The sequence below is a fragment of the Spea bombifrons genome, chromosome 9, assembly GCF_027358695.1.
Source record: "Spea bombifrons isolate aSpeBom1 chromosome 9, aSpeBom1.2.pri, whole genome shotgun sequence".
Classification (NCBI taxonomy): Eukaryota; Metazoa; Chordata; class Amphibia; order Anura; family Pelobatidae; genus Spea; species Spea bombifrons.
This window is the reverse complement of record NC_071095.1, coordinates 16,639,638-16,704,492: the sequence shown is the minus strand read 5'-3', so window position 1 is coordinate 16,704,492 and position 64,855 is coordinate 16,639,638. Positions and strand designations below refer to the sequence as shown.

At 48.6% G+C, this 64,855-nt stretch overlaps 5 protein-coding genes across 5 annotated transcripts in view; 3 read left to right on the top strand and 2 right to left on the bottom strand.

Annotated features, from left to right (window-relative positions):
• The first annotated feature begins 11,081 nt into the window (after window positions 1–11,081).
• Window positions 11,082–25,262, top strand: EFNA1 (ephrin A1). Its single transcript, XM_053475513.1, has 5 exons — window positions 11,082–11,198; window positions 23,006–23,301; window positions 23,853–23,918; window positions 24,124–24,174; window positions 24,499–25,262. The coding sequence occupies exons 1-5, from the start codon at window positions 11,107–11,109 to the stop codon at window positions 24,618–24,620; spliced, it is 627 nt and encodes a 208-aa protein (XP_053331488.1). The 5' UTR covers window positions 11,082–11,106; the 3' UTR covers window positions 24,621–25,262.
• Window positions 25,263–28,533: 3,271 nt separating this feature from the next.
• Window positions 28,534–33,887, top strand: SLC50A1 (solute carrier family 50 member 1). Its single transcript, XM_053475512.1, has 6 exons — window positions 28,534–28,838; window positions 29,897–29,974; window positions 30,562–30,685; window positions 33,111–33,272; window positions 33,352–33,471; window positions 33,698–33,887. The coding sequence occupies exons 1-6, from the start codon at window positions 28,771–28,773 to the stop codon at window positions 33,794–33,796; spliced, it is 651 nt and encodes a 216-aa protein (XP_053331487.1). The 5' UTR covers window positions 28,534–28,770; the 3' UTR covers window positions 33,797–33,887.
• A 1,303-nt stretch (window positions 33,888–35,190) lies between these two features.
• Window positions 35,191–36,039, bottom strand: DPM3 (dolichyl-phosphate mannosyltransferase subunit 3, regulatory). Its single transcript, XM_053475515.1, has one exon. It carries the CDS (start codon window positions 35,988–35,990, stop codon window positions 35,712–35,714), a length of 279 nt encoding a protein of 92 aa, XP_053331490.1. The 5' UTR covers window positions 35,991–36,039; the 3' UTR covers window positions 35,191–35,711.
• A 23,282-nt stretch (window positions 36,040–59,321) lies between these two features.
• Window positions 59,322–61,487, bottom strand: KRTCAP2 (keratinocyte associated protein 2). Its single transcript, XM_053475514.1, has 5 exons — window positions 61,359–61,487; window positions 60,528–60,682; window positions 60,043–60,106; window positions 59,869–59,935; window positions 59,322–59,545 (listed from the first exon to the last, which is right to left on the bottom strand). Exons 1-5 carry the CDS (start codon window positions 61,360–61,362, stop codon window positions 59,425–59,427), a joined length of 411 nt encoding a protein of 136 aa, XP_053331489.1. The 5' UTR covers window positions 61,363–61,487; the 3' UTR covers window positions 59,322–59,424.
• Window positions 61,488–63,890: 2,403 nt separating this feature from the next.
• The window catches only part of TRIM46 (tripartite motif containing 46), a 10,009-nt gene continuing 9,044 nt past the window's right edge, over window positions 63,891–64,855 (top strand). Inside the window, exon 1 of the mRNA XM_053475510.1 lies at window positions 63,891–63,990. Within this exon, the coding sequence (XP_053331485.1) occupies window positions 63,928–63,990 (63 nt within the window). The 5' untranslated portion in view covers window positions 63,891–63,927. The remainder of the gene's footprint in view (window positions 63,991–64,855) is intronic.

The following is a 64,855-nucleotide window of genomic DNA, read 5'->3' as shown; positions in this document are numbered from 1 at the left end:
CTTTCACTTACATTATCTGCAGCGCTAGCGCACGCTATTGCTGGTGATCATGTGACATTAGGATGCCCCCCCCGTTATGCTCAATGCTTGGTGGATGAGCTCAGTAAATCGCCCCAACACATGCATTTGTAGCTGACCACCGTGCAGTAAGATAAGTACTTTCATCCAAAGTAACCCCCATTACCCCTTCACAGCAAGTGAAGACGATACATTTCCCCGGCAGCACATCTCCTGTCTGCTGTCCTTTGTGCTTAATATAATTGGATATATAATAATATATAATATCATATAATATCTGTTTAATATGAGGGAAGCACATACTTCACCCGCGGCTACAGCGGAATCTTTGTGTTTAATATAATTGGATATATAATAATATATAATATCATATAATAACTGTTTAATATGAGGGAAGCACATGCTTCATCCGCGGCTATAGCGGAATCTTAGTGTTTAATATAATTAGATATATAATAATATATAATATCATATTATTACTGTTTAATATGAGGGAAGCACATACTTCACCCGCGGCTACAGCGGAATCTTTGTGTTTAATATAATTGGATATATAATAATATAAAATATCATATAATAACTGTTTAATATGAGGGAAGCACATTCTTCACCCGCGGCTACAGCGGAATCTTTGTGTTTAATATAATTGGATATATAATAATATATAATATCATATAATAACTGTTTAATATGAGGGAAGCACATGCTTCATCCGCGGCTATAGCGGAATCTTAGTGTTTAATATAATTAGATATATAATAATATATAATATCATATTATTACTGTTTAATATGAGGGAAGCACATACTTCACCCGCGGCTACAGCGGAATCTTTGTGTTTAATATAATTGGATATATAATAATATAAAATATCATATAATAACTGTTTAATATGAGGGAAGCACATTCTTCACCCGCGGCTACAGCGGAATCTTAGTGTTTAATATAATTAGATATATAATAATATATAATATCATATTATTACTGTTTAATATGAGGGAAGCACATACTTCACCCGCGGCTACAGTGGAATCTTTGTGTTTAATATAATTGGATATATAATAATATATAATATCATATAATACCGGTTTAATATCAGGGAAGCACATACTTCACCCGCGGCTACAGCGGAATCTTTGTGTTTAATATAATTGGATATATAATAATATATAATATCATATTATTACTGTTTAATATCAGGGAGGCACATACTTCACCCGCGGCTACAGCGGAATCTTTGTGTTTAATATGACTGGATATATAATAATATATAATATCATATAATACCGGTTTAATATGAGGGAAGCACATACTTCACCCGCGGCTACAGCGGAATCTTTGTGTTTAATATAATTGGATATATAATAATATATAATATCATATTATTACTGTTTAATATCAGGGAGGCACATACTTCACCCGCGGCTACAGCGGAATCTTTGTGTTTAATATGACTGGATATATAATAATATATAATATCATATAATACCGGTTTAATATGAGGGAAGCACATACTTCACACATATATTGTGTTTAATATAATTGGATATATAATAATAACAATCTCCGAGCCACTAATGATACCTCCAGACTGAGAGGGTGGATGATTGCTCTGCTATACAAATGCGCAGATTGCAGAGTGTATCGTTCTGTATATACAATACAATTTGTAACAATGCATCCCGGGAACATGAATACAGAAGAAGGGGAAGGTGATTGGAGATTATACAGCGGGCCATTTTAGGAATATCAGTTTTAAAGTGTTTTATTTTCGAATGTATCTGTTTCTCTTGGTCTGTCAATTCTACATTTGTCGCAGCCTTTGAATGTATGAAGCGCTGCAGAAATAATAATAATAATAATAATAATAATAATGAAGCAGTTCTATGTCCAAAAGCAGGCAGTGCTAGGTCGCCCTCTGCTGGAGAAGAAGCGCAACTACATAGAAATCAAGGTTCTTGCTCAGGATAGTTCTGTTCTTCCACCAGGGCTAAGAATATTTTTTTTCTTGCATGTTGAATGTAGAATGTTGAAAAATGCCAGTTGCTAACTACTGGGCAGATATTTGGGGCGCTATATCTTTACATCTCCGCTGTACAAACACATCATATTGTAAGATATAATAGAGGGGGGGTGTGAGATATGTGCAGCGTAACTGTATTGGTATAATGGCGAAATGTTTCGCGCTGCAGCACATCTGCCTTCAGGCACCCGGCAGTCTGACACAGGAATCCCTCAGCTCCTCGTAGCAGAGAATTGGGGGCTCCTCAGCAGCACCAAGGCACAGAAATCTCTTGGAGTCCCTGCTGCAGAGACATTTGCTGTAGTGATGTCCGGATCACGGACGAATCGTTCATTTGATCCGAAACTTTATTTTAGTGATCCGGATGAACCGGTTCAGTAGACTGAACCGCTACAAGTGAATCATTCAGTCTACTGAACCGGTTCATCCAGATCACTAAAAAGATTCGGATCGAATGAAGATCAGGCTACAGCTCATTCATTCACAGAGATACGATGACTCATAGAGTCAGAAAGTCGTTCAAAGATTCGAATGATCCGAATGATTCAAATGATTCAATGATTCGAATCTTACAGGGATCCGGATCTTACAGGGATTCGAATCATTCAGAGAATATCACCATACTGTTATAAATAATACATTAATAATCATAATTAATAATAATAATAATTAACCCTCAGCATTAAATTAACCCTTAACACCCCATCAACCATGACTGCCCCTAAATTAACCCTTAACACCCCATTAATCATAACTGCCCCTAAATTAACCCTAAACTCCCCTGCAGAAATGCCTTATACCCACCTATTTTCCTCTCTGCTCCTCCAAGACTTACCAATGCATCCGTAGACTTGTCCCCCGTGCTCCAGACTCCCTGGTGTCCAGTGGGGGCAGCCTGGGGTCGTCTGGGTGAAGGTCCTGTCACGCCAGCGCTCCATCATAGAAGCCCCAGCGCAAGTGCTGGACAGAAGCGGAGAGGTTCACCATTTGCCAGAGAGGAGGATCCTGGTCCCCTGCAGCGCTGCGGGGGATCTGGATCTTAGTGGGTTTGTATTATGAGGGCTCTGCAAGGTATAATGATATAATTACATATATGTTTATGCGTGTGTGTGTGCATATATACGTGTGTGTACCCATAACCCTCTGCAAATACTTTTAATATGTATTCTTCCAAAATGGGGCAAAAAGGCATTGTTTACATCAGACCAAAAGACATCTTAGAGGGGATATGATGTCATTATACAAATCCATACAGGGCCAATAGTGGCTGCTGACAAAGGGACCACACTGCTATTATATGCATTAAAGTGCATATTATGGCTCAAAGAAAAACATCAAAAACACATTTTCTTGGAACGTACTCAACATGCATCAAGGTCCTAACCGCTCAACGTACACAAAACACACTCCTTCCAGCAGGAGGAGCTCCCGGGTCAGCCGTCTCATACATCCGGATGTGCGTGAGATGAAATGGCCAACTCTCCGCTTAGTGAATAAATCCCAGAGTCTATAGTGAAACAGGCGAGAGGCCCAGGAGACCCGCGTGCGACACGTATGATTACACGTACAAGCAAATGCTCATGATGCGCGGCTACATGTGAATTACCGAAGCCCTGGAAGAGCTGGGCTGGGACAGTACAATTTACAACATGCGAGTTATAATGAATTCCACCAAAATGATTATCCCTGTATACTTTGCCCCAAAGCAGTGCAGCACGGGAATTGTAGTTACCTAACCAAAGGAGAACTACGCAAAGAACACCCTCCCCCACTAACCAAAGCAGCCTTCCCACTGACGCTGTCAGACGATTCCCCCCCCCTGCAAGTTGTAAAGCAATGCATTTTGGGAATTGTAGTTCTTTACTGCTAATGTCTGCAGAAATTCCTTCGCTGCACAGCTGGTCAAACTTTGCGGGGACGCTAAACCCCCCAGAAACATGGTCCTCGAACCCTAGAGACGCAGGAGAGAAACCCAACGCTGACTCAAAAGAATGCCGGATGGGGAAATGGCCAATAATGGTTACTTCTAGAATTTCCCCAAAACCTACAGGCTAAGGACAGTGCCTGGAAGCTCGTACCCATGAGAGCGAGGACCTCCTAACCTGCGATACGTACAATAAAAAGCCTTTGGTGGGACAGCTATTAACACCTCACCGTGTTTCCTGGCCCCAAACGTGCCCCATGCACGCACCCAGAAATCCATGCCCTTCTAGCGTGACCACATCAGCCGTGTCTTCCAGGGCACATATCATTTTTATATATTGCTGGCCAGCCCAGATATACCAGGGTACGGACATTGCCTGTTATCACCCGGGTTCATCCGGCTCATACATCAGGTGGCGACACCGTGGGTTGTGTGGAACGTGCCGCAGAGAGTAACGTGAGAACTCGCACACGCCATTCATACACTTTGGACTTTGGATCCTGACCATACAACTCGTGATACGGTGGACTCTCATACAAACACGTACGCAAACACAGGAACACGTGTACACAACATGCCTCTCTGCAACTACTACTACTACTGAGGGTGAGGGTCAGACCGAGTGTCTACACGCACGCCAGGCTCCATGTAAGCATTTCATGAGGTCCCTAATTGGCTCAGAACGGTGATGTTTGTTGTGCGTGTAAATCTAGAGGTGAAAGGATCCTCACACACCCTGCAGGGGGTCGCCCATTCTAACTGCCCTGGATAGCTGCCCCCCACCAGACAGCCCACCCCTCATTTAATTGCTCTCTAATTAGATTTAAGACTCTCACCTTAGATGACATCAAAGAGACATCACAGGATGTAGACAGCAGGTAAGGTGACAGCAGGAATTAGGAGCACAAATAATAGCTGTTAGTAGGGTCTCCAATTATACCACTAGACTGTAAGCTCCTGGGACAGGGTCTCCAATTATACCACTAGACTGTAAGCTCCTTGGGACAGGGTCTCCCATTATACCACTAGACTGTAAGCTCCTGGGACAGGGTCTCCAATTATACCACTAGACTGTAAGCTCCTTGGGACAGGGTCTCCCATTATACCACTAGACTGTAAGCTCCTTGGGACAGGGTCTGCCATTATACCACTAGACTGTAAGCTCCTTGGGACAGGGTCTCCAATTATACCACTAGACTGTAAGCTCCTTGGGACAGGGTCTCCCATTATACCACTAGACTGTAAGCTCCTTGGGACAGGGTCTGCCATTATACCACTAGACTGTAAGCTCCTTGGGACAGGGTCTCCCATTATACCACTAGACTGTAAGCTCCTTGGGACAGGGTCTGCCATTTACACCGCTAGACTGTAAGCTCCTTGGGACAGGGTCTGCCATTACACCGCTAGACTGTAAGCTCCTTGGGACAGGGCCTGCCATTACACCGCTAGACTGTAAGCTCCTTGGGACAGGGTCTGCCATTATACCGCTAGACTGTAAGCTCCTTGGGACAGGGCCTGCCACTATACCACTAGACCACGGGTAGGCAACCTTTGGCACCCCTGATGTTGTGGACTACATCTCCCATAATGCTCTTACAGTCATAATGCTGGCAAAGCATCAAGGGAAATGTAGTTCACAACATCTGGAGTGCTGAAGTTGCCTACCCCTGCACTAGAGTGTAAGCTCCTTGGGACACTTGTGGTGCATGCGGCTCTATGATGTATTTGTTGCTATGGTAGGAAGTGCTGGAGGAAATGCAGAGACTGATCCGATCACTGGGGTAAAAGCTCAGCCCGTGGACTAGGGGTAGGTACAGGTGACAGGCACTTCCTCTGATAACGAAGCGACCGGGCCCCTGCAGCCGCTCCGTGAGCTTTGTTTGGGGCCGGTTAATAAGCAGGCGAGGGCTGCTGTGATATTACACGCCTGTGTGCAGCTGCTTTGCGTGTGACGTCACACCCTTCATACAGTAAACAGCTGCCTCCCGGCACCTTTTAGGCCAGACACCCGTACACAGATCCCACAATTCCCAGGGGCCACTGGGAGGGGCCGCACGGGATGCACTGACATCATTCAGATGTTTTCTGTTTGCTCCCACAGCAGAAACTGGTCTTATCTCACAACCATGTAATGCTGAGATCAAACACAACATCCCTCCAATACTGTGCAGAGAGTAAGCTCTTGGGGACAGGGTCTGCCATTAGTCAGCTCATAGGGAGAGTGGCAGCTCCGAGTGTTGGGGTTTGTTGTAACACATAATGCCCGTCTGGTAGAAAGGGTTAATTAAACATTAGCCCAAGGCCATGAAATCCAGGAAATGATAAGCAAGAGGGGTGATACAGACATGAGTCACCCGACAGGTAGCTTTCCAGCTGTTACAAGTAGACGGGCAATCATGGGAGTCCATTCCGTGCCCCGGACGGTCCTGCGGCCATACCCCTCCCACCGTACCCCTGCCGTGCCCTGGACGGTCCTGCCACCCTACCCCTGCCGTGCCCTGGACGGTCCTGCCTCCGTACCCCTCCCACCGTACCCCTGCCGTGCCCTGGACGGTCCTGCGGCCATACCCCTCCCACCGTACCCCTGCCGTGCCCTGGACGGTCCTGCCTCCGTACCCCTCCCATCGTACTCCTGTCGTGCTCTGGATGGTTCTGCTGCCATGGACAGCCTTGCCCTGGACAGTCCTGCCGCGGTACCCCTCCCCTCCGTACCCCTGCTGTGGCCTGGACAGTCCTGCCGCGGTACCCCTGCTGTGCCCTGGACAGTCCTGCCGCCGTACCCTTTCCATGCTGCCACAATCAAGCTTTAGGAAAGTCACCCGAGAACCTTTTACAACAGAAACACTTGGCTTTACAAGCACCAGAGCAGCTTTTGGTTGTGAGGCCCGGGTCCCCGGCTCCATGCTGGGATTTTACAGGCCGCCTGGAACCATTCTGGGCTCTCAGGCCCTTATTATTAACTTTTCCAGAGAGGAACTTTAAGGGAACCCTGGGATTAGGCGGGCTCTTTGTGACCGGGGTATCTAGTTGCAGAGCTCTGAATAAGAGGGAGAAGCTGTGAGACGTTCATGGTTTTGGGTTTCAGGAGAAAGGCTATTTAACTGAAACCGGAGCTGGTCCCAGTGGCCCTCAGCAGCCCAGCCGCCCCGAATCAATAGATTAGCTCATGAAATAAAAGTGAGATTTCAGCGTTTAGCACAGACCTGCTGAGTGAGGGGTGACGAGAAGCACAAGGCGGGGACTGGGGCTGAAGCCGCAACAAAGTGCCCTGGGGGTAACATGAGAAAAGCCCCTGCTTGTCATGAGTATCACACGCACATTATATGTTACATACACAGCCGAATAATGCACTGAGATAGGACACACATGAAGGGGACACACAGAGGGGCCAAGAAGTTAATACTGTGACCTCACTTCATCATTAGCAGCCCCATCTAAAGGGGTACAGAGCAGGAGCAACACAAAGATGGCGCACAACACAAACTGAAAATTCACACACGGGGGGAATATCTCATTGCAGGGATGGAGCACAACCATCGCGGGTACCCCAGAGTGAGCCGGCGGGGCGGGGGGGGTGAGAGAGACGGCGAGCGTCTACGAGTCTGGAAGGAGACGCCTTGCACCACGATGCGCACTCCATACAATCAAAGGGGTTCCGGGTTTTAGACCCCAAATGACTGGGGAAAACATTAACCCCTTGCTGTCATCACACCTGCCTCCCAGGTCAGGGGGGCCATGAATAACAGCATCACGGCAGACTTGGTATGTCACGCGACAGGTTGCCTACACGTCACGCAAGTTCTGGTTATTCTGCCTCTGTGTTGTTTTTGCGCCTGGGTTCACAAATAACTGTAGAAATACCCTGAGCCTCCCAAAACCCCTGGAGGTAAAGGTCAGCCAAACATATTCACCTAACCCAAAGCCTCTTTAGCACAGGATGAAGAAACGAAATCAGAGCGCTGTATTATGGGTAAATGGGCTAGAGTGCAAGCTCTGCAGATTAGGCACGTGAGAGCGCAGATTCTGTGAGACAGACAGGTGATTAGAGAGACAGCTCTTCTTACATGCAGATACTGCACCGGACAGACTTTCCTATCTCCCAATCTTTACAGCCTCCTGAGACAGACAGCAGCAGCAGACCCAGCCCTGGCTTATCTGAGGATCCCATCAGCTCTTGGGACAGCATCACGACAGACACGGGGAGACACACAATGCTTTCATCCACCCCGTCTCTGGCCGGGTATCTCCTGCCACCCCGTCTCTGGCCGGGTATCTCCTGCCACCCCATCTCCACCCCTGGCATGGAAAGCTGTCTCCACTATGACCGCGCTTTGGGTTTCTACCTTTACATGGAGGTTCTGCCATTTGCAAACACGTCTGACCATCCTAGAGCATGGTTACCGCGGCTGGCGGGACAGAGTGTATGTAAATGAACCAAATCCACCAAAACTAGCCATGGAGGAGGCGATGCGGGTTCCCAATGTGCTAAACTTTGCTTTTTGCTTACTGTTCCCTGTCCCTTGGCAATTCCCGGTCCCTGAGTGGGAGACACAAGACAGAAATAATCAATATGATGTCATTCAGACAATAGGATGATTACGTGTCATTATCTAGTGTACCTTTGCCTAGATCTTATCATCAACAGGGCTACCCTCTGGCTCCATAGGGAGGCCGAGCGTCTGATGTGACACACGACTCCTGGATCTCTAAACAGGGTCCCATCTCTCCATTACTGTACACTGTATGGGGTATCTCTATTACACACGGACTGTGTGCTGTACCCCGTCCCGTTACTGTACACTGTATGGGGTATCTCTATTACACACGGACTGTGTGCTGTACCCCGTCCCATTACTGTACACTGTATGGGGTATCTCTATTACACACGGACTGTGTGCTGTACCCCGTCCCGTTACTGTACACTGTATGGGGTATCTCTATTACACACGGACTGTCTGCTGTACCCCGTCCCATTACTGTACACTGGATGGGGTATCTCTATTACACACGGACTGTGTGCTGTACCCCGTCCCATTACTGTACACTGTATGGGGTATCTCTATTACACACGGACTGTGTGCTGTACCCCGTCCCATTACTGTACACTGCATGGGGTATCTCTATTACACACGGACTGTGTGCTGTACCCCGTCCCGTTACTGTACACTGTATGGGGTATCTCTATTACACACGGACTGTGTGCTGTACCCCGTCCCGTTACTGTACACTGTATGGGGTATCTCTATTACACACGGACTGTGTGCTGTACCCCGTCCCATTACTGTACACTGTATGGGGTATCTCTATTACACACGGACTGTGTGCTGTACCCCGTCCCGTTACTGTACACTGTATGGGGTATCTCTATTACACACGGACTGTCTGCTGTACCCCGTCCCATTACTGTACACTGGATGGGGTATCTCTATTACACACGGACTGTGTGCTGTACCCCGTCCCATTACTGTACACTGTATGGGGTATCTCTATTACACACGGACTGTGTGCTGTACCCCGTCCCATTACTGTACACTGCATGGGGTATCTCTATTACACACGGACTGTGTGCTGTACCCCGTCCCGTTACTGTACACTGTATGGGGTATCTCTATTACACACGGACTGTGTGCTGTACCCCGTCCCGTTACTGTACACTGTATGGGGTATCTCTATTACACACGGACTGTCTGCTGTACCCCGTCCCGTTACTGTACACTGTATGGGGTATCTCTATTACACACGGACTGTCTGCTGTACCCCGTCCCGTTACTGTACACTGTATGGGGTATCTCTATTACACACGGACTGTCTGCTGTACCCCGTCCCATTACTGTACACTGTATGGGGTATCTCTATTACACACGGACTGTGTGCTGTACCCCGTCCCGTTACTGTACACTGTATGGGGTATCTCTATTACACACGGACTGTGTGCTGTACCCCGTCCCGTTACTGTACACTGTATGGGGTATCTCTATTACACACGGACTGTCTGCTGTACCCCGTCCCATTACTGTACACTGTATGGGGTATCTCTATTACACACGGACTGTCTGCTGTACCCCGTCCCATTACTGTACACTGTATGGGGTATCTCTATTACACACGGACTGTGTGCTGTACCCCGTCCCATTACTGTACACTGTATGGGGTATCTCTATTACACACGGACTGTGTGCTGTACCCCGTCCCGTTACTGTACACTGTATGGGGTATCTCTATTACACACGGACTGTGTGCTGTACCCCGTCCCGTTATTGTACACTGTATGGGGTATCTCTATTACACACGGACTGTGTGCTGTACCCCGTCCCGTTACTGTACACTGTATGGGGTATCTCTATTACACACGGACTGTGTGCTGTACCCCGTCCCATTACTGTACACTGTATGGGGTATCTCTATTACACACGGACTGTGTGCTGTACCCCGTCCCATTACTGTACACTGTATGGGGTATCTCTATTACACACGGACTGTGTGCTGTACCCCGTCCCATTACTGTACACTGTATGGGGTATCTCTATTACACACGGACTGTCTGCTGTACCCCGTCCCATTACTGTACACTGTATGGGGTATCTCTATTACACACGGACTGTCTGCTGTACCCCGTCCCGTTACTGTACACTGTATGGGGTATCTCTATTACACACGGACTGTGTGCTGTACCCCGTCCCGTTACTGTACACTGTATGGGGTATCTCTATTACACACGGACTGTGTGCTGTACCCCGTCCCGTTACTGTACACTGTATGGGGTATCTCTATTACACACGGACTGTGTGCTGTACCCCGTCCCGTTACTGTACACTGTATGGGGTATCTCTATTACACACGGACTGTGTGCTGTACCCCGTCCCGTTACTGTACACTGGATGGAATTTGCACTAATTAATCCTGAACGGCCTTGTCTCCAGATGTGACACCGAGGAACACATGTTTTTCTTAGGAATCTGCATCAAACTGTCTCTTGCAGCAATAACACCCCAATCAGACACACTCCATAAAAACAAGGTGACACAATGGAGCACGGGGCCGGAGCCAGCACACACCCCCTAGTTAATATTCAGGAGGTAGGAGAGGCCGTACAAAAAGGCTCATTCCTCCTCTTTCTGCAAACAGAGTGAGTGCCCGAGACATGGAGCTCTATGGACTGTGCGTGTTATACCTCTGGCTCTGGGTGGTGACTGCCGACAGACATACCGTCTTCTGGAACAGCACCAACAGCAGGTAAGTCCAAGAGTCTCGGGTCGGGGGCAACGTGGCGCGTGCGCAGGCAGGACCCCTGGCAGTCTGCACGGAATAATGGGGCAAAGAGAGGTACTTGGGGTGTCACAGAGACTGCAGAACCAGAGACTGCTGTTACAGTAACCCCGATATGTTTCATTCTCTCTCTTTAGGGCTAGATGTACTCTTTACAGTTTACAGTATGATAGATGTAGAGTAAGTGCCGTCATTTACGAGGGACATAGATTTACAGACACTATAACCCGGGTACAGTAGGTATGTCTGCATTAGGAAAGGCGGTCCCTGCCCTGAAGAGCTTACAGTCTAAGTAACCCATCCTGGTGAAGCGGGATATGGACAGGGGGCGCCCCGGGGTAGTGTATGCAGTTGGCAGAGCTCTGTCCGTGTGCTGGGGGGGTGAACGGCTAACAAACAGTTAAAGTGGTGGAAAGGTCGGCTGGGGGTGGGGGGCTATTGTCCAGGGGGTTTGTTTTGGGAAAGCATTGCAGGGCAGCCAGCTGTGGCAACTATCAGAGACACAGAGCCAGAGGGGGGTCACTGGCTGGGGGAGGGGAAGGCAACTTCTATAATGCGCAATGTGTACACTGTATGTGAATAGAGTGGAACATATACACTGTATATCTGTATAGTGCACAATATATATATACCATATAACTGTATATACACTGTATATGTATAAAGTGCATAATATATTTACTATATGTTTATATTGTATAATATCTACACCATACACCTGTATATTACATAGTATCTACACCATATACCTGTATATTACATAATATCTACACCATATACCTGTATATTACATAATATCTACACCATATACCTGTATATTACATAATATCTACACCATATACCTGTATATTACATAATATCTACACCATATACCTGTATATTACATAATATCTACACCATATACCTGTATATTACATAATATCTACACCATATACCTGTATATTGCATAGTAATACAACGCATATCTGTATATTAATAGTAATACAACGCATATCTGTGGATACTATATATACACACTGTATCTGTATAGTGGATACTATATATACACACTGTATCTGTATAGCGGATACTATATATATACACTGTATCTGTATAATGGATACTACATATACACACTGTATCTGTATAATACTATATATACACACTGTATCTGTATAGCGGATACTATATATACACACTGTATCTGTATAGTGGATACTATATATACACACTGCATCTGTATAATGGATACTACATATACACACTGTATCTGTATAATACTATATATACACACTGTATCTGTATAGCGGATACTATATATACACACTGTATCTGTATAGCGGATACTATATATACACACTGCATCTGTATAATACTATATATACACACTGTATCTGTATAGCGGATACTATATATACACACTGTATCTGTATAGCGGATACTATATATACACACTGTATCTGTATAGCGGATACTATATATACACACTGTATCTGTATAGCGGATACTATATATACACACTGTATCTGTATAGCGGATACTATATATACACACTGTATCTGTATAGCGGATACTATATATACACACTGCATCTGTATAGCGGATACTATATATACACACTGTATCTGTATAATACTATATATACACACTGTATCTGTATAGCGGATACTATATATACACACTGTATCTGTATAGTGGATACTATATATACACACCGTATCTGTATAGTGGATACTATATATACACACTGTATCTGTATAGCGGATACTATATATACACACTGTATCTGTATAGCGGATACTATATATACACACTGTATCTGTATAATACTATATATACACACTGTATCTGTATAATACTATATATACACACTGTATCTGTATAGCGGATACTATATATACACACTGTATCTGTATAGCGGATACTATATATACACACTGTATCTGTATAATACTATATATACACACTGTATCTGTATAATACTATATATACACACTGTATCTGTATAGCGGATACTATATATACACACCGTATCTGTATAGCGGATACTATATATACACACTGTATCTGTATAATACTATATATACACACTGTATCTGTATAGCGGATACTATATATACACACTGTATCTGTATAGTGGATACTATATATACACACTGTATCTGTACAGCGGATACTATATATACACACTGTATCTGTATAATACTATATATACACACTGTATCTGTATAGCGGATACTATATATACACACTGTATCTGTATAGTTGATACTATATATACACACTGTATCTGTATAGCGGATACTATATATACACACTGTATCTGTATAGCGGATACTATATATACACACTGTATCTGTATAGCGGATACTATATATACACACTGTATCTGTATAGCGGATACTAAATATACACACTGTATCTGTATAATACTATATATACACACTGTATCTGTATAGCGGATACTATATATACACACTGTATCTGTATAGTGGATTCTATATATACACACTGTATCTGTATAATACTATATATACACACTGTATCTGTATAGTGGATACTATATATACACACTGTATCTGTATAGCGGATACTATATATACACACTGTATCTGTATAGTGGATACTATATATACACACTGTATCTGTATAGCGGATACTATATATACACACTGTATCTGTATAGCGGATACTATATATACACACTGTATCTGTATAGCGGATACTATATATACACACTGTATCTGTATAGTGGATACTATATATACACACTGCATCTGTATAGCAGATACTATATATACACACTGTATCTGTATAGTGGATACTATATATACACACTGTATCTGTATAGCGGATACTATATATACACACTGTATCTGTATAGCGGATACTATATATACACACTGTATCTGTATAATACTATATATACACACTGCATCTGTATAGCAGATACTATATATACACACTGTATCTGTATAGTGGATACTATATATACACACTGTATCTGTATAGCGGATACTATATATACACACTGTATCTGTATAGTGGATACTATATATACACACTGTATCTGTATAATACTATATATACACACTGCATCTGTATAGCAGATACTATATATACACACTGTATCTGTATAATACTATATATACACACTGCATCTGTATAGCAGATACTATATATACACACTGTATCTGTATAGCGGATACTATATATACACACTGTATCTGTATAGCGGATACTATATATACACACTGTATCTGTATAATACTATATATACACACTGTATCTGTATAATACTATATATACACACTGTATCTGTATAATACTATATATACACACTGTATCTGTATAATACTATATATACACACTGTATCTGTATAGTGAATATGTTGTATACATTGTATCTGTATTGCCTGTTACATGGATGCATTTGTGTAAGTTTATCATACGTGTCCAGCCTATTAGATACACTGCATATGTCGAGTGTGTTACATGTGTTGTGTGCTGTATGTTGCATGTGTATTGTATGTTGCATGCGCTGTGTGTAACACGGCTCTCAGAATTTCATGGTTTGTAATAAAACAGTTTCACGCAGCAGGGACTCTCTCACACCCTTCATGAAATGCTCCACAACATACACCCTAACCCTCTCCCAACATGCCTGGCTGGGGTACGATGGGTGCGGGGACTGTGTATTAATGGGGCAGGCCTGGCTGGGGTACCATGGGTCCGGGGACTGTGTATTAATGGGGCAGGCCTGGCTGGGGTACGATGGGTCCGGGGACTGTGTATTAATGGAGCAGGCCTGGCTGGGGTACGATGGGTCCGGGGACTGTGTATTAATGGAGCAGGCCTGGCTGGGGTACGATGGGTCCGGGGACTGTGTATTAATGGGGCAGGCCTGGCTGGGGTACCATGGGTCCGGGGACTGTGTATTAATGGGGCAGGCCTGGCTGGGGTACCATGGGTCCGGGGACTGTGTATTAATGGAGCAGGCCTGGCTGGGGTACGATGGGTCCGGGGACTGTGTATTAATGGGGCAGGCCTGGCTGGGGTACGATGGGTCCGGGGACTGTGTATTAATGGGGCAGGCCTGGCTGGGGTACGATGGGTGCGGGGACTGTGTATTAATGGGGCAGGACTGGCTGGGGTACCATGGGTCCGGGGACTGTGTATTAATGGGGCAGGCCTGGCTGGGGTACGATGGGTCCGGGGACTGTGTATTAATGGGGCAGGCCTGGCTGGGGTACGATGGGTGCGGGGACTGTGTATTAATGGGGCAGGCCTGGCTGGGGTACGATGGGTCCGGGGACTGTGTATTAATGGGGCAGGCCTGGCTGGGGTATGATGGGTCCGGGGACTGTGTATTAATGGGGCAGGCCTGGCTGGGGTACGATGGGTCCGGGGACTGTGTATTAATGGGGCAGGCCTGGCTGGGGTACCATGGGTCCGGGGACTGTGTATTAATGGGGCAGGCCTGGCTGGGGTACCATGGGTCCGGGGACTGTGTATTAATGGAGCAGGCCTGGGGTACGATGGGTCCGGGGACTGTGTATTAATGGGGCAGGCCTGGCTGAGGTACCATGGGTCCGGGGACTGTGTATTAATGGAGCAGGCCTGGCTGGGGTACGATGGGTCCGGGGACTGTGTATTAATGGAGCAGGCCTGGCTGGGGTACGATGGGTCCGGGGACTGTGTATTAATGGAGCAGGCCTGGCTGGGGTACGATGGGTGCGGGGACTGTGTATTAATGGGGCAGGACTGGCTGGGGTACCATGGGTCCGGGGACTGTGTATTAATGGAGCAGGCCTGGCTGGGGTACCATGGGTCCGGGGACTGTGTATTAATGGAGCAGGCCTGGCTGGGGTACGATGGGTCCGGGGACTGTGTATTAATGGAGCAGGCCTGGCTGGGGTACGATGGGTCCGGGGACTGTGTATTAATGGGGCAGGCCTGGCTGGGGTACGATGGGTCCGGGGACTGTGTATTAATGGAGCAGGCCTGGCTGGGGTACGATGGGTCCGGGGACTGTGTATTAATGGGGCAGGCCTGGCTGGGGTACGATGGGTCCGGGGACTGTGTATTAATGGGGCAGGCCTGGCTGGGGTACGATGGGTCCGGGGACTGTGTATTAATGGGGCAGGCCTGGCTGGGGTACGATGGGTCCGGGGACTGTGTATTAATGGGGCAGGACTGGGGTACGATGGGTCCGGGGACTGTGTATTAATGGGGCAGGCCTGGGGTACGATGGGTCCGGGGACTGTGTATTAATGGGGCAGGCCTGGCTGGGGTACCATGGGTCCGGGGACTGTGTATTAATGGAGCAGGCCTGGGGTACGATGGGTCCGGGGACTGTGTATTAATGGGGCAGGCCTGGCTGAGGTACCATGGGTCCGGGGACTGTGTATTAATGGGGCAGGCCTGGCTGGGGTACGATGGGTGCGGGGACTGTGTATTAATGGGGCAGGACTGGCTGGGGTACCATGGGTCCGGGGACTGTGTATTAATGGGGCAGGCCTGGGGTACGATGGGTCCGGGGACTGTGTATTAATGGGGCAGGCCTGGCTGGGGTACGATGGGTCCGGGGACTGTGTATTAATGGGGCAGGCCTGGCTGGGGTACCATGGGTCCGGGGACTGTGTATTAATGGGGCAGGCCTGGCTGGGGTACCATGGGTCCGGGGACTGTGTATTAATGGAGCAGGCCTGGGGTACGATGGGTCCGGGGACTGTGTATTAATGGGGCAGGCCTGGCTGAGGTACCATGGGTCCGGGGACTGTGTATTAATGGAGCAGGCCTGGCTGGGGTACGATGGGTCCGGGGACTGTGTATTAATGGAGCAGGCCTGGCTGGGGTACCATGGGTCCGGGGACTGTGTATTAATGGAGCAGGCCTGGCTGGGGTACCATGGGTCCGGGGACTGTGTATTAATGGGGCAGGCCTGGCTGGGGTACGATGGGTCCAGGGACTGTGTATTAATGGGGCAGGACTGGGGTACCATGGGTCCGGGGACTGTGTATTAATGGAGCAGGCCTGGCTGGGGTACGATGGGTCCGGGGACTGTGTATTAATGGGGCAGGCCTGGCTGGGGTACGATGGGTCCGGGGACTGTGTATTAATGGAGCAGGCCTGGCTGGGGTACGATGGGTCCGGGGACTGTGTATTAATGGGGCAGGCCTGGCTGGGGTACGATGGGTCCGGGGACTGTGTATTAATGGGGCAGGCCTGGCTGGGGTACGATGGGTCCGGGGACTGTGTATTAATGGGGCAGGCCTGGCTGGGGTACGATGGGTCCGGGGACTGTGTATTAATGGGGCAGGACTGGGGTACGATGGGTCCGGGGACTGTGTATTAATGGGGCAGGCCTGGGGTACGATGGGTCCGGGGACTGTGTATTAATGGGGCAGGCCTGGCTGGGGTACGATGGGTCCGGGGACTGTGTATTAATGGGGCAGGCCTGGCTGGGGTACGATGGGTGCGGGGACTGTGTATTAATGGAGCAGGCCTGGCTGGGGTATGATGGGTGCGGGGACTGTGTATTAATGGGGCAGGCCTGGCTGGGGTACGATGGGTCCGGGGACTGTGTATTAATGGGGCAGGCCTGGCTGGGGTACGATGGGTCCGGGGACTGTGTATTAATGGGGCAGGCCTGGCTGGGGTACGATGGGTGCGGGGACTGTGTATTAATGGAGCAGGCCTGGCTGGGGTACGATGGGTCCGGGGACTGTGTATTAATGGGGCAGGCCTGGCTGGGGTACGATGGGTCCGGGGACTGTGTATTAATGGGGCAGGCCTGGCTGGGGTACGATGGGTCCGGGGACTGTGTATTAATGGGGCAGGCCTGGCTGGGGTACGATGGGTGCGGGGACTGTGTATTAATGGGGCAGGCCTGGCTGGGGTACGATGGGTCCGGGGACTGTGTATTAATGGGGCAGGCCTGGGGTACGATGGGTCCGGGGACTGTGTATTAATGGAGCAGGCCTGGCTGGGGTACCATGGGTCCGGGGACTGTGTATTAATGGGGCAGGCCTGGCTGGGGCCTGTAAGGGTAGCAGATGGGTGTTTTTTCCGGAGCAGGCAGCAGGGGCAGGAAGGCTGCAGAGGAAGCCCCCTTAATCCCTTTTCCTTTCCCAGATCTGAGAGGCTTCCTCTCCTGCTGACCCTTCTTCCCGTGTCCGGCCTGGGCATCACGCCAAGGACCAGACTGGAAGGCACAACAATTGGGGAATCCTCACCCCAAGAGCTAACCATCTGATGCCTCCTGAGTGCCCAGTGGGTGGGGGAGGGGTGTCAGTCTGGCTCAGCCGCCCAGGTAAAGCGCCGACTCTCCCTTATCTGGAGGCCCCGGAGCAAAATAACAAGTTTCGCTGCCAAAAACCTCTCAGCCACTCCCCCCGTTAACCCCTGTGCATACGCAGCCGCGCACGGTATCTGCACACATGTATCCGCGCTCAGTAACTGCACACGGTATCTGCACACATGTATCCGCGCTCAGTATCTGCACACGGTATCCGCACACATGTATCCGCGCTCAGTATCTGCACACGGTATCTAAACACATGTATCCGCGCTCAGTATCTGCACACGGTATCCGCACACATGTATCCGCGCTCAGTATCTGCACACGGTATCTAAACACATGTATCCGCGCTCAGTATCTGCACACGGTATCCGCACACATGTATCCGCGCTCAGTATCTGCACACGGTATCTGCACACATGTATCCGCGCTCAGTATCTGCACACGGTATCTGCACACATGTATCCGCGCTCAGTATCTGCACACGGTATCTGCACACATGTATCCGCGCTCAGTATCTGCACACGGTATCCGCACACATGTTTCCGCTCACGGTGTAAAGAGCTGTGCCGTTTGTGGGGCGTTCACGTTCCCGGCTGGCGCTCCTCGGAATGTTGGAAAGGAATGTGACCTGGAAAACAGGCCCATGTGACAGCCTGGCAAACAGTGGCCACCGTGCCCAGGAGCTTGCAATCTGTAACCCGCTCTGTGCAGTAACACCCTGCCGGCCCGGCGGCTCAGACGTGGTGGGGGCTTTAGAGGGTTTGTGGCGAGGGTGATGCCCGGCGTGGAACGTGTTTGCGAGTGTGCTGTTGTTTGTATGCGCTCCGGGAGGTGAGATGTCTCTGACCCGTGGGGGGGGGGGGTTATCTAGCGAATCTGCCGCTGGGGAGGTTGGGTTACCAGGAAGCTGATGGAATTTACCAATATAGCCCAAAAGTGGAAATACTGGTTTCGTGCTCTGTTTGTTTTTTCATGTATACGCCATGGATCAGACGGTCCCAACATTATACCGCAGCAGCTTCATGCACTGTGAGGGGGGCTGCAGACAGTATACCGGCTGGGGGGCTGCGGACAGTATACCGGCTGGGGGGCTGCGGACAGTATATGGGCTGGGGGGCTGCGGACAGTATACGGGCTGGGGGGCTGCGGACAGTATACGGGCTGGGGGGCTGTGGACAGTATACCGGCTGGGGGGCTGTGGACAGTATACCGGCTGGGGGGCTGTGGACAGTATACCGGCTGGGCGGGGGGCTGCGGACAGTATACCGGCTGGGGGGTTGTGGACAGTATACCGGCTGGGGGGCTGTGGACAGTATACCGGCTGGGGGGCTGTGGACAGTATACCGGCTGGGGGGCTGTGGACAGTATACGGGCTGGGCGGGGGGCTGCGGACAGGGGCAGTATAGCGGCTGCCGTCAGTATAACGGCGGCAGAAAGTATACCGACTGGGAGGTGCTGGCGCGGCCCTCTGGACACATACTGCTGGGTGTTGTGGGAGTGGAATATCTGGATGTTCCTGGCCTCACTTCCCTTGAGGTTTTTAGGACCAGACTTCTAAACCCCTTGAATGAAGCGAGGCGAGGGTGGCGGCGCTCCCCACTCACTAAGGATGCCGGTCAGGCACGTACAGGTTGTGTTTATTGCCGACAGATTGTGAAAGTCTGAGTTGCCGTAACACCTGCGCAAGCTCTTCTGTCTCAGGCCAAAGATAACAGGGGGGGGGGTGTTTGCTTAATACCAAGAGGCACTTGTGAGGTTTAATGGAGAGTCCTCGGAATACAGTCAGGGAAGCGGCTTCTATCACAGATAATGCCCCAGACCGGGGAACGTAAAGCCGAGCCGGCTAATCCTGCAAATAAACGGCAAGCCCTGTGCTGATCCCCTCGCCTCTCCCCCCACGCTGATCCCCTAACCTCTCCCCCCCAACGCTGATCCCCTAACCTCTCCCCCCACGCTGATCCCCTCGCCTCTCCCGCCACACTGATCCCCTAACCTCTCCCCCCACGCTGATCCCCTAACCTCCCCCCAACGCTGATCCCCTCGCCTCTCCCCCCCACGCTGATCCCCTCGCCTCTCCCCCAACGCTGATCCCCCTAACCTCTCCCCCAAGACTAATCCCCTCGCCTCTCCCCCCACGCTGATCCCCTCGCCTCTCCCCCCACGCTGATCCCCTAACCTCTCCCCCCACGCTGATCCCCTAACCTCTCCCCCCACGCTGATCCCCTAACCTTTCCCCTCACGCTGATCCCCTAACCTCTCCCCTCACGCTGATCCCCTAACCCCTCTCCCCACGCTGATCCCCTCGCCTCTCCCCCCACGCTGATCCCCTAACCCCTCCCCCCACGCTGATCCCCTCGCCTCTCCCCCCACGCTGATCCCCTAACCTCTCCCCTCACGCGGATCCCCTAACCTCTCCCCCCACGCTGATCCCCTCGCCTCTCCCCCCACGCTGATCCCCTCGCCTCTCCCCCCACGCTGATCCCCTCGCCTCTCCCCCCACGCTGATCCCCTTGCCGATCCTCACGCTGATCCCCTCATCTCACACTATACAGGGGCACACACTAACCCCCAGCCACACACTATACAGGGGCACACACTAACCCCCGCCATACACTATACAGGGGCACACACTAACCCCCAGCCACACACTATACAGGGGCACACACTAACCCCAGCCATACACTATACAGGGGCACACACTAACCCCCGCCATACACTATACAGGGGCACACACTAACCCCCAGACACACACTATACAGGGGCACGCACTAACCCCCAGACACACACTATACAGGGGCACACACTAACCCCCGCCATACACTATACAGGGGCACACACTAACCCCCAGACACACACTATACAGGGGCACACACTAACCCCCAGACACACACAGTCCACTGAAGGGTATGCCTCCATGTCTAACACTCCACTTAGCAATGCGTTCAGCACCAGTCACTCCAATTAGGGAGAATTCACATGGAAATGTTGCGCATGGATGCCCACTGCCAGGTTATTTGCATTTCAAGCACATTAATTGGTTTCTCAAACAGACAATTAATGACATTGAGCAAACAATGGCTTCTGTTTGTGCGGCAGAGCATATACCCAAACAGCAGGGCTGTGGTCTGGCACTGGGGGGGTTCCCGGGCCCTGGTTCAGCCGAGTGCTTTCTATTTCATGCGTGGGTAATAGGAGAAGGACTGAGAGTGAATCCCCATTTATTGTCTTTGCCCCTCTCTGGGAGTTGGGGGTGAGGGGCAGCGTCTTTGATTGTAAGCTGCCTGGTGTGACCTCGTGGCAGTAGAAGCTGAAGCGGAGCCACGCTGTCTGCAGGGGCCAGGATAATTAGCATGGGATGTTTAGCACCTGGGGCTGAGGGGAACCGACTGGTCAATATTAACACGAGAACGTCAAGGGGTTTGTGTGTGAATAGCATGTCCATGCAGAGACACGCTAATGTGTTAAATTCATGGCACCCACAGCAACTGGCCCAAGGAGCTTACAGTCTAGCGGTATAATGGCAGACCCTGTCCCAAGGAGCTTACAGTCTAGCGGTATAATGGCAGACCCTGTCCCAAGGAGCTTACAGTCTAGCGGTATAATGGGAGACCCTGTCCCAAGGAGCTTACAGTCTAGCGGTATAATGGGAGACCCTGTCCTAATGAGCTTACAGTCTAGCGGTATAATGGCAGACCCTGTCCTAATGAGCTTACAGTCTAGCGGTATAATGGCAGACCCTGTCCCAAGGAGCTTACAGTCTAGCGGTATAATGTGACACCCTACCCCGAGAGGTTTATAATCTAATAATTACGTTGGGGCATTTTTTCCCGGTGGTATAATGGAGGTGTGTGGCTTCCCCCTCCTGCCCCTGGGTACATTACTGCAGAACGTGGGGATGAAAACGTGGGAGGATAGCGTGGTAATCCGTGCGGCGCTGTGCACGGTACCATCCCGTGGAAGCCTGGGGGATGCTGGCCTCTGTCCCAGGATTTAGCGGCCAGGCTTGTGGGAGCTGCCAGGAATAACCCCGTGAGTGCCGGTGGGGAGGCAGCGCGGATGTGGGGCCGTGAGTCAGTTTCCCGGCTGGGAGACTCTTGGATTCTCACGCGTTGCTCCATATCACCTGGCAGCTGACTCATTGTTTTGCACAATCACTTTTCATCAACACGGATTAAAAGGTAGAGCCTGAGGGCAGAGAATGCGCATGCACAGCATAGAAACCCCCGGACACAGCCATTTCATCAGCGCCATCAAGACATCTAGAACACACGTGCCCCTAACTACCCCCTCTTTAGCGTCGTTCCTTCTCGGGACTGGGGCAAAGTAATGGTAAAGCCGGTCTCGGTCCTACACGCCGCGGTATAGAGCGCTTGTCTCGGGCAGTCTCGTTACATAGGGGGATCTGTCCCATTGCGTGTCCTCTGTATGGGTACGTCCCAGCAGATAGGGTACCGGCTCCACTCATGTCCTTCTCTCCTCCTCTCCGCAGGTTCCTTTGGGATGATTACACCGTAGAGGTGCGAATGAATGACTACTTGGATATAGTGTGCCCACATTACGAGGAGGGCAGCGTGCCCAGCCACACAGTAGAGCGGTACACCTTGTTCCTCGTGGATTATGAAGAGTACGCGACGTGTCAGCCCATCTCCAAGGACCAGGTGCGCTGGGAGTGCAACAAGCCCTTCGCTCCACACGGACCCGAGAGACTATCGGAAAAGTTCCAGAGGTTCACCCCCTTCACCCTGGGCAAAGAGTTCAAGGAGGGTGGCACATACTACTATATCTGTGAGTAGCTCCGTGGGCCTCAGGGGTGGGTCGTGGGAGGTGAGGGCAGAAAGCTACCAGGGATGGTCTGCGCATAGTCAATAATGACCACCAAGTCCCCGTGGTAAAGGAACCGTGAGGCAGCCGTGTTATGGGGGATACACGTCTGTAATGTGTGAAACGAGTCCGTGCTGGCAGTAACACAGCACACGCGGCGGCAGGGCAGCCAGGCAAGCTGAGAGCGAGCTGCGTGTCTCTGCATGTGTACCAGGCGTGGCCCGTAACACCGGCGAGACAGCGCGCCGCATGACACCCCAATCCCAGGACGGATTTGGGGTCTGAATGGAAGAGTCAGCAGTGAAAATACCCCCCCCCCCTTCCCACAAGGAAGACAGACACTTCCCAAAACATCTTGGGGAAGGGGAGGGGGTCTTCCTGCTGGCATCAGGAAAACATACAATGCATTGTTTGAGTGAATGGGCCCCGGGCGCCGGGGTCACGTGCTCTGTCTGTTCGGCGGCTTGTGGTCCGCGTGGTTACAATGCTCTTACAGCTACTTCTTCTCTTTGCAGCTAAACCGATCCACCACCACGGGGACTCGTGCTTGAAGCTGCGCGTGCACGTGGCCGGGAGAGCAAGTGAGTTTACGTTCTCATTGTTTTTTGTCCTCGGCCTCGGATCCTGCCCTATTTCAGCCCATGGAGGCTGCCCCGGCACCAGCACTGCCACCCTTAATATAGGCGGCGGCAAGGCGCCCTGCACTCTGTCTCTCCCATCCCCCATTGCGCTCGGCCCAGCATGCTGGAACAGAGTTTTAATTGGGTTTGTTTTGTGTCTCTGCAGCACAGCCGCCCTCCACCAACGTTCACACCCCGAAAGCCAGGATCCAATCGGGTAAGTACGTCTCGAGCGCGCGGGGCACATTCCCAGCCCGACCCCATGTGCAGGCAGCTCCCGGGAGAGTGCGCGGGGCCGCACCCTCGCTAATCCTGGGAAATAAGGAACAGATGCTGGCCGCGCTCTGCGCTCCGGGGCCTGTCCGCTCCCTGCCCCGCCAGTAACTTAATACCGCCAGCAGAGCGAGCGCAAAAGAGCCGAGCAGGGAACCAAAAGCATGGAAGCTGTTTGTGCAGTGATAAGGGAAAGCACTGGCTGCTCGGAGTGATGGGAGCTGTAGGTCCAAACCCTGTTCTAACTCCTCTTTCTTCCCATCTCCAGACGAACCTGCAGCAGATCTTCCGGGGGTCCTCAAAAGTGTGGCGCAGAACTCCTCACCGCGCAGCACCTCCGTCACCCTGCTCTGCCTCCTGCTCCCTTTACTGACTCTTCTCGGCTTGTGAAGCAGCATCAAGAGCTCAGCGATCGCGCGGAAGAGAAGGCGTCCGCAATGTGGCCCCCAAACACTCATACCTAGAACTCACCGACACGTCCGATGACCAAAGCACGCACAAAGCGTGAATATGCACGAGGATAAACGCGGGGCCAAAGGACAGCCACAAAAGTGCACTTTGCAGCTGCTTCCGACACGTCGACGGGGAGGAGGACTCGGCGGATTCTCGCCGGCAGAGATCCGCGCAGGCTCCCTGTAACTTTCCGGAGATGGTGGCGGAAGTGGGATCTGCTCAGCTAGCGCCAAAAGTAGCAGTATTTGTATAGCGTGCCGTCTTACGCCTTGGCTGGTGTAGGAGGCATCCATGTACGTTGTGAATATGTAAATACGCGAGAGATTTATAGTGTTAACAGGGTCCTCGGACTAATCTTCCTCTGTAGTAAGACTAATCCTTGTATACACCGATGCCGACCGACGGCCTCCTGATCACTGACGTGAAGCCTCTGCTCCCTCGGCCAGCGGCGCGGAGGCTCTCGAGGACTCCATGTGAATAAGATGTATAGATTTGTACAGCAGCAGAAATTGTACAGTTTTATAGACGTTTGCTTTTTCTAACGAAGGTCCTTAAATAAAGAGGGCGTTTTAAATAAAAGCTGTTGTCAGTCCGCTGATCCCATACCTCCGGCAGATCCTCTCCCTCGCTGATCCTATATCCCCTGCTGATCCTCTGCCCCGCTGATCCTATACCTCCCACTGATCCAATACCTCCCGCTGATCCTATATCCCCTGCTGATCCTCTGCCTCTCGCTGATCCCATACCTCCAGCTGATCCTCTGAACCGCTGATCCTATACCTCCGGCTGATCCTCTGACCAGCTGATCCTCTGCCCCGGTGATCCTATATCCCCTGCTGATCCTCTGCCTCTCGCTTATCCCATACCTCCGGCTGATCCTCTGACCCGCTGATCCTATACCTCCGGCTGATCCTCTGCCTCTCACTGATCCCATACCTCCGGCTGATCCTCTGACCCGCTGATCCTATACCTCCGGCTGATCCTCTGCCTCTCACTGATCCTATACCTCCGGCTGATCCTCTGACCCGCTGATCCTATACCTCCGGCTGATCCTTTGCCTCTCACTGATCCCATACCTCCAGCTGATCCTATACCTCCGGCTGATCCTATATCCCCTGCTGATCCTCTGCCCCGCTGATCCCATACCTCCCGCTGATCCTCTGCCCAGCTGATCCTATATCCCCTGCTGATCCTCTGCCAAGATGATCCTATATCCCCTGCCTGATCCTCTGCCCCGCTGATCCTCACACTCTGGGTAGATAAGGCCGTTTGGCGTGAATGTAGTTTCCATTAACACATTAGGCTGGTGTCCCTCCTCCCCCCAGGGCGCAGCAGCTGCTGATTGGCTCTGCCAATATGCTTTACTGGGGGAAGCCCCTTTCTCCGGGGCCGAATCAGCAGCATCCCCTCTGAATGCGTGCGTGCGTGGCGGGTACACCGACCTGTGTATAAAGTCCATGCGGAATCTATAGGTGTCTCTATGTGTCCTGGGAACGGGGAGTTAAGATGGATGCTCCCATCATATATATATATATATATATATATATATATCCTTCTTTAATGTGTGAAAGATCCACCTATAGTGCATGCGCAGCACATGTCATATGGAGAGCGTACCGTACCTGGGACAGGGTCTTCCATGGACACCCACACGCCTCCCGCTCATCTGTGGGACAAGAGGCATACGTGTGAGTTCCATGTACATGTTCCGTAACATGTAATACGACAAAACTAAATGTGGGTAACGGCGGCTGGTACACGGCACCGCGTATCAACTTCCTTTAAAATCCAGCAAAATGCCCCCCACTCCGTTACACCCCAAATTAACTGATTTCTATAGCACCGCCATAAGCCGCAGAGCTGTACACAGATGAATGAAACGCCTGATACTGTGACTTGCGGGGCAGGAATGTGAGGAGGAGGAGGAGAACGAGGCGCTCCACAATTCAATGAAAGGCTCTTTCGGCCGCATTCCTCAGCTAATTAGTGTTGTTGCGTTATGGCAGGCGTTGAGTTAATTAGGTCTGTGAAGAAACAGACATAGCTGGGATACTGGGAGAGGGTGGCACACGGAACGGGTAACACGTGTGTACGGGGGGGGGGCGGCAGCACGCGCAACATTATGAAATGGTGACCTTTCAGCAAATTCTAATTATGTGTGCGATTACACACAGGCCCTGCAGACACGGCGGCCTCCTCGCAGGATGCTATTTTAAGGTTATTGACAAATTATTTTTAATTGTTGCTCTTTACGCTCCCCTATTGTATCAGCACAATGGAATGTGCCACCGGACCCACCTAATTTCACTTTACCAAAAGGTAGGTAGATAAGTGGAACAGCCTCCTGGCAGAAGTGGTAGAGGGTAATACAGTGAGGGAATGTAAACATGCATGGGATAGACATACGGCTCCTGAATCTAAGACGAGACCAACGTCTGATCTGCCGGGGGGTTGCGGGTTTCTAATCTAATTCCAGCTGCCAGGACGGTGGCCGCGAGGGTCGGACCCCCCAAAGGAGCGCATTACAATAATACCCTCACTGTATTGCCCTCTACCACTTCTGCTGGGAGGCCGCCCCATGCAACCACTCCTCAGGACAGGGGTTCCCATTGCACCGGGGTCCTAATGTCCTTCTGATACAGCTGCACGTGCCCTTATATCACGTGACACGTAACACGCCAAATAACTGCCACAGACCGAAATCTCCGTGGGGCGCGTTTATTACATTGTAGGTAATACTGTGAGGTGATGCAGTGGCGGAGTGACGAAGTGATACGGCACCTGCGCAGTGATGCAGTGACGAGGTTATTTGCCCCCCCCCCACAGTGATGCACTGACACGGCCCCCGTGCAGCGATGGAGTGACGCAGTGATTCAGACCCCGCGCAGTGATACAGTGACTTAGTGATTCGGCCCCCACGCAGTGATGCACTGACACGGCCCCCGTGGATTGATGCAGTGACGCAGTGATCGGGCCCCAGCGCAATGATGCAGCGACTCGGCCCCCGCGCAGTGATGCACTGACACGGCCCCTGTGGATTCATGCAGTGGCGTGGTGATTCGGCCCCCGTGCAGCAATGCAGTGACGCAGTGGTTTGGACCCTGCGTAGTGATGCAGTGACTTGGCCCCCGCGCAGTGATACAGTGACGCGGTGATTCGGCCCCCGCGCAGTGATGCAGTGACGCAGTGATTGGGCCCCCGCGCAGTGATGCAGTGACACGGCCCCAGTGAATTCATGCAGTGACGTGGTGATTCGGCCCCCATGCAGCAATGCAGTGACACAGTAGTTTGGACCCCCAGCGCAATGATGCAGCGACTCGGCCCCCGCGCAGTGATGCACTGACACGGCCCCTGTGGATTCATGCAGTGGCGTGGTGATTCGGCCCCCGTGCAGCAATGCAGTGACGCAGTGGTTTGGACCCTGCGTAGTGATGCAGTGACTTGGCCCCCGCGCAGTGATGCAGTGACGCGGTGATTCGGACCCCGCGCAGTGATGCAGTGACGCGGTGATTCGGACCCCGCGCAGTGATGCAGTGACTTGGCCCCCGCGCAGTGATGCAGTGACGCGGTGATTCGGACCCCGCGCAGTGATGCAGTGACGCAGTGATTCGGACCCCGCGCAGTGATGCAGTGACTCGGCCCCTGCGCAGTGATGCGGTGACTCGGACCCCGCGCAGTGATGCACTGACGCAGTGATTCGGCCCCTGTGCAGTGATACAGTGACGCGGTGGTTTGGCCCCCGCGCAGTGATGCAGTGATTTGGCCCCCATGCAGTGACTCGGCCCCCACGGAGAGCTTTCTGTATGTTGATGTTATTTAGAGGTTTTCCGCTGGCAGGGGCCGGTGACTCCGGTACAGTGACAGGCGCTGATGTGGCAGTAAAGGCGGGTCTGAGGAGGAGGAAACCCGGGAGGAGGAAGAGAGGCCTCACTCAGACCTCGGCCTGTCCCCGTGCCCCTCCCCTGCAGGCCACGCTCAGATCCCGGCCTGTCCCCACGCTCGCCTCTGGGAGGCCGCGCTCAGACCCCGACCGGTCCCCGCGTTTCTGCCTGGTGGGCCCCGCTCAGACCCCGGCTGGTCGCTCACCATGGACGCCATGTGGCTGCTCTCCGGGGCCTGCGTGATCTTCACTCTCGGCATGTTCTCCAGCGGCCTGTGAGTCTTCCCGGGTTATTACCGAACCCTCCATACCCCCCCACCCATACCCACTTCACTCTCTCCCATAACCCTCTCCCCTCCCCTCCCCTATACCCCCCATAACCCTCTCGCTCTCCCCTATACCCCCTATAACTCTCTCACTCTCCATCTGTACCCATACCCACTTCACTCTCTCCCATACCCTCTCCCCTATACCCCTCCCAACCCTCTCACTCTCCCTCTGCACCCTCTCCTATCCCCTATACCCCCCTCATAACCCTCTCCCCTGTACCCCTCCCTCTGTACCCATACCCTCTCCCCTATACCCTCTCCTCTCCCCTATACCCCCTCCATAACCCTCTCACTCTCCCTCTGCACCCTCTCCTCTCCCTTAAACCCCCTCATAACCCTCTCCCTCTGTACCCTCTCCTCTCCCCTATACCCCCTCCCAACCCTCTCACTCTCCCTCTGTACCCATACCCACTTCACTCTCCCTCTGTACCCACTCCCCCAAGCCCCCCCCACAACCCTCTCACTCTCCCTCTGCACACGTACCCTCCATACCCACTTCACTCTCCCCAATACCCCCTCCATAACCCTCTCACCCTCTGTACCCATACCCCCTCCCTCCATAAACCTCTCACCCGCCGAGCCCGGCAGCCCATGTTCCGGTGCGTAGCTGCCGAGCCCGGCATCCCATGGTCAGTGCGTACGTGCCGATCCCAGCAGCCCATGGTCTGGTGCGTACCTGCTGAGCCCGGCAGCCCATGGTCAGTGCGTACCCGCCGAGCCCGGCAGCCCATGGTCTGGTGCGTACCTGCCGAGCCCGGCAGCCCATGGTCAGTGCGTACGTGCTGATCCCAGCAGCCCATGGTCTGGTGCGTACCCGCCGAGCCCGGCAGCCCATAGTCAGTGCGTACCCGCCGAGCCCGGCAGCCCATGGTCAGTGCGTACCCGCCGAGCCCGGCAGCCCATAGTCAGTGCGTACCCGCCGAGCCCGGCAGCCCATTTTGTGAGTGAACTCCGCTCCAAACCCCAGGGTTCCTTATTTCTTATCAGACTGTTTTCTCTGAAAGGTCGGACCTGCGCACGATGGTCTCAAAGCAAAGTGTGGACAATATCCAGTTCCTACCGTTTCTAACCACAGATCTGAAGTAGGTATGAGGCCACTGAAGTCTCTGACATGTGTCTGAGAAGACAAAGGATGCCAGGGGTGCCGCCAGATGCCCGTGAGGGGTGTCTGGGGTGCTGTTTGTGCCGTGGGCTGCCCGTGAGGGGTGACTGGGGTGCTGTTTGTGCTGCGGGATGCCCGTGAGGGGTGTCTGGGGTGCTGTTTGTGCTGCGGGATGCCCGTGAGGGGTGTCTGGGGTGCTGTTTGTGCCGCGGGCTGCCTGTGAGGGGTGACTGGGGTGATGTTTGTGCCGCGGGCTGCCTGTGAGGGGTGACTGGGGTGATGTTTGTGCCGCGGGCTGCCTGTGAGGGGTGACTGGGGTGATGTTTGTGCCGCGGGCTGCCTGTGAGGGGTGACTGGGGTGCTGTTTGTGCCGCGGGCTGCCTGTGAGGGGTGACTGGGGTGCTGTTTGTGCCGCGGGCTGCCTGTGAGGGGTGACTGGGGTGCTGTTTGTGCCGCGGGATGCCCGTGAGGGGTGTCTGGGGTGCTGTTTGTGCCCCGGGATGCCCGTGACGGGTGGGTGTTGTGCAGTGATGGTGATGTAACCGGGGTACTGTGGCTTTCTTGCAGTAATCTGGGGTGGCTGTATTATGGATACCTAAAGGGGGACGGGACTCTCATCACGGTGAATTCGATTGGAGCCTCTCTGCAGACCCTCTATATAGTGGCCTATATCTTCTATTGTGACAAGAAGGTACGTGCATCTACAGCAGGTCATGTGTTCTAGATCACCATTCCACTTCACTATTCTCCCACCCACACTAACCCCTCCGAGATTTACACTATTCTCCCACACCGCACTCTGACCCATCCGAGATTTACACTATACTCCCACACCGCACTCTGACCCCTCCGAGATTTACACTATTCTCCCACGCCGCACTCTGACCCATCCGAGATTTACACTATTCTCCCACGCCGCACTCTGACCCCTCCGAGATTTACACTATTCTCCCACGCCGCACTCTGACCCCTCCGAGATTTACACTATTCTCCCATGCTGCACTCTGACCCATCCGAGATTTACACTATCCTCGCACACCGCACTCTGACCCCTCCGAGATTTACACTATCCTCGCACACCGCACTCTGACCCCTCTGAGATTTACACTATTCTCCCACACCACACTCTGACCCCTCCGAGATTTACACTATCCTCCCACCCACTCTGACCCCTCCAAAATTTACACTATTCTCCCACACCGCACTCTGACCCCTCCGAGATTTACACTATCCTCGCACACCGCACTCTGACCCCTCCGAGATTTACACTATCCTCGCACACCGCACTCTGACCCATCCGAGATTTACACTATTCTCCCACACCGCACTCTGACCCCTCTGAGATTTACACTATCCTCCCACACCGCACTCTGACCCCTCCGAGATTTACACTATTCTCCCACACCGCACTCTGACCCCTCCGAGATTTACACTATCCTCCCACCTACACTGACCCCTCCGAGATTTACACTATCCTCGCACACCGCACTCTGAGCCCTCCGAGATTTACACTATTCTCCCACGCCGCACTCTGACCCCTCCGAGATTTACACTATCCTCGCACACCGCACTCTGACCCCTCTGAGATTTACACTATTCTCCCACACCACACTCTGACCCCTCCGAGATTTACACTATCCTCCCACCCACTCTGACCCCTCCAAAATTTACACTATTCTCCCACACCGCACTCTGACCCCTCCGAGATTTACACTATCCTCGCACACCGCACTCTGACCCCTCCGAGATTTACACTATCCTCGCACACCGCACTCTGACCCATCCGAGATTTACACTATCCTCCCACACCGCACTCTGACCCCTCCGAGATTTACACTATCCTCCCACCTACACTGACCCCTCCGAGATTTACACTATCCTCGCACACCGCACTCTGACCCCTCTGAGATTTACACTATTCTCCCACACCACACTCTGACCCCTCCGAGATTTACACTATCCTCGCACACCGCACTCTGACCCCTCCGAGATTTACACTATTCTCCCACCCACTCTGACCCCTCCAAAATTTACACTATTCTCCCACACCGCACTCTGACCCCTCCGAGATTTACACTATCCTCGCACACCGCACTCTGACCCCTCCGAGATTTACACTATTCTCCCACACCGCACTCTGACCCCTCCGAGATTTACTCTATTCTCCCACACCGCACTCTGACCCATCCGAGATTTACACTATCCTCCCACACCGCACACTGACCCATCCGAGATTTACACTATCCTCCCACCTACACTGACCCCTCCGAGATTTACACTTTCCTCGCACACCGCACTCTGACCCCTCCGAGATTTACACTATCCTCCCACCCACACTAACCCCTCCGAGATTTACACTATCCTCCCACACCGCACTCTGACCCCTCCGAGATTTACACTATCCTCCCACCTACACTGACCCCTCCGAGATTTACACTATCCTCGCACACCGCACTCTGACCCCTCTGAGATTTACACTATTCTCCCACACCACACTCTGACCCCTCCGAGATTTACACTATCCTCGCACACCGCACTCTGACCCCTCCGAGATTTACACTATTCTCCCACCCACTCTGACCCCTCCAAAATTTACACTATTCTCCCACACCGCACTCTGACCCCTCCGAGATTTACACTATCCTCGCACACCGCACTCTGACCCCTCCGAGATTTACACTATTCTCCCACACCGCACTCTGACCCCTCCGAGATTTACTCTATTCTCCCACACCGCACTCTGACCCATCCGAGATTTACACTATCCTCCCACACCGCACACTGACCCCTCCGAGATTTACACTATCCTCCCACCTACACTGACCCCTCCGAGATTTACACTTTCCTCGCACACCGCACTCTGACCCCTCCGAGATTTACACTATCCTCGCACACCGCACTCTGACCCCTCCGAGATTTACACTATCCTCCCACCTACACTGACCCCTCCGAGATTTACACTATTCTCCCACCCCACACTCCTCAGCGCATTGCACTGACCTTGCACGCCACACCCTAACCACTTGGAGATTTATTCTGCACTTGCATGCTGCCCTTTGACACCCCTGAGCCGTGCACTGAAGTTGCAGTGATCTCATGCTGCTTTTGTGTTACAGCGCAACGTGCTGTGCCAGGTCCTGCTGTCCGCGAGCGTCCTGTTTCTGGCGTACAGTTACTTCTATGTGTGGATAACGGATATCGGTGTGCGTTTGAATCAGCTGGGCCTGTTCTGCAGCATGTTCACAATCGGCATGTACCTGTCTCCGCTGGCCGACCTGGTAACTACACGGTGACCCGAGAAGCGACCCGAGGAGCGACAGTGCGGGAGAAGCTAACACGTTTCTGTCTCCTCCACAGGCTAAGATAATCCGGACCAAATCCACCAAGTGTCTGTCGTTTCCACTGAGCGTGGCCACGTTCCTCACCTCCTCCTCCTGGGTGCTGTACGGTTGGGAGCTCCGTGACCTGTACATTATGGTGAGCAGGAGGGGGTGCTCTAAAACGAGCAGGGGACAGTAACATTTCTCTAAACATTTAAGGGCCCAAAGCGTCCTTCTTTTCTTTGTATCTGCGGCGCCTTGGGTGCATGGGGCATCTTAATGCTATACCCCCCCCCCCAGCACAACAAAAGCGAAACGTTAAGACAAGGAGAAGGCGTTTTTTTAGTGGAAAGGTCTGACTTGGTACCTCGCTTCTCCCGCAGATTCCGAACCTCCCCGGGATCGTGACCAGCATTCTGCGTTTCTGGCTATTCTGGAAGTACCCTCCGGATAAGCCCTCCTACCCCTACCTGCAGGCCTGACGGCGACCGCCGCGCAGGAGGCAATCGGCGCTTCGCTACGTCGATGGCATCATGTGCCTATAATCTTCAGAAGACTCGGCAGTCACAGGGCCCAGCTTCCCGGCAGGGGGTTTAATTGGCGGACTGGGCCCGTACGTACTCTCTGCTGCTCTAGGGTGGTGTTTCATGATTTATTTTCAGGTTGTGGGTAATAGCAGGAGAAGCATTGAATTGCAGGAGAGGTCCTCGGGCGGTGGAGCGGGGTCACGGAGCGTTGCCCCCGGGAGGCGCGGGGTAGAGCCGCTTTAGAAAGTGTTCTAGAGCTTAGACATTAGTTCTGCGGCCTGCACACGCACACTCGCTTTCAGCTGACACAGCGGCTTGTATTGTGAGCCCCCGCTGGGCCGGTCAGCATTTAAGAGCGGCTGAGTCAGGAGGGGCAAACACGGTTACACAAACAGCGCCGCTTAGCAGGATGCACCTCGTGGTTACGGGGGGGGGGTGAGGCGGCTCGCTTCTACCAGGAAGCACAGCTTGAGTGTGAGTGAGGGCCGCTGACATCAGCCGCGTCCTCCTGTCCACAGAAGAGCTTCAGGAATTTCATGTGGAAAGAAGAACAATAGAACAGAACTGGAGGCGGGAAAGGAGACCCCCAGATACCGTCGGTGGCTCGGCCCACACGGCCGTCCGGAGGGGACTGCACCAGCTGAGAGCAGCCTCTGGTGAGGGCCGCGCAGCCCCTGGGGCAGGCCGCGCAGCCCCTGGGGCATACTCTGAGTGTTCGCCTTATTGGGTGGATATGGGATGTGCGTGGAATGTAATTTTTCCTAAGTGCCTGATGAACTGTATGAACCTTCATAATAAATTCTATGTCTTCAGCCCTCTCGTGTCTCTCCCACGCTGTACGTTTACCCCTAAGGACGGTACCCGGGGGCAGTCTGACGGGACCGTGGGGACTATAGAAACCTGGAACCCGCTGGCAGCTCGGACCCGTTCTGCCCACTGCGTTCACCCCTTTTTCCTGCTTTAAAGGAGCCAGTTATATGCCTATCCCATGCATGTTAAAATCCCTTCACTGTATTGCCCTCTACCACTTCTGCTGGGAGGCTCTTCCACTTATCGACCACCCTCTCAGTAATGGAAAACTTTTTCTGACCCTCCCTGTGAGCTGTGACGCGGACTGCACATACACTATATGGACAAAAGTATTGGGACGCCTGGCCATTACACGCGCAGGGACTTTGATGACATCACATTCTAAATCCACAGACATTAATGTGTTGTCGGGCCCCCCCTTTGCTCCTATGGGATGCATCCATACGCTCCCGAGGCATTTTATCTGCGAGTCGGGCGGCCCTGACCCAACGACGACTAAAGGACAAAAGTCACAGAAACGGCGGCTCGTTCCTCAAATATTTGGCGTTAAAGAATTTTATTTATTTTTTTCTGCAAAAAGCCCATAATCAGCAGCCATTGTTCCCTCCGGCGGAGCGACCTCTATACAGACAGGCGACAGCAGAACGCACAGGTGCAGGGACGACTGCCATACCCCGAAACCCGCACAATGCACACGCTATGCACACGCGGCGTAAACAGAGCCATCATATAACAATACAAGGAATGTGGCGGCTCCGCACTCCGCACGCAAAGCGCCCCCCCCGGGAGAGGTGCGAGGGGGGACAGGGCCGTGCACCCCGAGATCTGCCGCGAGCTTCTGACCGGTGACCTACACCATATTTACATTCTATCTGGGAAAAGCGGCTCCAGCAGGTTCCCACCCCGCGGCCCCCCCTGCTGATAACACAGGGCAAACAACCGTATCTACCCCCTGCCAGGGGGGGCACATCCAAAGAACTTCCTTAATGAGGAGGCCCTGTCCGCACACCCCTTCACGCAGTCAGACTGCCCCCGGTCAGATTGCTGGACATGCTGCTAATCAGAATTTTAACCCCTTGCGGGATAAGTCTTTCTTTGCCTCTTTAATCTGCTCCTGCAGTTCATGCGCGGCGGTCTCGCAGTCGTTAAACGTCGCCACTCTGTATCCTATGGTTGCCAACGAGTAGCAGCCGAAAGCCACGAGCAGATAGACCGGGAAAGGCCAAACGACCTGCCAACAGGGCGCCGGGATCTTCAGGCCCAAAAGGTCAAAGGTCAGAGCACCCCAGGCCGTTCCAAGAAGCACCAGCCCCAGCAGCCACTGAGCCAGCTTGGTCATGTCTGACGGCGGGGGCGTCACTGCGGGGGGCGTCACTGCGGGGGGGCGTCACTGCGAGGGCGTCACTGCGGGGGCGTCACTGCGAGGGTACCAAGAGAGACAAGAGCTGTTACCGATCACACCTCAGAGAGCCCTAACCACACGCTACACGCTACACGCAATCTTTGTTAGCATGGTGAACACTGGACCCCTCATCCCAGGAGCCTGACTCGTCGCGTTAATCTCGCGGTTACATGCTAACACCAGCACACACTGCATGGGGTCCCCCCGGGCCCCGACATGGCGCTCTATTTAAAGGAAGCCTCCTATGCCTCTGTCAGGGGCAAACAATACTATTACCCCCTTTAACCCGTGTGTTCTAGGGATGCCAGTCATGAGCCCAGGGCGCCAGTATGTACAGCACATACCACAAACACGCAGGGAACTCCACTACAATAGTATCAAGCATGTTTCCAGCACGCCACAAACACGCCTATGGGCTGCTATACCGTCATGATGCGTTTTCCTCGTGTTTCACGCACCTGCCTATGGGCTGCTTCAATACCATGAAGTGTGTTCCTACTATGCCACGCACATACATGCCTACGGGCTGCTATAACACTCTGACGTGTGTTCCTATGGGCTGCTATAACACAACGATGTGTGTTCCTATGGGCTGCTATAACACAACGACGTGTGTTCCTATGGGCTGCTATAACACAATGACGTGTGTTCCTATGGGCTGCTATAACACAATGACGTGTGTTCCTATGGGCTGTTATAACACTCTGACGTGTCCCCCGGTGTTGCGCACACATCCCTATGGGCTGTTATAACACTCTGACGTGTCCCCCGGTGTTGCGCACACATCCCTATGGGCTGTTATAACACTGTGACGAGTCCCCCGGTGTTGCACACACATCCCTATGGGCTGTTATAACACTCTGACGAGTCCCCCGGTGTTGCACACACACATCCCTATGGGCTGTTATAACACTCTGACGTGTCCCCCGGTGTTGCGCACACATCCCTATGGGCTGTTATAACACTCTGACGAGTCCCCCGGTGTTACACACACATCCCTATGGGCTGTTATAACACTCTGACGTGTCCCCCGGTGTTGCACACACACATCCCTATGGGCTGTTATAACACTCTGACGTGTCCCCCGGTGTTGCGCACACACATCCCTATGGGCTGTTATAACACTCTGACGTGTCCCCCGGTGTTGCACACACACATCCCTATGGGCTGTTATAACACTCTGACGTGTCCCCCGGTGTTGCACACACATCCCTATGGGCTGTTATAACACTCTGACGAGTCCCCCGGTGTTGCGCACACATCCCTATGGGCTGTTATAACACTCTGACGAGTCCCCCGGTGTTACACACACATCCCTATGGGCTGTTATAACACTCTGACGTGTCCCCCGGTGTTGCGCACACATCCCTATGGGCTGTTATAACACTCTGACGAGTCCCCCGGTGTTACACACACATCCCTATGGGCTGTTATAACACTCTGACGTGTCCCCCGGTGTTGCACACACACATCCCTATGGGCTGTTATAACACTCTGACGTGTCCCCCGGTGTTGCGCACACACATCCCTATGGGCTGTTATAACACTCTGACGTGTCCCCCGGTGTTGCGCACACATCCCTATGGGCTGTTATAACACTCTGACGTGTCCCCCGGTGTTGCGCACACATCCCTATGGGCTGTTATAACACTCTGACGTGTCCCCCGGTGTTGCACACACACATCCCTATGGGCTGTTATAACACTCTGACGTGTCCCCCGGTGTTGCGCACACATCCCTATGGGCTGTTATAACACTCTGACGAGTCCCCCGGTGTTACACACACATCCCTATGGGCTGTTATAACACTCTGACGTGTCCCCCGGTGTTGCACACACACATCCCTATGGGCTGTTATAACACTCTGACGTGTCCCCCGGTGTTGCGCACACACATCCCTATGGGCTGTTATAACACTCTGACGTGTCCCCCGGTGTTGCGCACACATCCCTATGGGCTGTTATAACACTCTGACGTGTCCCCCGGTGTTGCGCACACATCCCTATGGGCTGTTATAACACTCTGACGTGTCCCCCGGTGTTGCACACACACATCCCTATGGGCTGTTATAACACTCTGACGTGTCCCCCGGTGTTGCGCACACATCCCTATGGGCTGTTATAACACTCTGACGTGTCCCCCGGTGTTGCACACACACATCCCTATGGGCTGTTATAACACTGTGACGTGTCCCCCGGTGTTGCGCACACATCCCTATGGGCTGTTATAACACTCTGACGTGTCCCCCGGTGTTGCGCACACATCCCTATGGGCTGTTATAACACTCTGACGTGTCCCCCGGTGTTGCGCACACATCCCTATGGGCTGTTATAACACTCTGACGTGTCCCCCGGTGTTGCGCACACATCCCTATGGGCTGTTATAACACTCTGACGTGTCCCCCGGTGTTGCGCACACATCCCTATGGGCTGTTATAACACTCTGACGTGTCCCCCGGTGTTGCACACACATCCCTATGGGCTGTTATAACACTCTGACGTGTCCCCCGGTGTTGCGCACACATCCCTATGGGCTGTTATAACACTCTGACGTGTCCCCCGGTGTTGCACACACACATCCCTATGGGCTGTTATAACACTCTGACGTGTCCCCCGGTGTGGAACACACATCCCTATGGGCTGTTATAACACTCTGACGTGTCCCCCGGTGTTGCACACACACATCTCTATGGGCTGTTATAACACTGTGACGTGTCCCCCGGTGTTGCGCACACACATCCCTATGGGCTGTCATAACACTCTGACGTGTCCCCCGGTGTTGCGCACACATCCCTATGGGCTGTTATAACACTCTGACGTGTCCCCCGGTGTTGCGCACACATCCCTATGGGCTGTTATAACACTCTGACGTGTCCCCCGGTGTTGCGCACACATCTCTATGGGCTGTTATAACACTCTGACGTGTCCCCCGGTGTTGCGCACACATCCCTATGGGCTGTTATAACACTCTGACGTGTCCCCCGGTGTTGCACACACATCCCTATGGGCTGTTATAACACTCTGACGTGTCCCCCGGTGTTGCACACACACATCCCTATGGGCTGTTATAACACTCTGACGTGTCCCCCGGTGTTGCACACACACATCCCTATGGGCTGTTATAACACTGTGACGTGTCCCCCGGTGTTGCGCACACATCTCTATGGGCTGTTATAACACTCTGACGTGTCCCCCGGTGTTGCGCACACGCATATGTGTTTACACCCCCGTAACACACACCGCCCGCTACACGGCCACATCACAGCAGCGCACAAACTCACATCTAGCCGAGCTCACGCAGGTTCCTGTTTCCCGGAGCTACTTCCGGCCACGCCTCTGCCAGCTCATCACATGAGAGTCGGCGCAGGGTATGCTGGGAAGTGTAGTCTGGGAAGTGTAGTCCGGGAACCCCATTCATGTTTTACAGCTTCTTGCCCCCATCCCTAAGAAGTAAATGACCCCAGTCTGGGGCAGATGACGGAACGGGGTGAATGAGCAGATTCTCAAGGTTTCCCTATTAAATAGCCTGTCAATAGATTCAACTACCTGCAGAGCATCTCACCGCCAACCACACTCACACTCTACCTGCAGAGCATCTCACCGCCAACCACACTCACCCTCTACCTGCAGAGCATCTCACCTCCAGCCACACTCACCCTCTACCTGCAGAGCATCTCACCGCCAACCACACTCACCCTCTACCTACAGAGCATCTCACCTCCAACCACACTCACCCTCTACCTGCAGAGCATCTCACCTCCAACCACACTCACCCTCTACCTACAGAGCATCTCACCTCCAACCACACTCACCCTCTACCTGCAGAGCATCTCACCTCCAACCACACTCACCCTCTACCTGCAGAGCATCTCACCTCCAACCACACTCACCCTCTACCTACAGAGCATCTCACCTCCAACCACACTCACCCTCTACCTACAGAGCATCTCACCGCCAACCACACTCACCCTCTACCTACAGAGCATCTCACCGCCAACCACACTCACCCTCTACCTACAGAGCATCTCACCGCCAACCGCACTCACCCTCTACCTGCAGAGCATCTCACCGCCAACCACACTCACCCTCTACCTACAGAGCATCTCACCGCCAACCACACTCACCCTCTACCTACAGAGCATCTCACCGCCAACCACACTCACCCTCTACCTGCAGAGCATCTCACCGCTAACCACACTTTCATTTTGGGAGCTGTCTCGTTTTGGGAAGTGTCATTGCTGCTCTGAAGAGTGTGAGCTCTGCTGGCTAGGCCCTTATTACCCCATGGCTGGGCAGGCCCCCCGGGTCAGTGACGCATCCCGTCCTGCAGCCCACCTTGTGATTGCTTGTTTGTGTAGTCAGGACCGGTGAGCGGAGGAAGCAGCTGTTTTCCTGAGCAGCATCTCCCTCGCGAACAATGGTGTGAACGCTCTGCCCCCCTATAACGGTACCGTGTACAGCGCCGACAGTGCGCACAGTGCCCAACACCGCGCAAGAAGCCCCTGCACACAGCACCCTACGCCGGGGCACCACGTGCGAGGCCGGCTCCTTCCCACCCCGGTACCCTGCGTCCAGCCAACAAACACAAATCCCACCCTGAGAGCGGCCCCCGTGGACTGCGTGTCTCCCCAGAGCCAGTCACTGTCAACGAGAGGAAGGGACGAGTCAGCAGCAGGTCACGCCGGGACCGCGATGTCTGCTGATCCTCACTCACCCGCCTAGAGCCCCTGTAACAACCGGTACAACAAACCACAACACTCGGGTAATTAGGACTCTCACTGCCAAACGCAGCACGGCTCAGGGAGCGGCCCCCGGGATAACGAGACCCCGCCAGTGCCACACAAACAAACACATTGGGAAAGGATTCATACATCATCTGCTGGGAGGCGGCACCCTGCACCCACCTAACTGCTAAGCAATGAACATTACTTTAAGCAGGATGTCACACGGAGGAGCAGCGGCGCCTGCGCAGCTAACGTGCCCTGTGCAGATTAAAGCGTTTTCTCCCCCTCTGCATTGTCAGCCCACCCAGTGGATCCGAAGAACCGAGTATCACAGTGCGTGTTGTACACGATATGGCTGTCGGGTCGGGTCGCGCATGGTTCTGTTTGCGTTGTGCTCCTTCTGGCTCAGCGCCTGCAGACTTCCTGCCATACTCAGTCCCGCTGTACGGTGTCGCCACACGCGTGGGAACGCTCCTAGGTGTCGCGTTCCCAGAGTCTGGCAGCGGCTCGTGGGAAGCAGCCTCACTTCCCCCGCGTGCCCCCACGCTTCACATATATAATAACAACACACATTGTACAGCGCTGCGGAGTATGACGGCGATATATAAATAACACATTGTACAGCGCTGCGGAGTATGACGGCGATATATAAATAATAATAATAACACACATTGTACAGCGCTGCGGAGTATGACGGCGATATATAAATAATAATAACACATTGTACAGCGCTGCGGAGTATGACGGCGATATATAAATAATAATAACACACATTGTACAGCGCTGCGGAGTATGACGGTGATATATAAATAATAATAACACATTGTACAGCACTGCGGAGTATGACGGCGATATATAAATAATAATAACACACATTGTACAGCGCTGCGGAGTATGACGGCGATATATAAATAATAATAACACATTGTACAGCGCTGCGGAGTATGACGGCGATATATAAATAATAATAACACACATTGTACAGCGCTGCGGAGTATGACGGCGATATATAAATAATAACACACATTGTACAGCGCTGCGGAGTATGACGGCGATATATAAATAATAATAATAACACATTGTACAGCGCTGCGGAGTATGACGGCGATATATAAATAATAATAATAACACACATTGTACAGCGCTGCGGAGTATGACGGCGATATATAAATAATAATAACACACATTGTACAGCGCTGCGGAGTATGACAGCGATATATAAATAATAATAACACACATTGTACAGCGCTGCGGAGTATGACGGCGATATATAAATAATAATAACACATTGTACAGCGCTGCGGAGTATGACGGCGATATATAAATAATAATAATAACACACATTGTACAGCGCTGCGGAGTATGACGGCGATATATAAATAATAATAATAACACATTGTACAGCGCTGCGGAGTATGACGGCGATATATAAATAATAATAATAACACACATTGTACAGCGCTGCGGAGTATGACGGCGATATATAAATAATAATAATAACACACATTGTACAGCGCTGCGGAGTATGACGGCGATATATAAATAATAATAACACATTGTACAGCGCTGCGGAGTATGACGGCGATATATAAATAATAATAATAACACATTGTACAGCGCTGCGGAGTATGACGGCGATATATAAATAATAATAACACACTGTACAGCGCTGCGGAGTATGACGGCGATATATAAATAATAATAACACACATTGTACAGCGCTGCGGAGTATGACGGCGATATATAAATAATAATAATAACACACATTGTACAGCGCTGCGGAGTATGACGGCGATATATAAATAATAATAATAACACATTGTACAGCGCTGCGGAGTATGACGGCGATATATAAATAATAATAATAACACACATTGTACAGCGCTGCGGAGTATGACGGCGATATATAAATAATAATAATAACACACATTGTACAGCGCTGCGGAGTATGACGGCGATATATAAATAATAATAACACATTGTACAGCGCTGCGGAGTATGACGGCGATATATAAATAATAATAATAACACATTGTACAGCGCTGCGGAGTATGACGGCGATATATAAATAATAATAACACATTGTACAGCGCTGCGGAGTATGACGGCGATATATAAATAATAACACACATTGTACAGCGCTGCGGAGTATGACGGCGATATATAAATAATAATAACACACATTGTACAGCGCTGCGGAGTATGACGGCGATATATAAATAATAATAACACACATTGTACAGCGCTGCGGAGTATGACGGCGATATATAAATAATAATAATAACACACATTGTACAGCGCTGCGGAGTATGACGGTGATATATAAATAATAATAATAACACACATTGTACAGCGCTGCGGAGTATGACGGCGATATATAAATAATAATAACACATTGTACAGCGCTGCGGAGTATGACGGCGATATATAAATAATAATAACACACATTGTACAGCGCTGCGGAGTATGACGGCAATATATAAATAATAATAACACACATTGTACAGCGCTGCGGAGTATGACGGCGATATATAAATAATAACACACATTGTACAGCGCTGCGGAGTATGACGGCGATATATAAATAATAATAACACACATTGTACAGCGCTGCGGAGTATGACGGCGATATATAAATAATAATAACACACATTGTACAGCGCTGCGGAGTATGACGGCGATATATAAATAATAACACACATTGTACAGCGCTGCGGAGTATGACGGCGATATATAAATAATAATAACACACATTGTACAGCGCTGCGGAGTATGACGGCGATATATAAATAATAATAATAACACACATTGTACAGCGCTGCGGAGTATGACAGCGATATATAAATAATAATAACACATTGTACAGCGCTGCGGAGTATGACGGCGATATATAAATAATAATAATAACACATTGTACAGCGCTGCGGAGTATGACGGCGATATATAAATAATAATAACACATTGTACAGCGCTGCGGAGTATGACGGCGATATATAAATAATAATAATAACACACATTGTACAGCGCTGCGGAGTATGACGGCGATATATAAATAATAATAACACACATTGTACAGCGCTGCGGAGTATGACGGCGATATATAAATAATAATAACACACATTGTACAGCTCTGCGGAGTATGATGGCGATATATAAATAATAATAACACACATTGTACAGCGCTGCGGAGTATGACGGCGATATATAAATAATAACACATTGTACAGCGCTGCGGAGTATGACGGCGATATATAAATAATAATAATAACACATTGTACAGCGCTGCGGAGTATGACGGCGATATATAAATAATAATAACACATTGTACAGCGCTGCGGAGTATGACGGTGATATATAAATAATAATAACACATTGTACAGCGCTGCGGAGTATGACGGCGATATATAAATAATAATAACACACATTGTACAGCTCTGCGGAGTATGATGGCGATATATAAATAATAATAACACATTGTACAGCGCTGCGGAGTATGACGGGGATATATAAATAATAATAACACATTGTACAGCGCTGCGGAGTATGACGGCGATATATAAATAATAATAATAACACATTGTACAGCGCTGCGGAGTATGACGGCGATATATAAATAATAATAATAACACATTGTACAGCGCTGCGGAGTATGACGGCGATATATAAATAATAATAACACATTGTACAGCGCTGCGGAGTATGACGGCGATATATAAATAATAATAATAACACACATTGTACAGCGCTGCGGAGTATGACGGCGATATATAAATAATAATAACACACATTGTACAGCGCTGCGGAGTATGACGGCGATATATAAATAATAATAACACACATTGTACAGCTCTGCGGAGTATGATGGCGATATATAAATAATAATAACACACATTGTACAGCGCTGCGGAGTATGACGGCGATATATAAATAATAACACATTGTACAGCGCTGCGGAGTATGACGGCGATATATAAATAATAATAATAACACATTGTACAGCGCTGCGGAGTATGACGGCGATATATAAATAATAATAACACATTGTACAGCGCTGCGGAGTATGACGGTGATATATAAATAATAATAACACATTGTACAGCGCTGCGGAGTATGACGGCGATATATAAATAATAATAACACACATTGTACAGCTCTGCGGAGTATGATGGCGATATATAAATAATAATAACACACATTGTACAGCGCTGCGGAGTATGACGGCGATATATAAATAATAATAATAACACATTGTACAGCGCTGCGGAGTATGACGGCGATATATAAATAATAATAACACATTGTACAGCGCTGCGGAGTATGACGGCGATATATAAATAATAATAACACACATTGTACAGCGCTGCGGAGTATGACGGCGATATATAAATAATAATAACACATTGTACAGCGCTGCGGAGTATGACGGCGATATATAAATAATAATAACACAATGTACAGCGCTGCGGAGTATGATGGCGATATATAAATAATAATACACATTGTACAGCGCTGCGGAGTATGACGGCGATATATAAATAATAATAATAACACATTGTACAGCGCTGCGGAGTATGATGGCGATATATAAATAATAATACACATTGTACAGCGCTGCGGAGTATGACGGCGATATATAAATAATAATAACACACATTGTACAGCGCTGCGGAGTATGACGGCAATATATAAATAATAATAACACACATTGTACAGCGCTGCGGAGTATGACGGCGATATATAAATAATAACACACATTGTACAGCGCTGCGGAGTATGACGGCGATATATAAATAATAATAACACACATTGTACAGCGCTGCGGAGTATGACGGCGATATATAAATAATAATAACACACATTGTACAGCGCTGCGGAGTATGACGGCGATATATAAATAATAATAACACATTGTACAGCGCTGCGGAGTATGACGGCGATATATAAATAATAATAACACACATTGTACAGCGCTACGGAGTATGACGGCGATATATAAATAATAATAACACATATTGTACAGCGCTGCGGAGTATGACGGCGATATATAAATAATAATAACACACATTGTACAGCGCTGCGGAGTATGACGGCGATATATAAATAATAACACACATTGTACAGCGCTGCGGAGTATGACGGCGATATATAAATAATAATAACACATTGTACAGCGCTGCGGAGTATGACGGCGATATATAAATAATAATAATAACACACATTGTACAGCGCTGCGGAGTATGACGGCGATATATAAATAATAATAACACACATTGTACAGCGCTGCGGAGTATGACGGCGATATATAAATAATAACACACATTGTACAGCGCTGCGGAGTATGACGGCGATATATAAATAATAATAACACACATTGTACAGCGCTGCGGAGTATGACGGCGATATATAAATAATAACACACATTGTACAGCGCTGCGGAGTATGACGGCGATATATAAATAATAATAACACACATTGTACAGCGCTGCGGAGTATGACGGCGATATATAAATAATAATAATAACACACATTGTACAGCGCTGCGGAGTATGACAGCGATATATAAATAATAATAACACACATTGTACAGCGCTGCGGAGTATGACGGCGATATATAAATAATAATAACACACATTGTACAGCGCTGCGGAGTATGACGGCGATATATAAATAATAATAACACACATTGTACAGCGCTGCGGAGTATGACGGCGATATATAAATAATAATAATAACACATTGTACAGCGCTGCGGAGTATGACAGCGATATATAAATAATAACACACATTGTACAGCGCTGCGGAGTATGACGGCGATATATAAATAATAATAACACACATTGTACAGCGCTGCGGAGTATGACGGCGATATATTAATAATAATAACACACATTGTACAGCGCTGCGGAGTATGACGGCGATATATAAATAATAATAACACACATTGTACAGCGCTGCGGAGTATGACGGCGATATATAAATAATAATAACACACATTGTACAGCGCTGCGGAGTATGATGGCGATATATAAATAATAATAATAACACACATTGTACAGCGCTGCGGAGTATGACGGCGATATATAAATAATAATAATAACACATTGTACAGCGCTGCGGAGTATGACGGCGATATATAAATAATAATAACACACATTGTACAGCGCTGCGGAGTATGACAGCGATATATAAATAATAATAACACACATTGTACAGCGCTGCGGAGTATGATGGCGATATATAAATAATAATAACACATTGTACAGCGCTGCGGAGTATGACGGCGATATATAAATAATAATAACACACATTGTACAGCGCTGCGGAGTATGACGGCGATATATAAATAATAATAACACATTGTACAGCGCTGCGGAGTATGACGGTGATATATAAATAATAATAACACACATTGTACAGCGCTGCGGAGTATGACGGCGATATATAAATAACAATAACACATTGTACAGCGCTGCGGAGTATGACGGCGATATATAAATAATAATAACACATTGTACAGCGCTGCGGAGTATGACGGCGATATATAAATAATAATAACACATTGTACAGCGCTGCGGAGTATGACGGCGATATATAAATAATAATAATAACACACATTGTACAGCTCTGCGGAGTATGATGGCGATATATAAATAATAATAACACATTGTACAGCGCTGCGGAGTATGACGGCGATATATAAATAATAATAACACACATTGTACAGCGCTGCGGAGTATGGCGGTGATATATAAATAATAATAACACACATTGTACAGCGCTGCGGAGTATGACGGCGATATATAAATAATAATAATAACACACAGTGTACAGCGCTGCGGAGTATGACGGCGATATATAAATAATAATAACACACATTGTACAGCTCTGCGGAGTATGACAGCGATATATAAATAATAATAATAACACACATTGTACAGCGCTGCGGAGTATGACGGCGATATATAAATAATAATAACACACATTGTACAGCGCTGCGGAGTATGACGGCGATATATAAATAATAATAATAACACACATTGTACAGCGCTGCGGAGTATGACGGCGATATATAAATAATAATAATAACACATTGTACAGCGCTGCGGAGTATGACGGCGATATATAAATAATAATAATAACACACATTGTACAGCGCTGCGGAGTATGACGGCGATATATAAATAATAATAATAACACATTGTACAGCGCTGCGGAGTATGACAGCGATATATAAATAATAATAATAACACACTTGTACAGCGCTGCGGAGTATGACGGCGATATATAAATAATAATAATAACACACATTGTACAGCGCTGCGGAGTATGACTGGCGATATATAAATAATAATAACACATTGTACAGCGCTGCGGAGTATGACGGTGATATATAAATAATAATAACACACATTGTACAGCGCTGCGGAGTATGACGGCGATATATAAATAATAATAATAACACACATTGTACAGCTCTGCGGAGTATGACGGCGATATATAAATAATAATAACACACATTGTACAGCGCTGCGGAGTATGACGGCGATATATAAATAATAATAACACACATTGTACAGCGCTGCGGAGTATGACGGCGATATATAAATAATAATAATAACACATTGTACAGCGCTGCGGAGTATGACGGCGATATATAAATAATAATAATAACACACATTGTACAGCGCTGCGGAGTATGACGGTGATATATAAATAATAATAACACACATTGTACAGCGCTGCGGAGTATGACGGCGATATATAAATAATAATAACACACATTGTACAGCGCTGCGGAGTATGACGGCGATATATAAATAATAATAATAACACATTGTACAGCGCTGCGGAGTATGACGGCGATATATAAATAATAATAATAACACATTGTACAGCGCTGCGGAGTATGACGGCGATATATAAATAATAATAACACACATTGTACAGCGCTGCGGAGTATGACGGCGATATATAAATAATAATAATAACACATTGTACAGCGCTGCGGAGTATGACGGCGATATATAAATAATAATAACACACATTGTACAGCGCTGCGGAGTATGACGGCGATATATAAATAATAATAACACACATTGTACAGCGCTGCGGAGTATGACGGCTGATATATAAATAATAATAACACATTGTACAGCGCTGCGGAGTATGACGGCGATATATAAATAATAATAACACACATTGTACAGCGCTGCGGAGTATGACGGCGATATATAAATAATAATAACACACATTGTACAGCGCTGCGGAGTATGACGGCGATATATAAATAATAATAACACATTGTACAGCGCTGCGGAGTATGACAGGCGATATATAAATAATAATAACACACATTGTACAGCGCTGCGGAGTATGACGGCGATATATAAATAATAATAATAACACATTGTACAGCGCTGCGGAGTATGACGGCGATATATAAATAATAATAACACACATTGTACAGCGCTGCGGAGTATGACGGCGATATATAAATAATAACACACATTGTACAGCGCTGCGGAGTATGACGGCGATATATAAATAATAATAATAACACACATTGTACATACAGCGCTGCGGAGTATGACGGCGATATATAAATAATAATAACACATTGTACAGCGCTGCGGAGTATGACGGCGATATATAAATAATAATAATAACACACATTGTACAGCGCTGCGGAGTATGACAGCGATATATAAATAATAATAATACACATTGTACAGCGCTGCGGAGTATGACGGCGATATATAAATAATAATAATAACACATTGTACAGCGCTGCGGAGTATGACGGCGATATATAAATAATAATAATAACACACATTGTACAGCGCTGCGGAGTATGACGGCGATATATAAATAATATAATAACACATTGTACAGCGCTGCGGAGTATGACGGCGATATATAAATAATAATAACACACATTGTACAGCGCTGCGGAGTATGACGGCGATATATAAATAATAATAACACACATTGTACAGCGCTGCGGAGTATGACGGCGATATATAAATAATAATAACACACATTGTACAGCGCTGCGGAGTATGACGGCGATATATAAATAATAATAATAACACACATTGTACAGCGCTGCGGAGTATGACGGCGATATATAAATAATAATAACACACATTGTACAGCGCTGCGGAGTATGACGGCGATATATAAATAATAATAACACACATTGTACAGCGCTGCGGAGTATGACGGCGATATATAAATAATAACACATTGTACAGCGCTGCGGAGTATGACGGCGATATATAAATAATAATAACACACATTGTACAGCGCTGCGGAGTATGACGGCGATATATAAATAATAATAACACATTGTACAGCGCTGCGGAGTATGACGGCGATATATAAATAATAATAACACATTGTACAGCGCTGCGGAGTATGACGGCGATATATAAATAATAATAACACATTGTACAGCGCTGCGGAGTATGACGGCGATATATAAATAATAATAACACATTGTACAGCGCTGCGGAGTATGACGGCGATATATAAATAATAATAATAATAACACATTGTACAGCGCTGCGGAGTATGACGGTGATATATAAATAATAATGAACACACATTGTACAGCGCTGCGGAGTATGACGGCGATATATAAATAATAATAACACACATTGTACAGCGCTGCGGAGTATGACGGCGATATATAAATAATAATAACACACATTGTACAGCGCTGCGGAGTATGACGGCAATATATAAATAATAATAACACACATTGTACAGCGCTGCGGAGTATGACGGCGATATATAAATAATAACACACATTGTACAGCGCTGCGGAGTATGACGGCGATATATAAATAATAATAACACACATTGTACAGCGCTGCGGAGTATGACAGCGATATATAAATAATAATAACACACATTGTACAGCGCTGCGGAGTATGACGGTGATATATAAATAATAATAACACATTGTACAGCGCTGCGGAGTATGACGGCGATATATAAATAATAATAATAACACACATTGTACAGCGCTGCGGAGTATGACGGCGATATATAAATAATAATAATAACACACATTGTACAGCGCTGCGGAGTATGACGGCGATATATAAATAATAATAACACACATTGTACAGCGCTGCGGAGTATGACGGCGATATATAAATAATAATAACACATTGTACAGCGCTGCGGAGTATGACAGCGATATATAAATAATAATAACACATTGTACAGCGCTGCGGAGTATGACAGCGATATATAAATAATAATAACACATTGTACAGCGCTGCGGAGTATGACAGCGATATATAAATAATAATAATAACACACATTGTACAGCGCTGCAGAGTATGATGGCGATATATAAATAATAATAACACATTGTACAGCGCTGCGGAGTATGACGGCGATATATAAATAATAATAACACATTGTACAGCGCTGCGGAGTATGACGGCGATATATAAATAATAATAACACATTGTACAGCGCTGCGGAGTATGACAGCGATATATAAATAATAATAATAACACACATTGTACAGCGCTGCGGAGTATGACAGCGATATATAAATAATAATAACACATTGTACAGCGCTGCGGAGTATGACAGCGATATATAAATAATAATAACACATTGTACAGCGCTGCGGAGTATGACGGCGATATATAAATAATAATAATAACACACATTGTACAGCGCTGCGGAGTATGACGGCGATATATAAATAATAATAATAACACACACTGTACAGCGCTGCGGAGTATGACAGCGATATATAAATAATAATAATAACACATTGTACAGCGCTGCGGAGTATGACGGCGATATATAAATAATAATAATAACACACACTGTACAGCGCTGCGGAGTATGACAGCGATATATAAATAATAATAATAACACATTGTACAGCGCTGCGGAGTATGACGGTGATATATAAATAATAATAACACATTGTACAGCGCTGCGGAGTATGACGGCGATATATAAATAATAATAATAACACATTGTACAGCGCTGCGGAGTATGACGGCGATATATAAATAATAATAATAACACATTGTACAGCGCTGCGGAGTATGACGGCGATATATAAATAATAATAATAACACATTGTACAGCGCTGCGGAGTATGACGGCGATATATAAATAATAATAACACACATTGTACAGCGCTGCGGAGTATGACGGCGATATATAAATAATAATAATAACACACATTGTACAGCGCTGCGGAGTATGACGGCGATATATAAATAATAATAATAACACACATTGTACAGCGCTGCGGAGTATGACGGCGATATATAAATAATAATAATAACACATTGTACAGCGCTGCGGAGTATGACGGCGATATATAAATAATAATAATAACACATTGTACAGCGCTGCGGAGTATGACGGCGATATATAAATAATAATAACACACATTGTACAGCGCTGCGGAGTATGACGGCGATATATAAATAATAATAACACATTGTACAGCGCTGCGGAGTATGACGGCGATATATAAATAATAATAACACACATTGTACAGCGCTGCGGAGTATGACGGTGATATATAAATAATAACACATTGTACAGCGCTGCGGAGTATGACGGCGATATATAAATAATAATAATAACACATTGTACAGCGCTGCGGAGTATGACGGTGATATATAAATAATAATAACACACATTGTACAGCGCTGCGGAGTATGACGGCGATATATAAATAATAATAACACACATTGTACAGCGCTGCGGAGTATGACGGCGATATATAAATAATAATAACACACATTGTACAGCGCTGCGGAGTATGACAGCGATATATAAATAATAATAACACACATTGTACAGCGCTGCGGAGTATGACGGCGATATATAAATAATAATAACACATTGTACAGCGCTGCGGAGTATGACGGCGATATATAAATAATAATAATAACACACATTGTACAGCGCTGCGGAGTATGACGGCGATATATAAATAATAATAACACACATTGTACAGCGCTGCGGAGTATGACGGCGATATATAAATAATAACACACATTGTACAGCGCTGCGGAGTATGACGGCGATATATAAATAATAATAACACATTGTACAGCGCTGCGGAGTATGACGGTGATATATAAATAATAATAATAACACACATTGTACAGCGCTGCGGAGTATGACGGCGATATATAAATAATAATAATAACACATTGTACAGCGCTGAGGAGTATGACGGCGATATATAAATAATAATAACACACATTGTACAGCGCTGCGGAGTATGACAGCGATATATAAATAATAACACACATTGTACAGCGCTGCGGAGTATGACGGCGATATATAAATAATAATAACACATTGTACAGCGCTGCGGAGTATGACGGCGATATATAAATAATAACACACATTGTACAGCGCTGCGGAGTATGACGGTGATATATAAATAATAATAATAACACATTGTACAGCGCTGCGGAGTATGACGGCGATATATAAATAATAATAACACATTGTACAGCGCTGCGGAGTATGACGGCGATATATAAATAATAATAATAACACATTGTACAGCGCTGCGGAGTATGACGGTGATATATAAATAATAATAATAGCACACATTGTACAGCGCTGCGGAGTATGACGGCGATATATAAATAATAATAATAACACACATTGTACAGCGCTGCGGAGTATGACGGCGATATATAAATAATAATAACACATTGTACAGCGCTGCGGAGTATGACGGCGATATATAAATAATAATAGCACACATTGTACAGCGCTGCGGAGTATGACGGCGATATATAAATAATAATAATAACACATTGTACAGCGCTGCGGAGTATGACGGCGATATATAAATAATAATAACACATTGTACAGCGCTGCGGAGTATGACGGCGATATATAAATAATAATAACACACATTGTACAGCGCTGCGGAGTATGACGGCGATATATAAATAATAACACACATTGTACAGCGCTGCGGAGTATGACGGCGATATATAAATAATAATAACACACATTGTACAGCGCTGCGGAGTATGACGGCGATATATAAATAATAATAACACACATTGTACAGCGCTGCGGAGTATGACGGCGATATATAAATAATAATATCACACATTGTACAGCGCTGCGGAGTATGACGGCGATATATAAATAATAATAACACATTGTACAGCGCTGCGGAGTATGACGGCGATATATAAATAATAATAACACACATTGTACAGCGCTGCGGAGTATGACGGCGATATATAAATAATAATAACACACATTGTACAGCGCTGCGGAGTATGACGGCGATATATAAATAATAATAACACACATTGTACAGCGCTGCGGAGTATGACGGCGATATATAAATAATAATAACACACATTGTACAGCGCTGCGGAGTATGACGGCGATATATAAATAATAATAATAACACATTGTACAGCGCTGCGGAGTATGACGGCGATATATAAATAATAATAACACACATTGTACAGCGCTGCGGAGTATGACGGCGATATATAAATAATAACACACATTGTACAGCGCTGCGGAGTATGATGGCGATATATAAATAATAATAACACATTGTACAGCGCTGCGGAGTATGACGGTGATATATAAATAATAATAATAACACATTGTACAGCGCTGCGGAGTATGATGGCGATATATAAATAATAATAATAACACATTGTACAGCGCTGCGGAGTATGACGGCGATATATAAATAATAATAATAACACATTGTACAGCGCTGCGGAGTATGACGGCGATATATAAATAATAATAACACATTGTACAGCGCTGCGGAGTATGACGGCGATATATAAATAATAATAACACACATTGTACAGCGCTGCGGAGTATGACAGCGATATATAAATAATAATAACACACATTGTACAGCGCTGCGGAGTATGACGGCGATATATAAATAATAATAATAACACACATTGTACAGCGCTGCGGAGTATGACGGCGATATATAAATAATAACACACATTGTACAGCGCTGCGGAGTATGACGGCGATATATAAATAATAATAACACATTGTACAGCGCTGCGGAGTATGACGGCGATATATAAATAATAACACACATTGTACAGCGCTGCGGAGTATGACGGCGATATATAAATAATAATAGCACACATTGTACAGCGCTGCGGAGTATGACGGTGATATATAAATAATAATAATAACACATTGTACAGCGCTGCGGAGTATGACGGCGATATATAAATAATAACACACATTGTACAGCGCTGCGGAGTATGACGGCGATATATAAATAATAATAATAACACACATTGTACAGCGCTGCGGAGTATGACGGGGATATATAAATAATAATAACACACATTGTACAGCGCTGCGGAGTATGACGGCGATATATAAATAATAATAACACATTGTACAGCGCTGCGGAGTATGATGGCGATATATAAATAATAATAACACACATTGTACAGCGCTGCGGAGTATGATGGCGATATATAAATAATAATAACACACATTGTACAGCGCTGCGGAGTATGACGGCGATATATAAATAATAACACACATTGTACAGCGCTGCGGAGTATGACGGCGATATATAAATAATAATAATAACACACATTGTACAGCGCTGCGGAGTATGACGGCGATATATAAATAATAATAATAACACATTGTACAGCGCTGCGGAGTATGACGGCGATATATAAATAATAATAATAACACATTGTACAGCGCTGCGGAGTATGACGGCGATATATAAATAATAATAATAACACAGTGTACAGCGCTGCGGAGTATGACGGCGATATATAAATAATAATAACACACATTGTACAGCGCTGCGGAGTATGACGGCGATATATAAATAATAACACACATTGTACAGCGCTGCGGAGTATGACGGCGATATATAAATAATAATAATAACACATTGTACAGCGCTGCGGAGTATGACGGCGATATATAAATAATAATAACACATTGTACAGCGCTGCGGAGTATGACGGCGATATATAAATAATAATAGCACACATTGTACAGCGCTGCGGAGTATGACGGCGATATATAAATAATAATAACACACATTGTACAGCGCTGCGGAGTATGACGGCGATATATAAATAATAATAACACACATTGTACAGCGCTGCAGAGTATGACGGTGATATATAAATAATAATAACACACATTGTACAGCGCTGCGGAGTATGACGGTGATATATAAATAATAATAATAACACACATTGTACAGCGCTGCGGAGTATGACGGCGATATATAAATAATAATAACACATTGTACAGCGCTGCGGAGTATGACGGCGATATATAAATAATAATAATAACACATTGTACAGCGCTGCGGAGTATGACGGCGATATATAAATAATAACACACATTGTACAGCGCTGCGGAGTATGACGGCGATATATAAATAATAATAACACACATTGTACAGCGCTGCGGAGTATGACGGCGATATATAAATAATAATAACACACATTGTACAGCGCTGCGGAGTATGACGGCGATATATAAATAATAATAACACACATTGTACAGCGCTGCGGAGTATGACGGCGATATATAAATAATAATAACACACATTGTACAGCGCTGCGGAGTATGACGGCGATATATAAATAATAATAACACATTGTACAGCGCTGCGGAGTATGACAGCGATATATAAATAATAATAATAATAACACATTGTACAGCGCTGCGGAGTATGACGGCGATATATAAATAATAATAATAACACATTGTACAGCGCTGCGGAGTATGACGGCGATATATAAATAATAATAATAACACATTGTACAGCGCTGCGGAGTATGACGGCGATATATAAATAATAACAACACACATTGTACAGCGCTGCGGAGTATGACGGCGATATATAAATAATAATAATAACACATTGTACAGCGCTGCGGAGTATGACGGCGATATACAAATAATAATAACACATTGTACAGCGCTGCGGAGTATGACGGCGATATATAAATAATAATAACACATTGTACAGCGCTGCGGAGTATGACGGCGATATATAAATAATAATAACACATTGTACAGCGCTGCGGAGTATGACGGCGATATATAAATAATAATAACACACATTGTACAGCGCTGCGGAGTATGACGGCGATATATAAATAATAATAATAACACATTGTACAGCGCTGCGGAGTATGACGGCGATATATAAATAATAATAACACACATTGTACAGCGCTGCGGAGTATGACGGCGATATATAAATAATAATAATAACACATTGTACAGCGCTGCGGAGTATGACGGCGATATATAAATAATAATAACACATTGTACAGCGCTGCGGAGTATGACGGCGATATATAAATAATAATAATAACACATTGTACAGCGCTGCGGAGTATGACGGCGATATATAAATAATAATAATAACACATTGTACAGCGCTGCGGAGTATGACGGCGATATATAAATAATAATAATAACACACATTGTACAGCGCTGCGGAGTATGACGGCGATATATAAATAATAATAACACACATTGTACAGCGCTGCGGAGTATGACGGCGATATATAAATAATAATAACACACATTGTACAGCGCTGCGGAGTATGACGGCGATATATAAATAATAATAATAACACATTGTACAGCGCTGCGGAGTATGACGGCGATATATAAATAATAATAATAACACACATTGTACAGCGCTGCGGAGTATGACGGCGATATATAAATAATAATAATAACACATTGTACAGCGCTGCGGAGTATGACGGCGATATATAAATAATAATAACACACATTGTACAGCGCTGCGGAGTATGACGGCGATATATAAATAATAATAATAACACACATTGTACAGCGCTGCGGAGTATGACGGCGATATATAAATAATAACACACATTGTACAGCGCTGCGGAGTATGACGGCGATATATAAATAATAATAACACATTGTACAGCGCTGCGGAGTATGACGGCGATATATAAATAATAACACACATTGTACAGCGCTGCGGAGTATGACGGTGATATATAAATAATAATAATAACACATTGTACAGCGCTGCGGAGTATGACGGCGATATATAAATAATAATAACACATTGTACAGCGCTGCGGAGTATGACGGCGATATATAAATAATAATAACACACAGTGTACAGCGCTGCGGAGTATGACGGCGATATATAAATAATAATAACACACATTGTACAGCGCTGCGGAGTATGACGGCGATATATAAATAATAATAACACATTGTACAGCGCTGCGGAGTATGACGGCGATATATAAATAATAATAACACACATTGTACAGCGCTGCGGAGTATGACGGCGATATATAAATAATAATAATAACACATTGTACAGCGCTGCGGAGTATGACGGCGATATATAAATAATAATAACACATTGTACAGCGCTGCGGAGTATGACGGCGATATATAAATAATAATAACACATTGTACAGCGCTGCGGAGTATGACGGCGATATATAAATAATAATAACACATTGTACAGCGCTGCGGAGTATGACGGTGATATATAAATAATAATAATAACACAGTGTACAGCGCTGCGGAGTATGACGGCGATATATAAATAATAATAACACATTGTACAGCGCTGCGGAGTATGACGGCGATATATAAATAATAATAACACACACTGTACAGCGCTGCGGAGTATGACGGCGATATATAAATAATAATAACACATTGTACAGCGCTGCGGAGTATGACGGCGATATATAAATAATAATAACACACATTGTACAGCGCTGCGGAGTATGACGGCGATATATAAATAAATAATAAAAGTCGCTTGTACACGTCTGCCCCCGTGTGGTCACAGTGGGAAGTGCAGGCATACACCCGGCCGCACCGTTATTGATTGATTCTGTGATATTAGACAGGGCTGGTATCCCGGACGATAACGTCCCCAACATACACCCCAAAGCGTGTCACCGATACCAGCGTGCGAGTGAGCGCTCACATCCCGCAGCACTGAGTGCGCCTGCCGGCTCCCCGGGGAAGTATAAAGGCGTCTTCTGCCCCGAGCCACAGAGCGCTGGCGGTGCCGGCCGTACACGCGTTTATACATTCGGCAGCCGTGCCAGCCAATAGGGCTGCAGTGCGAGGGGCTTCCTCGCTAGTACTCAGTGCTGTACTTGGCCCCTCTTCTGCATTCAGCCTGGCAGATGGGGGCTTTTAATATAGACTGAACCCCACCGAACGTGTTCTGCAAACCAGCCCGACAGTTACTGGGGGTCTCCAAGCCCCTGCTAAGGAACCTTAAATGTTAGGAACGCGCTCGGCCCTCTCGCCAAATCTTCACCTGTTTGTCATTAGTGAGGTCATAAAAGTGCCCGACGTGCGATAATGGAGGACCATTTCTACCCCAAGAGATACGCGGACACGCCGCCGGCAGCCGCCCCCCCAGCACACGCCAGCAGTCTGACGGGAAGATGGGATGAGTGCCGGAGCTCACAGTTACACACGAGAAGACACCAAACTTAGAAAGACTCAGCACTTTATTTCACAGAGAACAGACGGGACGGGGGGGGGGAATGTAGACAGAGCGCCCTCTCAGGGCCGGCCACGGTAACGGCGCGAAGGTCAGTTCCTTTTCTTGCTCTTGCCGAGCACTTTGCCCGGAGTAACGGCTGCCGTGACTGTCTGGTAGAGTCCCGAGGAGATCTTGTTGACATAGTAGAGGTCCACCAGCGAGAAAATGAGGCTACGAGAGGTAGGAGTGTGAGTGTTAGCGAGAGAACTGAACAGTTCCGGACCCTACCCTGCGTGCAGGAATCCGGCCAATAGCGGGACAGATACGGCTAACAGAATCGTAAGGAAAGCGTGCGCCCCTCTAATAGCGCTTATACTGCAGCCTGGGGGGACGTACAGCCCCCCAGTTCATTTCCATGCTCCGGACCTCTTTACTGCTGTCCTATTAATGAGCCGCTCTAGTGTATACAGCACAGAGGCCGATCCCGGGCCAGCCCAAGCATGGGGCCATACAGCGTGATGCCCGCGTGTGGGGTCTGAGGACTTCATACATACCATGTTGTGACACAGACCCTGTGGACCAGGCCGGAGGCAAACAGCGCGAGGAAAAGACAGGTGAAAACTGCGGGAAACAAAGAGAAATGCCGTCAACGGACCTGGGGCCGGAGCACAGGGGAATGGGCGGACAGACAGACCGACCGGCGGGCGGACAGACAGACAGCGTCTCACCTTCTGGGAAGATCTTGGCCTGGAATCCTTTCCCAAACAGCACGTTTTCCAAGTTATTAAAGGCCTGAGGATCTCATTAAGGAAGCATGGAGCAGAGACGGGGGTATTACTGCCCAGCATTGGGGGGCTGCATGGTGCCACAGCCTCCCGGTGTCATCGCGCCATCCACAAGAGACACATGGCTGACGCGTGATAACGTTTCGAGCCACTAGACTCCCGCCGGCATCTCAGCTGACCGCCGGCAGGGGCTCTGGGAAGCCCATGAGATGAGGGACTCTCACAAAGCTGGTTTGGGAGAACTCCAGATAGAGAAAAGAAGGGGCTTCTCCCAACCAGCCATTGGCTCTGCGAGTTCAGGCCGGCTACCCTGAGCTCACGTGAGTCATCACTCAGATACTTACGGCGCGGCCTCGGCACAGTCATTCTGCCAGACCGATAAAGAGTGACCACCCCGCGCGGGCCGGCGGCACCAGCAGTAAGGATACAGTGAGGGAGAAGAAGAAGACTCCGGAACCCAAGAGACCTCCGAGGATGGTCAGCCATTCCGAGGACGCCAGCTGCTTGCTGTACATCTGCATGGCAGCAAACAACAGCAGGGAGACCAGAGAGGAGAGAGCGAGGGAGATCCCGGTGCTGACAGCTGAGAGGAGGAAAGATACGGGGCAATAAAAGTCACGCCAAAACCCTGCGACACTTAACCCCGGCACTGCCTGAGACGTATGGACATGCACCCCAATACATGCAAGCAGGATACTGGGGGCACCCGGGCTACGACGGCGCTCATCACTATGCCCCATATGAGACGTGTCGCTACATACATGTTCCCCCTGGTCAATAATGTCATGTAAGAAGGATGACAGGGGTACCCCGTGGTATGTCAGCGCATGGCACCATGATCCAGGTGACTGTACGCATGCTATGAGACACGCACCCGGGGTCATTGAACCGTCACACCCCGGAGTACCCCGGAGTAGGGTGTATGTATATATATTTATAGTATATATATAGTAAGTATATAGCTCATCACTGTGCTCCAGGTGACTGGTATATGGCTGGCATACTGCCTGGCACAGCCGGGTACCATACCGTGCCCAGCTCATATGGGGTCCCATTAAGCTGAGTCTATAGCCGGGGCTGCCGTGCAAGCGATGGGGAGGGAGCTGCTTCCCAGCAGTTTGGGACACGTCACCCTCCCCTGAGTACCCGCGGATCATGCTTCCACTACCCCTTTCTCCGGCCCGATGCCCCCTCCGCCCCGGGTCACGCCGCCCACAGATCCCCCTACCCTCCGACCGGCTCCGTTCCCCCGTTCTCACCCATAATGTCACCGTGTACAGGAGCTTCTGTCCCGAGCCGGCTGCCGTCTGAGTCCGCCACCGAGAGTAGGATGGGCCAGATAGGCCACACACAGCGACTAGAGCGGCTCCCGGCGGCGCAGCGCCACCTGCCGCAGGAGAGTAGTAACAGCAAGTGATGGGAAGGTCGGATCAGTAAAGTGAATCGGTTCATTTCGAGTGATTCATTGAAATAAACCGATTCATCCCTCACTGCAGTCACAATGTCACTTATAATCTATTAATCCTCCTGCCTGCCCAATCAGGATGATTTGTTTATTTGCATTACACACCAATGTATTGTACAGTCATGTACCGTAATATGTGTTACACGCCAGTGTATCGTACAGTCATGTAATATATGTTACTCGCCAATGTATTGTACAGTCATGTAGCGTAATATGTGTTACACGCCAATGTATCGTACAGTCATGTAATATGTGTTACACGCCAATGTATCGTACAGTCATGTAATATGTGTTACACGACAATGTATTGTACAGTCATGTAATATGTGTTACACCCCAATGTATTGTACAGTCATGTAATAAGTGTTACACCCCAATGTATTGTACAGTCATGTAATAAGTGTTACACCCCAATGTATCGTACAGTCATGTAATATGTGTTACACGCCAATGTATCGTACAGTCATGTAATAAGTGTTACACCCCAATGTATTGTACAGTCATGTAATAAGTGTTACACACCAATGTATTGTACAGTAATGTAATAAGTGTTACACACCAATGTATTGTACAGTCATGTCATATGTGTTACACACCAATGTATCGTACAGTCATGTAATATGTGTCCACACTGCTCAGCAACTCAACTCACATTAATGTGCATCACCTTATCTATAACATTCATATTTGGGCTGCTGAAAGTTAGGGGAGGTGTGGGTTAATTTAGGGGAAGTTACCGTTAATGGGATCTTTAGGGTTAATTTAATGGTTAACTTAAGGTGCAGTTAGAGGTAAAGGGGGGCAAACTAAAGGGAATCTAAATCCTGGGGGCAGTGAAGATTAATACTGTATTTAGTTATAAAAGTATCATTGTGTCAGTGTGCTGTGACCTGATGACTCTGCTCTGAACGGTTCTTTGAGTCAGTGAACTGATGACTCACAGCTGCTCTGAACGATTCTTTGAGTCAGTGAACTGATGACTCACAGCTGCTCTGAACGATTCTTTGAGTCAGTGAACTGATGACTCACAGCTGCTCTGAACGATTCTTTGAGTCAGTGAACTGGTGACTTAGAGCTGCTCTGAACAGTCCTTTGAGTCAGTGAACTAGTGAACGCAGCTCTGAGTCACCAGTTCACTGACTCAAAGAACACTTTGACTCACACTCTCTCACTCATTGACATACACCCACTCACACTCATGGACTCACTCATGGACTCACTCATGGACACACACCCACTCACACTTTCTGACTCCCGGCCACACACGCACTCACACTCTCTGACTCACAGCCACACACCCACTCACACTATCTGACCCACTCACGGCCACACACCCACTCACACTCTCTGACCCACTCATGGCCACACACCCCCTCACAGCCAAACACCCACTCACACTCACTGATTCACTCACAGCCACACACCCACTCACAGTCTCTGACTCACTCATGGCCAAAGACCCACGTACAGCCAAACACCCACTGACTCACGGGCTCACTCACGGCCACTCACAGTCAGTGACTCATACCCACTCACACTCAGTGACTCACACCCATTCACACTCACGGCCACTCACGCTTAGTGACTCACGGCCTTACGGCCACTCACGCTCAGTGACTCACGGCCACACACTCACTCACACACACACAGGCCCACTCACACTCGCTGACTCACAGCCACACACCCACTCACACTCTCTGACTCACTCACAGGCACGCACCCACTCACTGACCCACTCACAGCCACACACTCACGGCCACACACCCACTGACTCACTCATGGCCACTCACACTCACGGCCAAACCAAACACCCACTTAAACTCAGCCCACTCATGGCCAAACACCACTCACTGACTCGCTCACGGTCACACACCCACTCACACTCTCTCACTCACAGCCACACACCCACTCACGGCCACACACCCACTGACTCACTCACTGACACCCACGCACACTCAGTGACTCACGGCCACACACCCACTCACACTCAGTGTGACACGCATAACTCACGGCCACTCACGCTCAGTGACTCACGGCTCTTACACTCAGTGACTCACCCATGGTCACTCACAAGCAGTGACTCATTCATGGCCACTCACACGCAGTGACACACTCATGTCCACTCCCACTCAGTGACTTACTCACGGCCACCCTCGCGGCCTCCTCTATACTGTTTGCACATGTCATTTATTAAATTCAGTGGGTATCCGTTTCTCTCGCCTTGTATGTATATCGCCCTCTCCCGTACGTCTCTACTGAGCATGCTCACTGCATCCCCCCCCCCAGCACAGTATCTTCTGCACCGAGTCTCCAGCTCGTCCCTATCCTCCAGCACTGAGGAGGCAGCGAGAGCCGCGGCAGCCATGGCAGAGGGTGATGATCTCAAGGCATTTACATCCATAATGGACGCCCTAGTGCGGATCAGCGTAAGTAGGCACTTTATTGATTACACGCGTGTGTAGAGATAGGGGCCGCGTAATGAGACAGGTCGTCATACATCTGGAGCATCACTGCATGTATCGTGCCACCAGGATATTACTGCGTGCGATACACAGAATATCTCGCACGCTCCATGTAACCCTGCGCGTGTCTCACGCCGTGGCTTGTGGTGCACATGCTATGTAGGGTTGACATGTGCGGTATATTAATGTTCTATGTATGTGAACACGTTGGAAGCCAGAGCAAGATGGTAGACGCCGGAATCTGCTGTCCATCCTGGGGCCGGTTCACTGAAAGCTGTTTGTCGGGGGGGGGGGTTTGGGGCGCAGCGTTTTTGCTGGTGGGTCACTTATTTTTTTCATTTTGTCGGAAATATATTTGCGGAACCGATTCCACCCCTCCCCCCTCCACCTAGTCATGTTTAAACCTGCAGCACACCCTGGGGTTACCATGGCAACTGCATCCTCCATCTTCCACGGATTCTTCTCCTCCCCCTATTAAAGAGAAGCGCTCCGCAGCCAGAGTCCCTCCCATGGACGGGGAGGACATGGCAGCCAGAAAGGGGAGCAAGGTGAGTGCAAGGCACTGCCTAGTGGCAACGGAGCAGGCACCCCACATACCGAAACAGCCCCCCCACCCCTGCGCATAACACAAGGATTAGCCACACGAGGGGCAGCTCGGCTCCCGACTGCTGAGAACAGAAATCCAGCAACCCCGGTGAGAACGTCTGATATACAGGCATCTTTAACCCTTGCATGTCCAGTTTATTCTGACAATTCCTAGCAACCGATGCGGACCGCCTGCACATAACGTGGTGCCTGCGGGCTCTCAGCTCATGGCTCACCGAGGGCC

Excerpts from the sequence above, each read along its gene's own strand:
- KRTCAP2 (XM_053475514.1), bottom strand. Across the intron at positions 59,936-60,042 it reads GGCCAAGATCTTCCCAGAAG|TTTTCACCTGTCTTTTCCTC; the intron begins GTGAGACGCTGT and ends TGTTTCCCGCAG. Across the intron at positions 59,546-59,868 it reads AGGGTCTGTGTCACAACATG|CCTCATTTTCTCGCTGGTGG; the intron begins GTATGTATGAAG and ends TACCTCTCGTAG.
- EFNA1 (XM_053475513.1), top strand. The coding sequence starts at position 11,107 with ATGGAGCTCTATGGACTGTGCGTGTTATACCTCTGGCTCTGGGTGGTG. Across the intron at positions 11,199-23,005 it reads TGGAACAGCACCAACAGCAG|GTTCCTTTGGGATGATTACA; the intron begins GTAAGTCCAAGA and ends TCCTCTCCGCAG. Across the intron at positions 23,919-24,123 it reads GCACGTGGCCGGGAGAGCAA|CACAGCCGCCCTCCACCAAC; the intron begins GTGAGTTTACGT and ends GTGTCTCTGCAG.
- SLC50A1 (XM_053475512.1), top strand. The coding sequence starts at position 28,771 with ATGGACGCCATGTGGCTGCTCTCCGGGGCCTGCGTGATCTTCACTCTC. Across the intron at positions 29,975-30,561 it reads TTTCTAACCACAGATCTGAA|TAATCTGGGGTGGCTGTATT; the intron begins GTAGGTATGAGG and ends GCTTTCTTGCAG. Across the intron at positions 33,273-33,351 it reads TGTCTCCGCTGGCCGACCTG|GCTAAGATAATCCGGACCAA; the intron begins GTAACTACACGG and ends TCTCCTCCACAG.
- DPM3 (XM_053475515.1), bottom strand. The coding sequence starts at position 35,990 with ATGACCAAGCTGGCTCAGTGGCTGCTGGGGCTGGTGCTTCTTGGAACG.